This window comes from Vombatus ursinus, unplaced genomic scaffold (assembly GCF_900497805.2).
Source record: "Vombatus ursinus unplaced genomic scaffold, bare-nosed wombat genome assembly UNPS02014777.1, whole genome shotgun sequence".
Classification (NCBI taxonomy): domain Eukaryota; kingdom Metazoa; phylum Chordata; class Mammalia; order Diprotodontia; family Vombatidae; genus Vombatus; species Vombatus ursinus.
In genome coordinates, this window is record NW_020954555.1 from 1,544,679 (window position 1) to 1,615,631 (window position 70,953).

Genomic DNA, 70,953 nt, shown 5'->3' on the forward strand with positions numbered 1-70,953 from the left:
AAGGAACAAGAGAGCTTTAGAAAAGCCTGTCTTGCCTTGACACATCAGGCCCAAATTAGTAGAGTATATGGTAGAACTATCTCCAATCTGTTTTGGGCCCACCATCAATCCATATGACCAAAGGGAGATTTTTCTTCAGGCAAATATAGGATCGAGAGGGCTTAATAATGGCTCATATTTATATGAGTATAAATAAATTATCTCACAACAACTCTGAAAGTTAGTTGTTATAATTGTCCTCACTTTATAGATAAGGAAATTGAGATTAAGGGTCATAGCCAGTGGGTGTCCTTGGCAAGGTTCCTTGATCTGATTCTTTCACTAACCACCCACCTCCTCTTTTTAGGCAAGCATCCTTAACTTCTTGTTAGCTTTTACTTAAAGGTGTCTTGGAATCCTTCAGCAGTGTGAGAAGGCTAGGGCCTGCTTCTCAGAATAATGTTTTTAAATGCATAAATACATAGAATTACAAAGGAAACCAATGACATTGAAATACAGTTATCAAAATGCCGAAAATGGGTTCACAGACCCTTTCCCCAGAGGCTTCCCTTCCTATAACTTTGATGGACTGGTCGTAAGACTATGTAATTTTTTTTAAAATAAAGGCATTCTGCTAACTTCCAGGAACACTGTCAGAATCTGTGGTTGTCTGAAAAGCACATAAATGACATGGATATTTCTTTATTTGAGTCGACTCTCTCCCCTTTCTCTTTTCATGAATTCTGAGAAAATTAAAACTCGAAGGTCATAGTTCTTGGAACGTAAGGGTGACCTGCCTATTGGAAAGATATTGGTCCTGCGGGAAGGAGTTTGGGATTCTAGCCCCTGATCAGACATTAACTTAGTGGGTGATTTTGAGTAAGTCACTTATCCTCTGTGGCCTCGGTTTCATAGAAGCAGGAAGAAAATTTCTAAGGAACTTTCTTGTTCTGGTCAGGTTATGATTCTGCGGCCTCCAAGCTTCTGATTAAAAACAAACCTAATAACCCATCAGCTGCTTTTGAGTCATTTTGTGGTCATCTTACTGAAATTCAGAAACCAGTTCTGGCCCCAACCTAATATGTATGGGAGGAGAGGAACAAACATTTATTAAGCACTTACTGTATACTACAGGCACTATTAAGCACTTTACAAATATCTTATTTGATTCTGGCAACTACCTTAGGAGGAAAGTGCTGTTATTATCTCCATTTTACAGATGAGGAAACTGAGGCAAGCATTTGTTAAGTGATTTGCCTAGGGTCACACAGGTAGTAAGTATCTTGAGGTGGAATTTGAACTCCAGTTTTCCTAGTTCCCTTTATAGAAGGTCACTTCCAACTCAGGAGTCAGGAAGATCTAGCACATAGTAAGCACTTAATAAATGCTAGTTTCCTTCTGCTTCTAAGACTCTCTCATTCGAAGTTCCAAAGTCCCTTCCAGCTCTCTGATATTCTGAGTTCTAAGGGCCCTCCCAGCTCTGACATCCTGTGTTCTAAGGGCCCTCCCAGCTCTGACATCCCCTGTTCTAACGGCCCTCTCACCTCTGACATTCTCACGTAAGGACCTTTCTAGCTTTGACTTTCTAAAAGCTTCCACTTTCCGGCTATGACCCACTGTCTTCTAATTCTTCCTCCAACTCTGCCATTTCTTGTTCTAGGCTCCCCTGCCCAGTTCCCCCTTTCTCCGCTCCCATCCCCAAGGGAAGGGGCTGCCATTACAGTTCTCTGTGCTCAGATCTCTTCTAACTCCTCTTGCAGCCCCCTGGGGAGCTGCTTCTTTAGCCCTAAGGAGCCCTAATTTCGCCCTCCCAATTCCTGCCCTGGGAGTCAGCAGTAGCCCATCCCCGTGGCCCCCCTCCTTGTCTATGTGGTCTCGTCCTCAGACAGCCGCAGGGACGTCACCCCCTGTCCAAGTCCCAATGGTACGCGCCAAGCGCCCAGCAATCACAGAGGCGCGAGGCCCGCTCACTGTGCGCATGCGTGGCTGCAAGCCCGCCGCGGGAGGCTCTGAGATTGCGACACGAAGGCGAACGAGGGAGGAGGTGGCGAGTCAAGGCGGCTGGCGATGACGTATTCTTCAGGCGACGGGCTCTGAGGAAGTACCGGCCTCCCTCTGAGATCCCTGAAGGTTCCTGGCGGAGCAGAGCCGGGTCAACGGCCAGTGGTGAGGAAGGCAGGGCTCCCAAGGCTGCTGGAGTTGGGGTGAGGGAGGACTGGGGGCCCTGGGGAGGGGCGCCCTAGGGGGAAAGGAGAACGGAGCGAGGAAGGCAGGAGGGTCTCTAAGGGGAGGGGAACAGGAAGCGGAGGGACAGAGAAGCAATGGAGGAGGGGGGCTACCTGGAGGAGGAGGGGGAAAGAGAGGCGAGGGCTACCTGGAGGAAGAGGAAGAGAGGCGGGGGCTATCTGGAGGAAGAGGAAGAGAGGAGGGGGTCTGCCTGGAGGAGGAAAGGGGAAGAGAGGCGGGGGCTACCCGGAGGAAGAGGAAGAGAGGAGGGGGGTCTGTCTGGAGGAGGAGAAGGGAACGGGGGCGGCTGTCTGGAGGAGGAGGGGGAAAGAGAGGTGGAGGTCTGCCTGGAGGAGGGGGAAGAGGGGGAGTTGCCTGGAGAAGGAGGGGGCTGCCTGGTGTAGGGGAGAAGAGAGGAAGGGGGCTGCCTGGAAAAGGAGGGGGGCTGCTTGGAAAAAGAGAAGAGAGGAGGGGTCTGCCTGGTGGAGAAGGAGGAGGGAGGGAGGAGGGGGCTCCCTGGAAAAGGAGGAGAGGGGAGGAAAAGGATGGGGTTGCCTGGTGGAGGGAGGAAGAGAGGAGGGGTCTGCCTACAGGAGAAAGGAGAAGAAAAGGAGGGGGCTGCCTGAAGGAGAAGAGAAGAAATGGCTGGTTGGAGGAAGAGAGAGAGGAGGAAAGAGGAGGGAGGCTACCTGAGGGAGTTCCCAAAGGCAGGGGGGAAAGAGTAAGGGGTGACCTAAAGCAGGATGAGAGGAAGAAGAGTAGGGGTGTTCTCTGAAGGAGGAGAGGAGGGAGCCTCTTGAGGGGGAAGGTGCGGAGTCAGGGAAAGAAGAGAAGAGAAAGAGAAGCTCTTAGGGGGTGTAGGGGAAGGAGAAGAGAGGAGAGGAGGAGGCTCCTTTGGGTATGGGAGGGGGAGAAGGAGAGATCACTTAATGGGTGCCCTACCATGAGGGTTATGCCGGGGTTATCTTGGTTTTGAGGGAGTGCTGGGGTGGTAATGGAAAGAGTATCAGAGCTGTTGTCGTTATCTGTTGTTCAGTTGTTTCAGTTGTGTCTGACTCTCTGTGACTCCATTTGGGATTTTCTTGACAAAGATACTCGAGTGGCTTGCCATTTCCTTTACTGGATCATTTTAAGAATAAGGAAACTGACTTGCTCAGGGTCACACAGCTGCCAGTCTTCCGAGTTCAGGCCCAGCACTCTGTGCACTATGGCGCCACCTAGCTGCCCTCAGAGCTATTGTGGTCTCTTTTCCTTGAGTGTCCCATACTTGTATATTCTGTAGGTCTGGAGTGGAAAGTTGTTCAAGGCCTGTACCTATAAGATCATCTCCAGCTGGGGTTTTATTTCTGGCTATTCCCTAGTGTCCAAGTGACAGGAAAAGGTGATATCCCCTCGAGGCCCTGTTTTAGCTAGATCCTGGAATTTCTTATTGACATTTGTTGACTTTTCCCAGGTGCTGCTCGTTCTCAGGAGACCCAAGTCTAGTTTCCTGAAGGGACCAGTGACCATGTCGTGGATCAGGGAAGGAGAACTTACACTCTTAGAGCGGTTCTGTGCCAACATCATTAAGGTAAAAAAAAGAGTTTAGGCCACGTGCCCTTTCTAGCTTAGATAGGATAGTATGTAGAGAATGGATTCTTAACCAGAATGTATTCTCCCCAGCTGCAACAGGGGATATAACTCATTTTTACAGACATTTATTTTAATTAAAGTTTTTCAGTTAACAGTTACTTTCTATCTTTCCTCCAATATGCCTTCCCCATTAAGAAAGAAAAAAGAAAAACAAGATTCTTGTAAGAAATATGCATAGTCAGACAAAAACAAATTCCCCTTTGGCTGTGTCTTTTTCTGCATCTTGAGTCTTCTCTGTCAGAAGGTGGGCAGTGTGCTTCAGTGTTGGTTCCCAGGATTGTGGCAAATCATTTCATTGATCAGAGTTCTGAAGTCTTTCAGACTTGTTCATTTTTACAGTATTGTCATTATTGTATATATTGTTCTCCTGATTCTTTTCACTTTACACAAGTCTTCCCAAGGTTTCTCTGAAACTATCCCTTCCTTTCTTAAAGCATAATTCTTGTGACATCTTGTCAGACGTGCTTGCTACAGATGAGACACTGCCCTCAGCATTGGGGATATAATGATGCAAAGCAAACACACCTGGTCTGGGAACCTCCCTTCTGTCAGAGGTCAGGAGAGGTAGACGTACATAGTAATTTGAGGAGGGAGAAAGCATGAACAACTGGAGGTATCAGGAAAGCCTAGAAATGATCACCGATGTAAGCTAAGGTTCTTCTAAGAGCTCGAGGGGAGAAAGGAGTGTGGGCTAGCTTCTTGTATTCTGTGTCCTAGCTGAAGGCTAGTCCCTCATCTCAGCCTTCTGTTTCACTAGGGGGGATGTGTGGTGAAGGATGGCACAACGGGAGTTTATCATACTACAAGGGGAGAAAACATCAGACTTAAAATCCTCTAGCAGCGTCATCCTCCTATATAATTTTTTTTTTTTTTTGGCCTGGACTGGGGTTTTATTTGTGTAGGAGACTCGCTGCAGATGGACAATTATATTGCAATTTATACTCTGAGGACGTCTGCTGAGCCCAGCTTGGGTCAGAGGTAGGGCTTGAACTCAGGTCCTTTTGACTGGGAAGCTACATTTTTATCTATGTGTCTGTTTACAAAGTGTACCTTAGATACCTCTCATTGGGAAAATCTTTGAAAGAAGCAAAAAATTAAGTTAAAAAGGTGCGGGTAGGGTAGTAGAAGCAAGTTGTTCCATTGTTTCAGTCGTGTCTAACTCTCCGTGATCCCTGGAGTGGTTTGCCATTTCCTTCTCCAGTTCATTTTCCAGATGAAGAAACTGAGGCAGACAGGATAAAGTGACTTGCCCAGGATCCCACAGCTTAGTAAGTGTCTGAGGCCAGATCTGAACTCAGGAAAATGAGTCTATAACATGAGGAGAATTGGACAGTGTCGATGATTAGGTGGCTTCTCCCTCTTAGTCCTATGAATCTGTAGGTTACTCATCCAGGCATGAGTAGAACCAGGATTAGAAGCCCAGGGTCCCAGTTCTCAGGTCAACACTTTTCCCATTGTATCCTAGCTACTCTTGGTTCCTAGAGGCAATCTCAAGAAATAAGGCAAGTTAGTTTCTTCCCATTTCACAGCTTGAAGGATTAAATATCTGTTAATGAATAAGTTATTTTGGAATGTTAAAGAATTTAATTGATGTTGATTGTTCTTTCACATCTTAGTTAGATCTTCATGAATTTCTGTGGTAAAGCTTTTATCACCTGCTACTGTGTCTCTTGTCTACTTAACCAGGATGGTATTCAGAGGACAGACACATACTGCGTCCTCATGCCGGTACTTGAAGCTCTTCCAGCTTGGTGTTAGGGCCTGCTAGACCTCAGGGCCACTGGCACAGACCTTAAGAGGGTTACAGGAGTAGGGCTTGATTGAAGGATAAGTTAGTTAAGTATTTATTGTGTACTTAGTGCTAAGTACTAGTTATACCTTATCCTGCTCCTTGAGGATAGGTTTGCTTTTTAAATTCTAATGTGCAGATTAAATAAGGAAGGGGCAGCTAGGTGGCGCAGTGGATCGAGCACTGGCCCTGGATTCAGGAGGACCTGAGTTCAAATCCGGCCTCAGACACAACACTTACTAGCTGTGTGACCCTGGGCAAGTCACTTAACCCCGTTGCCTACCTACAGGAGAGAAAGATATGGCATACAAGTAAAACACCTCTAACATGACATGCTTAAACAAGCCATTAATGATGAAAATGGGAAAAGGTTGAAGGGATGGATATTGACACATTATGAAACATGTTTGCTGTAAGACTAACAGGATTTCAGATGTGTGGGCTGGGGGAAGGATGGTAGAAAAAGGGCTTCTCCAAGCCTTGGTTGTTCTCTATGTAAACTGACAATAATGATACCTGAACAGCCCACCTTACATGGTATGTTAGTTTTTGTTCCTCCAGTAAGGGTCTTCTGTGACCTATCGCAGCTATGCCAGTATGCAAGCTTTGCCCAGGTTTTGCCAAGCAAGAAAGGCTGCTGAAGGACCAGCCTAGCAAAGTTCAGAGAAGCTCCTTATAGCTTGATCATAAAGGATTTCTAGCCACAGCAGCTCATTCAACAGCCTTCTAAAGCCCTAGAGAGATAGCCATTTTTGTTGGCGAAGCCACCATGCCAGTGAATTTATTAACCCTTAAAGTATCTATCATTAATGAGGAAAATAATATATAATTCATTTTTATTATTGTTGTTATTAGCAAGATCTACCCCAAGGGTATAACATTCTCCAACCAGCTGATAGATAGATCTTTAAGCCAGTTGCTGTTTTCATTCCAATCTCCATAAGGTTTGGGTTATCATGTTGGGAGAACAGCATGGCACAGTGGAAAGAATGCTGGAGGAGTCAGATAATTGGGGTACTAAACCTTGTTCTGCCACTTAACTATCTGTGTGACTTTGGGCAAGGTAACTATAATTTGTATGGATCTCAGTTTCCTTATTTATAAAATGAGGGGGTTGAACTTAAAGGTTCCTTCAAGCTCTACACCTGTGACCAATGCTGTTCATAAACTTCACTGTTACCACTCTTTCTTTTTCCCTTTCCTTCCCTACTGCTCCTGTCCTCCCAGTAGTTATCTTAAGGCTTTGGCGCTTGAGGAAATAGAAAAAAAAACAGCTTTTTGCAAAAAGTTTGGGGACCTCTGTAATAATGTCAGTGACAGCAAACAGATTGGTTTGGCTGGAGAGGCAACACTGAGAAATAATGAGAGGCTGGACTTGAGATAACCTGGGAAGAGCAGCTGGAGGACCCACCAATTGGTAAAAGAGAGAAGTCAAGGTTACAATCCAAGCGTCATTTATTAAACATCTCTGATGTATGTGTACTATGCTAGTGACTTCACATGTATCACCAGTGTCAAATTGCTTGCCTTCTTAGTGGGTGGGGGAGGGGCTGGAGGGAGGGAGAGAGAGAATTTGGAACTCAAAGTGTGAAAAAAGAAAAAAAAGGATTAAAATAAATAAGGTGGGGGTGAGAGGAACAAGACTGCATGCTAGGCAGTTAGGATACAAAAACAAAATGGAAAACAGTTCCTTCAAGAGCTTCGATTCTACTGAATTGGTCTTAGTGGGCACTATGGAGCCGCTCCCTCTAGAAGCTGAGTGGGGGTGGGGTGAGGGAGCTGCCTGGATTCTTAGGCTAAAGAGAACTGCCTTCCTTTCGTGCAGGCCAGTCCCTGGCTCCCAGCTTCTCTCCTGTCACAGGCCTGGACATGATTTCTCTCTTGCCCCCATAGGCAGGCCCGATGCCCAAGCACATTGCATTCATCATGGACGGGAACCGCCGCTACGCCCAGAAGTGCCAGGTGGAACGACAGGAGGGCCATGCGCAGGGCTTCAATAAATTGGCTGAGGTGGGAGGCAGCGCCCTGGGCAATGCTTGTGTATGCTGGGGTTCACGTCAGAATGTTTGGCCTTAGTCTTTGGGGTTACTTGGTCTTTGCTTTGCTGCAGAGGCTTCTCTGCCCGGGGATAGGTGGGAGGGGAAGAGGAACAAGCACTTATTACAGCACCTACTGTGTGCCAGGTGCCAGACCTTGTGCTAAGTACTTTACAGAGATGATCTCATCAGATCCTCACAACACCCTTGTGAGGTGGTTTCTGTTAGGATTCCCTTCCCCCATTTTACAGATAAAGAGACTGAGGTAGGCACAGGTTAGACCAGAATCCCATAGCTAAAAAGTGCATGAGGCTGGATTTGAACTCAGATCCTCCTGACTCCAGGTCTAGCGATTTATCCACTGTGCCACCAGCAGCCTCTAGCTGTTGAATGAATGGTTCTTGCTTATGATTGTGTAAAGAGCTATTGTTATGTGAGCCAGCATGCCAGGCAGCCAGCCTGCCTCTCTCCCTCAGTGAAGGCCATCATAGTAATAACCTGAATAGTCTTGATTTATTCTTGGATAGGAAGCAGAGAGCTTATTTCTAAAACTGCCCATTGGCCACCTAGAGTTTTGATTGATTTCAACTTCTGCCTAACTGTTGTAAGAGGCTCAGTTTTGTCCTTTATTCCAAACCACTTGTGGAGTGCTGCCCAGAGTGACTGCCATGGAGGTAAATTCTTTTGGATCTGAACAAAGGATGTGTCCAGTTTTCATTGGGGTGTTAAAAGTTTGGGCATAGTTTGAAGTGCTTTGGCTTAGGGGAAGCTTTGTCCCCTCGTCTGTTTGACTTGATTGACTCATACTTCCCTTTAGCCTCCAAGCATCGTCAGCCTTTTGTCTTCTGACACCAGCTTTGTTCTCAGATATAGAAGAGAAAGTAATTGAGAGCAGTTCTTAACTGGGTGATCCTTCCCTGTCCACGGGGATCGTAATAGTTAATGATGCTGTAGATCATTATTTCTTGTATTTTATTATCATTCCTCAGTAATATTGTGAGGCTGAAATGACATCCTTGGTTCTACAGAGAAAAAGAAATTTCGTTGTAGAGAGGTTAAATAATTTACTTACAGTTACATAGCTAGTTAATGAGGGGTCCATGGACCAGAATCCAGCAGAATCCTGTTGTTTAGGTGATTTTTTTTTCTGTCTTCATCTCTGTCATCTTCACAGGTTCTGTCTGCCCCCCTTAACTATGAGGTGGGACATGAAGTGTCTCTTTTCTACCCTCTCATCCCAGGGACCCTAGCACTTTCCCTTTCTCCCTTCTTAGACCCTGCGTTGGTGTTTGAACCTGGGCATCCGAGAGGTGACTGTCTATGCCTTCAGCATTGAGAACTTCAAACGCTCAAAGAATGAGGTGGATGGGCTAATGGAGCTGGCCAGGCAGAAATTTAGTCGACTGATGGAAGAACAGTAAGATGCCATGCAGGGGAAGGAGGGAGGATATTCTATGTGTGCATACGCTCTTGTGCACCCATTCTGAGTTCTCCTGGGATGAACATAAGACCCTAAGGCTCCATTCATGGGGAGATTGGTGCCAACAGCAAACTTGGTAATGGTGATTCTTCCTTACAGCTTTATGCAAAGGCTTGGTCCAGGGAGAGAATATGGGAGAAGCCTTGAGGGACACCTTTCTCTTTCACTGTTGAGGAAAGAAACTCAGGGATGAATGATGAATTCCAAGGCTTGGAACTTCAGCTGGCCAGTAGGATCCAGGCTTCTGCATTCCCAGGCAGGAAGAGTGAGTGAGTGCCCAGAAAGTCTGCAGCCTGTGCCTGAGGCAGATCAAAGAAGGAAGCTCCTTAAAACAAGCTTTCAAGGAAACTAGCTCTGCCATCTCTGCGTCTCGTGGCTCACCCAGTGGTCCAGTGACCTCGTGACGCTGGAATAAACATGTAAACAAATAAACGAAAGCTGGTTCAGGGATAGCCAACTTGGAGCTCTTCAGAGTATTATGTCTGGCCCTTGAAAACAAGGAAAAAAAGTTAGTTACAAATTATGTTGATGTTGATTGAAAGTAATATTATATCCTTTGAACAATCTAAAATGTTAAAATGTAGATACAATATAAAGGTCCTTCACCCACGTAGAGAGGTGGAAAAGCATTTTCATAACAGTGACTATTTTAGAGAAGGATTCCCCCCACCCCCCACCAAAAAAAAACCAAAAAACATTTATTTGACTTTTTATACATGATGCCTCAGTCCTGATCCTTGACCTTGCTGTAATTAGCCACCCTTAACAGAGTGATGTTAGTAAATCATTTTATAAAAGGTGCCAAAGTCTCTTCATTTGAAGATGAATACTTCCCAATACTCAGGCAAGAAAGATTGTCTGGTGTCTGTGCTTGTATTTTACATTCCTATAGTGCTTATGGTGAGGGAAATATACACTATTTAGATTACAATAAAAGTACTTGACATAAAGCACTTTATGGTTTGCAAAGTGCTCTGTTTTTTTGGGTTTTTGTTTTTTTTTTGGTTAGGCAATGGGGTTAAGTGACTTGCCCAGGGTCACATGGCTAGTAAGTGTTATGTGTCTGAGGCTAAATTTGAACTCAGGTCCTCCTGACTCCAGGACTGGTGCTCGATCCACTGCGCCACCTAGCTGCCCCCAAAGTGCTCTGTTTTAGTACTTTCATTTGATCCTGTTTTTATTCTAATTGATCCTGTTTTATAAATATCCTGCCCATTTTACAGATAAGGAAACCAAGGCTTAGTTTAATGACTTGCCAAAAGTCACACAACTACTTAGTGGCAGGGATGGATCTCACAGCCCAGTTTTTCATTTATTCCACTACAGTTTGGGAATATATAGATCCTGGTTCCCAGTGAGAAGAAGCACCCCTGACCTTCTGACCCCACTCACTCTCTGTATCCTGTTCAGTTCATACCATTCCTTCCCACTGTGTGCAGGAGCCCTAGGCCCAGGTCCAGGGGAAGGTTTGATAGCGCAGTGTGGTCTCCACTCTGGAGAAGCTTGCAGTCTCAATCTTACAGGCATCTATTAAGCTTCTGCTGTGTGCAGAGGCACTGCAATGTCCCCTGGGAATACAAAGGTGAGATGGAAACGAGGTTTTGCTGCCTAGGAGTAGACATTCTCCTGGGGACTGTAGAGCTTACAGCGAGGACACTGAGGGAAGCCCAAAGAAGGAAAAAGATCATTAAACAGCAGGGGATTGTCTGAGAACAAGAGGAGGAATGTTCAGTCAGAGAATTGGGAGATGAGGTTGAGTGCCTACTGTATGCAAAGCACTGCTGGGGAAGAGGCGTTGTGTGTGCAGTACCAGCATGTATGAATACACAATACTCTAGTAATTATAATTCAAAATATGAAAAGTATCACCTCCACACATAGGCAACTGTGACTTAGTAACAGACTGCGGATTTTTCACTAAGCACCGGGTACTTTTGCAAGGATTTCTGTCCCAAACCTCCGGAGCTTCCTTCAAGAGAGACCTCAAAAGCCACCTGCCAGGTTCCTTCTTCCCCCCACCCCCAGTGGCTGGTGCTTTCGCCTTTTAGGTGATGCTCTATCTACTCCATATGTATCTTGTATGGACTAATGTGTGTCCATGTGGTCTTCTGTATCAGAATGGGCGATCTTTGAGGGCAGGAGCTGTTTTTGCTTTTTCTTTGTGTTTCTAGTGCTTAGCTACCATAATGCTTATACCTATTAATTGTTTCATAAATTTTTGTGGCTTGATTCCTGCACAGGGAGAAGCTGGAGAAGCATGGGGTGTGTATCCGAGTCCTGGGTGATCTTCAGTTGTTGCCCCTCGACCTCCAGGAGCTGATTGCAAAAGCTGTTCAGGCCACCCGAAACTATAGCAAGTGAGGGGGACCAGCTCCCAGTCAGGCTCTCTCTGTCTCCTTCCTCCCCTGCTAGGCTAGCCCTGCTGGATCCCCTCTAAGGTTACTGGAAGACAGGCTTCTTAGAGTTTGGGATGTTCAGAGCTCCTCTCCTTTCTGTTCAGGGAGTGAGAAGAAGAGAGCTAGGGCCGCATTTTATAAATGTCCTGTTCCCGTTGTGAGAAAAGGAAGGAAAAAGGACAGTAGATTCTACTCCAAAGGCTGGTCCTGCTTGGGATTTGTTTTTCACCCTAGTCCTAATTTAAAGTAGAAAAGCTCTAAATAGCTCTGCAGATTTAGAAGGGAACAGTGTTTAGATAATCAAAAAATTATTTGTTTGGCTTTCTTTTGCATAAGATTTGCCTTCCCATTTCAGCTTTGTTTATGCTATAACAATTAAATTAGATTCCTGATTCCCAGAGAGCACACTGACCCAAAGTGAAAGAGAGTTGGTGACTAGGTGTGCTTTGGGGTGGGGGGGGGTGGCAATCTCAGGATTAAAAACTAGACAAGTTGAATGATTGGATGTTAGAAAGGGCCATTTAGAAATCTAGTCCCGCCCCCTCTGATTCCTCCGCATTTTATCGGTAAAGTAACAAAAAGCCTAGAGAAAGAAAGCAGTTTGTTGAAAGTCACATAGCTTAGGGTATGGTAGACTAAGGATTCGATCCAGCTTCTCTGGACTCCCAGTCTAATGGTCTACAGGCTAGAACAGGCTCTCTCTAGATAAAAATGTCTATGTTGGACAAATCCACTCTACCCAGGCATATTCCCCTGTCCCAATCTCATCGTATCCTGGCTCCTTCTGAGCCCTGACTCGTAGGGAGAATGATGACCATTGCAGAAGGCTTAGCAAAGACCCAGTTTGAGCCTCCAAAGAGCAAAGCCAAATAAACTAGAAGAGAAGAGGCTCAGATCATCTTAGGCTTCCTTTCTGGATATCCCTGTCTCTTTCCTCTGCCACTATGACTGGATCTCCTCTCAGATTAGCAGAAGACAAATGAAGTCTGGTTTGGAATTTTAAGACTTCCCTTTCTTTCTGTCTTGGGAGTGGACAAAGTTTAGTGACTGATAGGTGAATATTTTTCATAGCTGACTTAAGTGACCCTTACAGATTAGGGCTGCTATGAGTTAGGCTCTACCCTACCCCTATTTCCCACCTCCCTGACTCCTTAGTGATGTAGTTTTGTTCTTCTTCTTTACAGGTGTTTCCTGAATGTCTGCTTTGCCTACACATCCCGACATGAAATCAGCAATGCTGTGAAAGAAATGGCATGGGGAGTAGAACAAGGTTTACTGGATCCCAGGTAGCCCTCATTACCTAACATGCTGAGTGACTTGACTACTCACACGGGTGATTTGGGGTTGGGAATAAGCCCACGCTTGAAACGTTCCAGTCTTCAGCCCATTCTCCCTGTCACAGTGGCAGGAACAGGGACTACCAGGCCAGCCTCTGAGTTCAAGGCTTGGCAACCAATAGTTTGCAAATAAGGTGGTGCAAGAGAAGGTTTGGGGTGATCTCCAACTTGCTTCCAACTCTGAAGTCACAGGCCCAGCTTCTGGTTTGAGGTTTCTGTACTCACTACCAAGCCAGACTACAAGAAAGTGAAGACACTTTAAAGCCAGCGATGATGCAATGTCATCCTCCGACAATAGGTCAACAGGTGTCCTCTGAACAGGTTTCTCAGTTGCTTGTGTCAGAGGCAAGGTTTGGTGGAGAGGCTGTCTCCTCATGCTTTCTGGTGTACACTTCACAGTCAGTGTTCCTCCTGGAGGGAGGTTTCTGGAAGTAGGAGTGAGGTAAATGCCATTTAGATTGAAAAACATTGCCTACTTCTGTCATCCCTGATTGTCCATCCCTTTCATGTACGTACACAGGAATATAGTATGCAGAGGGAATGGGCTGCTTTTATTTTTTTGTTGCTAGCAGATCTCAAGCAGGATTCAGGTATCTGACTGCAAACAAAACAAACATTATTATATTTCTTATTGGGCTGCCTGCTGTATGGGCCAGAACTTTTTTCTGACTGAAAGGATCTTGATCAGTTGGCGAGATTACTAATTTAAGTCATTAATATTACAATGAATAACTAATACTTTTACTTGCTCTCCACTAAAGCCCTATGCCAATGCTGTGGGCAAAGATGATATTGGAGAAATGGAAACTAGAGCTTCCTTCCACTAAAAGCCTCTTCCAGGGCTACCTGTGGAATGGAGGCGATTTGGGCCTCTCGGGGCTCTGCCGAGCTGGGGGAACTGGCAAATGCTATCGACCTGGACAGCCAAGGGTGAACAGGATCCAGAAGCCAACCTCATTTCTCACAGCAAGAACCTGGCCAACCACCAGCTTCCCAACCAGGATTTTTTAACTGATAAAACCTCTTTTAAACCAATTTCTACAAGAGGAGTTTCCGTTTGTGTATGGAGAAAGTATCCATTCTGATACCAGAGACCCTGGAAGTGCAGTATTTTGTAGGGTACTCTTCCCTGTCCAAAGAGCTCATCCTTATTTAAGATGTTAGAGCTTACAAAGTTGTAAATTAATAATGATAGTAACCCCTATGTGTATGGTGCTTTCATGATCATAAAGTACTTTTCTCAGAACAAAGTTTTGAAGCAGGTATCTTGAGTATGAATCTTTCCATTTTGTAAGTAAGAAAACTGATTTAGCAGGGTCACCCAACCTGAGTGTCAGAGCTTGGGGCCTGCTGGAGTGGTACGTGCCTGTGATCTCTGCTGCTAGGGGAGGCTGAGGCTGAGGGATACCGTGAGCTGGGTGTTGTGAGTGACAGTCAGCCTAAACCTTAACGTGGGTGTCTACGCCAAGTCCTGTACCAAGTGTCACGCTGGGACAGTGAGCCCCAGGAGCAATTGGCCTCCAGGCTGTTTGTGGAGGAGCACACTGATCCAGATCTGAAACAGAAGGTCAGAGCTTCTGGGAGAATGGGGTGAGGCCAGAGTGGCTGCTGGGCTTCCTGCCTGCTTGAGATTAGGGAATCCCATTCTCCAAAAAAACAAAACAGTGCTCTGATTCAGACCCAGGCCTCTCCCAAGCCCAGCAAGCTTTTGCCAGACCATGCTTCCTCCCTGATGTTACAGGTGAAGAAACAACACGTGGGGGAGTAAGTGCCCAAGTCCACTGGCTCTTGGGCCACTGCTCTTCCCACCTAATTCAGAATGTCTGCCCCAAACACTTTCATGTCGTATTTGCTTAACAGTTCTCAGAGATGGGTCTAGTGATTTAGATAAAGAGAGTGACATATTGGAGCCAGGACTTGTCAGTGTCCGGACGTTTCAGTCCTGAACTCAGATGTTCAAGTTAATCTCCAGATGATTAAGTTCTAAGGTAATACAGAGTACACAAGGCTAAATTTGTACTAAGAGACCAATTTATTAATATTCAAGGCCCAAAGAGAATGAAACATTCTCAAATTCTAGAATTTTCATTGCACCCCTTCCAGGATTTCCCCTCTCCAGCATCAAGGTTCCTGGCAAACAGTGTAGTAGTTTAATGATCACTCTGTTCCTGTCTTTTAGATTGTGTCTTTTTCCTCTGGACTGTGCTAGAAAAACAGTGACAGAGTTTAGCTGTCTCCCTCCTTTTCTTGTATTCCACCTTGACTCTCCTTTTTCTTTTTTCTTCCACTAGCAATGCATCAGTGTCCCAACTTTCCCACATTCCAAATCACATTATAGGTATAGGCTGCTACTGGGAACAGTTCCTGTGGAGCATTTCCCTGCTTATGTTTTTCCTTTTCCCTTTTGTAACATTCATCCTAGAACTGCTTTGTTGTTTTTTAAAAATGTAATATTTTATTTTGTTTCCCAATTACGTGTAAAAACAACTTTTAACATTTGTTTTCTAAAATTTTGAGTTCCAAATTCTCTCCGTTCCTCCCTCTCTCCCTCCCTCCCTTCCCTTCTCACTCCTTGAGCAGGCAAGCAATTTGATATAGGCTATACCCGCACGGTCATGCAAAACATATTTCCATATAAGTCATATTATAAAAGAAAACATAAACCAAAAAAAAAAGTTTAAAAAACATGCTTCTATCTGCGTTCAGACTCCATCAATTCTTTCTCTAGAGGTGGATAGCATTTTTCATAAGTCCTTTGGAATTGTCTTGGATCATTGCATTATTGAGAACAACTAAATTATTCACAGTTGATCATTGTACAATGTTGCTGTTACTGTGAAAAATGTCCTCCTGGTTCTGCTCGTTTCACCACTTTGCTTCACTTCATGTAAGTCTTTCCGGGTTTTTCTGAGAGCATCCTGCTCATCATTTTTTATAGCACAATAGTATTCCATCACAATCATATACCACAATTTATTCAGCCATTCTCTAGTTGATGGACATCCCCTCAATTTTCAGTTCTTTGCCACACAAATAGAGCTGTTATAAATATTTCTGCATGTATAGGTCCTTTTCCTTTAAAAAAAAAATCTCTTAGTGGTATAGACCTAGAAGTGGTATTGCTTGGTCAAAGGGGAAATACAGTTTTATAGTCCTTTGCTCCAGAATTGTCTCAAATTGCTCTCCAGAATGGTTGGATCAGTTCTCAATTCCACCAGCGTTGCATCAGTGTCCCAGTTTTCCAACATTCCCTCCAACATTTGTCATTTTTCTTTTCTGTCATATTAACCAATCTGATAGGTGTGGGGTGGTAGCTCAGAGTCGTTTTAATTTGTATTTCTCTAATAGAGCATTTTTTCATATGACTATAAATAGCTTTGATTACTTCATCTGAAAACTGTTGACCATTTTTATCAATTGGGGAATGACTTGTATTCTTAATTTGACTTAACTCTCTGTGTATTTGAGAAATGAGGCCTTTATCAGAGAAACTTTCCCTCTATCATTTCTATTCTCTCTCTCCTTTCACCCTATCCATCCTCAAGAGTGTTTTGTTTCTTCTGACTCTTGCCTCCCCCAATCTACTCTCTCTTCCAACAGTCGCCTCTTCTTCTTCCCTCCTACTTTCCTATAGGGTAAGATAGATTTCTGTACTCAACTGAGTGTGTACATTATTCCCTCTTTGAGCCAATTCCAATGAGAGGAAGGTTCAGGTGCTTCTCCCTTACCTCCCCCATCTTCTCCTCCACTATAAAAGCTCTTTGATGCCTTCTTTACCTGAGATAATTTATACTACTTTACCTCTCCCTTCCTCCTTCTCCCTGTGCATTCCTCTTTCTCCCTTAATTTATTTTTTAGAAATATCCCATCATATTCAACTTACAATTGTGCTTTCTGTCTGTGTATACTCCTCCTAACTGCCCTAATAATGAGAAAGTTTTTAGGAGTTACAGGTATCGTTCTCCCATGTAAGAATGTAAACAGTTTAACCTTATTGAATCCCTTATGATTTCTCTTTCCTGTTTACCTTTTTATGCTTCTCCAGTCTTGTATGTGAAAGTTAGATTTTCTATTCATCTCTGGTCTTTTCATCAGGAATGCTTAAGAGTCTTCTGTTTCATTGAACATCCATTATTTCCCCTAAAGAACTGTACTCAGCTTTGCTGGGTAGATGATTCTGGGTTGTAATCTCCTAACTCCTTTACCCTCCAGAATATCGTATTCCAAGCCCTCCGATCCTTTAATGTAGAAGCTACTAAATCTTGTGTTGTCCTAACCATGGCTCCACAACATTTGAATTGTTTCTTTCTGGCTGCTTGCAGTATTTTCTCCTTGACCAAGGAGCTCAGGAATTTAGCTTTTGTATTCTTGGGAGTTTTCATCTTGGGATCTCTTCAAGAGGTGATCGGTGAGTTCTTTCCATTTCTGTTTTACCCTCTGGTTCTAGCATAACAGGGCAGTTTTCCTTGATAATTTCTTGAAAAATGATGTCTAGATTCTTTTTTAGAAATCATGGCTTTCAGGTAGTCCAAAAATTCTTGTATTATCTCTCCTTGATTTATTTTCTAGTTCACTTGTTTTTCCAACAAGATATTTCATATTTATTCTATTTTTTATTTTGTTTCATTGTTTCTTGTTGTCTCATGGAGTTATTAGCTTCCACTTGCCCAATTCTAATTTTTAAGGAATTATTTTTCAGTGAACTCTTGTACCTCCTTTTCCATTTGCCCAGTTCTCCTTTATAAGTTCTTTTCTTCGGTGAATTTTTATACATGTAACCAATTCTGCTTTTTAAGGAGTTCTTCTCTTCAGTGGATTTTTGTACCTCTTTTGCCATTTGGCCTATTGTGTTTTTTAAGGTGTTAGTTTCTTCAGTATTTTTTCTGTGCCTCCTTTACCAAATTCTTTTCCCAGTTTTTCTTCTACCTCTCTTATTTGATCTTTAAAATCCTTTTTGACCTCTTCTAGGAATTCTTTTTGACCCTCAGACCAATTCACATTTTTTTCTTTGAGGCTTTGGATGTAACCATTTTGATGTTGTCTTCTTCTGAGTTTGTGTTTTGATCTTCCCTTTTACTATAGCAACTTTCTATGGTCAGGTTCTTTTTTTGTTTGCTCATTTTTTTCAGCCTATTTCTTGACTTGTAACTTTATTTTAAAGTTGGGCTCTGCCACTGCGGTTGAGGGGACACTGTTCCAAGCTTTAGATTTTTTGTGCAGCTGTTTCCAGAGCTAGTTCTGGAGGTATGTCTAAGTTTTCAGTTCTTTCGAGGTGGTATGATCTGCAGAGAGGTGTGTTTGCTACTCTTCTTGCTTGTGCTCTGGTCTGTGAGTGACCCACTCCTTTCCACCTGGAATTGTGAACAGGGTCCCTGCTTCCCTACAGTCACAAACTTTGGTGTGCTAGTGCTCCTCCTTACCCTGGCACTAGGAACCAATACTGGGACCTGGATCCACATATGGGCAATGCCAATGCCAGTAAAGGGTCCTCTGTAATCTCCCTCTTACCATCTGTGGGCTGAGAGCTCCCAGAGCCATTACTGCTGATTTAGTTGCCCCCAAGGCCTGCTGCTGGCTTGCTAGGGTGTTGCTTGCACTGGACTACACTCCATTCTCACCCCAGGGGAACAGACCTTTCCTGCTGACCTTCTAAGTTGTCTTGGGCTGGAAAATTGTTTCATCCTGTCCTTTTGTGGATTCTGCCACTTCAGAATTTGTTTTGAGACGTTATTTAAAGTTGTTTGGACGGGAATTTGGGAGCATCCAGATGAGTCCCTGCCTGTTGTCCACTATCTTGGCTCCACTAAAACTACTTTGACCTTGGGTTTTAACTGCCTATTATCTGCAATCAGCAAGTCTTCCCATTTGCCGATGAAACCTAGCCAGGGAAGTGCCGTACCTGAGGTCACCCATCACAGTAATGACCGTGACTAGAGCCTCGGTCTCCTGACTCCCGGCCCACATCTCTTTGTACCAGATCATGTTGCCAGGACAGATTGAATAGTAGATAAAGGGAATCCCAGCTGGAGCCCCACTGCAGTGAAATTCTTAAGTTGCAGCCTTCATCTTTTTTATGTTTTAGGTGCTAATAATGCTAGCTCTTTTTATAGAGTAATTTACAGCATACAAAGCACTTCCACCCCCAGTGCTGTGAGGTATATTGTATGTGAACGATTAACCCCATCTGACAAATGAAGAATCAGAAAGAGATGGGGAAACCCACAGCATCTAAGTAGTAAATGTCGGAGTAAGGACCCACCTCTGAGTCTTCTGACTCCTGGGCGGCTCTACCTCGAAGATCCACCCCAAGAACTATTGACTGGGAACCAAAGCTCTACAGAGAGTAGCTGGTAGCACAGTGAGAGAGCACCGGGTTTGGAGACCTGAGTTCAAATCCAGCCTCAGACACTTACTAGCTATGTGACGCTGGGCAAGCCACTTAACCTCTGTTTGCCTGAGTTTCCTCAGCTGTCAAATGGGGATAATAATAGCACCTACCTCCTAGGCTATTGTGAGGAACAAATGAGATCATAATTATAAAGTGCTTGGCACAGTGCCTGGCTCATAGTGAGGTTTTTTTTGGTTGTTTTTTTTTGTTTGTTTGTTTTTGGTGAGGCAGTTGGGGTTAAGTGCCCAGAGTCACACAGCTCGTGAGTGTTACATGTCTGAGGCTGGATTTGAATTGGGTCCTCCAGACTCCAGGGCCAGTGCTCTATCTACTGTGCCACCTAGCTGCCCCCTCATAATGAGTTTTTAAGTAATGCATGTTCTCTTCCCTCAAAATGGTGACGTTGATTTCCCCATTCTACAGGTGAGGGAGATTGAGACAGTTTACTCTTCAGATAGTCACCATCAACCCAGACAAAATTCTTTGACTTTTGTCTCTCAATCTTCTAAGTTATAACAGCACCAGCAGTGCTGTTATACTTCTGTTTTATTTCTAGAGATAGAGAAGCCAAAATAATTCTGGGAACTAGAGTGGCTAAGTGTTGAAACTTAATTGAAGCCTTTCAGATAACTGCTGTCCTTGGTTGAGGAAAGTTTCTTGCCAGAGAGGCAGTAAAGATGCAGATTTCTTTCTTCCTGGGTGCCTACTAGGATGAGTGGCAGGGGGGAGGAGTCTGGGAGACTGCTTATTTCACCACTGAATGTGCATCTGTCTGTTTTCCTTCACTTAGTGACGTGTCAGAGTCTCTCCTCGATAAATGTCTCTACACCAACAACTCCCCCAATCCAGACATCCTGATACGGACTTCAGGGGAAGTGAGGCTGAGTGACTTCTTGCTCTGGCAGGTAGGTCTCCTTCATTGGGGAAGGTCCCGGTATCAAGGATTAGATGAGTCAGTCATTTCAAGGGTCCTGGGCCACTGGGACCTGAGAGGACAAGGAGGAAACTAATGGGTCCAGAAAATGTTGTTCCTCTCTGGACCTCATCTGCTCCCTCTACCTCCCTGGGGGAACCATCGAGAGAACTGGGATGGTTACAGAATTGGAGCTAGAAGAGCCTTCCAAGATGACCCAGATCCAGTCCAGACCCAAAGCATGAACCTTCCCCTGCAGCATACCCAACAGCAGGCCACACAAGCCCTGCTTGGAGACCTCCAACGAGGGGCGACTTACAGCCTCTTGAAGCCACTCATTGTACTTTGGAATAACTTTAATCATCGTAAGTTTTTCCTTAAAGTCATCCTCCATCTGCTTCTTCCCATTATTACTAGTCCTGCCCATGGAGGGCCAGGAAGAACAAATCGAAACCCTTGTCCACAGTACAGGCCTTTGTACACTTACAGAGAGTACAGTACAAAGGCCTGCACGCAGTAGGCGCTTAATATGCAGTGATTGGCAACAAGTGTGTGTGTGTGTGTGTGTGTGTGTGTGTGTGTGTGCATGAGAGAGACAGAGAAAGGTCCATTCCCGAGCCTCATCTTCTCTAGGCTAGACATCTTCCGTTCACTAGCTGGCATACTTTTGAATTCCCTCATCCTGGTTCCCTTTCTCTGACTAGACTTCAACTTGTTATTGACCTTCTAAAAATAAGTGCTGTTTATTGCTTTTTGGAATACTTTTTTAAAAAGATCTAGTCCTTAAATACCAAGGAAAAAGTGTGTGCTAAATTTTATGAATAAGGGGTTAAATGCCAAGGTTAGGTAGGAACAATTTCAGGAATATCTGTACCTCGTCCTGTAAAACCTAATCACTGGATCAAAGTCTGAAAGTCTTTCTAGAGTCAGACATTTTTCTGTGTCCTCCGATACTTGTTTCTTGCAAATATTGAGCCAGACATCTCCTTTTACAGTTGGGGGAATTGACTCAAACAATTTATTAAGCTTGTGAGTAATGTCCCTTAAGACTGGAAAGATAAGTTGAGGTCAGATTGTGTCAGGATTTTAAAAGCTATGTAGAGGAGTTTATATTTTATCCTAGAAGCTATAGGAAGCTGCTGAAGTTGGTTGAGTATGAGAGTCACATAGTCAAATCTCTGCTTAAGGAAAACCACTTTGGCATCAGTGTGTAAAATGGACAGGAAATGAGGAGAAGCTTCAGGCAGGGAGACCTCCTAATTAGGAGACTGTTGCAGTAATCTAGTTGAGGTGATGAGGATCTCTAAAGTCAGGTGGTAGCTATGAATGGAGAGAAGGGGTTGGATCCAAGGGATGTTGTGAAAGTACAAATAGCAAGATTTGGCAAATGATTGGATTTGTGGGGTAAAGAAAGAGTCCCGGGATAATGCTAAGATTATAAACCTGGGATACTGAAAGGATGGTGATGCCTTGGACAGAAATGGGGAGTTAGGAAGAAGGGAGGGTTTGGGGGAAAGAGAATGAGTTTTATTTCACCTCTGTTGCATCTAAAGCATATCTGGGGCATCCCATTTGAAATGCCCACTAGGGAATTCATTATGGTAGGACAGGCCTGCACAACATGCGGCCTGCTAAAGTGGCCCACAGGCAGTATGTTGTGCAGGGCTGTTTTACATCCTCTACATTTTTCACAGGCCACCCGAAATCTGCCTGCGGGCCTGATGTAGGACAGGACATAGGTGATAAAGATTAGGAGAGAGATTGGAGCTGGAGATAGAGATCTGGAAATCATTTACATAGAGTTGGTAGTTAGATCAATGGAAGCTGATGAGTAGAGGGAAAAGAAAAAGCCTCAGACAGAATCTTGTGAAGTCCCCACGGTTAGAGAACATTATGTGGGAGCATTGTAAGCTAGCAAAGGAGGATGAGAAGGCACAGTCAGACAAGTAGGAGGAGAAGCAGGAGAGACTAACATCATAAAATTCCAGAGAAGGCAGAGTCTCCAGGAGGAGAAAGCATAGTCAGTGATGGCAAATGCAACAGGACAAAGCCTGGAAAAAGACCTTCAGATTTGGTCATTATAGGAAGTTAATGGCAACTGATTTGTTTTGAGAGAGTCGTTTCAGTTGAGAGATGAGTTTGGAAGCCATATTGCAAAGGCCTGGAAAGTAAGTCAGGAGACGAGTAGAGGCAGTGAGGAGTTTGCTTGAGAAGGGGAGACTTGAGGGCAGCTAGGTGGCACAGTGAATAGAGCTCCAGCATTGGAGTCAGGAGGATCTGAGTTCAGATCTGGCCTCAGACACATGATACTCACTAGCTGTGTGACCCTGGGCAAGTCACTTAATCCTGATTGCCTCAAAAAAAAAGAGAGAGAGAGAAGGGGAGACTTGGGCATATTTGAGGGCAGTAGAAAGGAACCAGTGGACAGGGATAGGTTGAACATTTGAGGGGGCCACGATTGAGGATGCAGTCTGCTGGAGAAAATGGGAGTACATGGGATCAAGTGCCCACATTAGAGGGAGGGGTTGAGCGTGGCAAGGAGAAATAACCTAGTTAAGGTGTTTTATGCCCATTTGCTTGTTCTTATCCTAGGTGTCTCTTTAGTCTGTAAACTTCCTGGAGGCAGATCTCTGTGTACAATGATTGAGCCTTGATGCAGTGAGATAGAGAAGATAGTCCTCAAATACCGGACAGACTTCATCTCATTCCCCTCTCTTTGTTAGTACTCCTAATCTGGAGAGTGTTTATAAGAGCCAGATGTGTACAGATGTGTCCATGGGTTGCAGAAATATAAATTGGATTGTCTTTTTTTTTTTCCAGCCTAGATTTCCTTTTGAGGAAATTCCCGTTACCAGTGCAGCCTGGCAGCTGATCTGCAATTTGTAGTCTCAGTTGCCCAGGACACCAGGAGATTAAGTGACATGCTTCTGTCAGTATGTCAGAGGTGGGACCCACTTCTTCCTAACCCCAGACTGACTCTCCACTGTGCCTCAGAGCGTGTGACATTAGGAACCAGATTGATGTTAAGTTTAGCTTTAGGGAGGTGCTGGTCTCATCATATTCTTCCCTGGTCAGACCCCATATACAGTATTGTGTTCAGCTCTGGGTGCAAGATTTTAAAAGAGAGACCATATTGATGTATCGGAGCATGTTGAACACAGTTGAAGTCTTATGAAGACTCAGTTGTAGGAACTGAAAATATCGATCCCAAAGTAAAAATAGCTTGCAAGAAAGGGCCCATAGTCTTTTGATAGCTGAAGGCCCAGTGTGTGGAAGGAGAAAAATCTTGGTCCTGGAGGTCAGGACAAAGACTTCACTGAAAGAGATCCTAGTGATCATGTAGACCAAGACATGAGCCCCTTCATGAGCATCTGTCCTCTGCTTTAGAGGCCTTTAATGATGCAGCATTTCACTGCCTCTAGTGGAAGCCCATTGAAGCTTTTAGGAAACTCTTTTTGGGATATTTCCTCCTTTTAAATATTGAGTCTAAATATGCCTCTAACATCCACCCTTTGGTTCTGGTTCTGGGGTCAAGGAAAGCAAACCTCAGCCCTCCTTATTCAACAGAATTAATTCTGTTTGAAGCAGGGCTAGGTAATCACGTGTTCCTCTCCCCAGCACCACCACCCTATCCAGACCCCCACTTTTTAGACTAAATATTCCTGGGTTTTCAACAAATTTTCTGGTGTTGATTTTTTAATCTCCTTATCACCCTCTTGATAAGTTAGAGCATATATTAGCCAGGGAAGCAGGATATGGGTGGATAAGAAGAAGACTTTCTTATAACCAGCACTGTCTCAACAGTGCCACACAATGTAACTGGGGGCCTTGAGAGACGGTCTTGAATCCTTTAGGAAGGTAACAATTCCATCATACTGTGTCGTGGTCAGACCACATCTAGTGCATTATGTTCACTTTGCAGTTTTATACATTTAAAAAGGTACATGGATCTGCCCCTCAGGGATACCAGACTTGAGCGGGAAAGGACCCCAGAGACCACTCACTTCTTTCATGGATGAGGCCCCTTAGTCTCCAGGGTGGGGTGACAGGCTGTAAGCCTCAGAGGTAGGATTTAAGCCCACGTGCACCACATTTATGCCACGTCACACTGGGACCCCCAGGCAGCATCTGATGGTACCGACAGGCTAGCAGTACAGATGAAGACATCATCCATAAAAGGAGGGCTTTGAGCTTGAGGATCTGTCTCTTTCATCCCTTTTAGCTTTCAATTTGTCTTCTGCAGGTGCCCATAAGTATCTGGGACACTTCACTTTTCTCTCCCTTAGTTGAGAGATCATGGGTTTTACAACCGGAACAGACCTTGGAAATTACATAGGAGGCCAAATCCCTCATTTCATACATGAGGAAATGAAGTCTGCAGAGCCTAAGGTGTAGCATGTGGCAGGGCCACGGCTAGAAACAGCTCTCTTCCCTCCACATCCAATTGTCGACAGACGTGTTCCAGCCAAGACAGAATGACCATCTGTCATACAGGGATCCTGGAGGGGAGGGGGAATTCCAGTGCTGGATGAGAGGCTGGATTCAAATGCTTCTAAGAATCCTTCCAGCTCCAAGTCTGGAATTCATTTATTTAAAACATTCTCAGCTTTTTTTTTTTAATAGACTCATTATTGTCTTAGCTACCTATAATCCAACACCCCTCTTCTGCGTGCCCCTGCCACTACCACCCCCGGTGATCCTGTTCTCATCCCCAAACTCCTATGATCATTTGTTCCATTTAAACAACATGCAAAAATCATTTGTACATCCAGTGGCAACTGGTTTACATATTAAGCTGTATGATTCTGGATGTTGGAATCAAAGAAGTGAGGTTTTTAATTAAATTCCTTCCTGGTGGTCGAATCCTGGTCAGACTTGTGCTTTAGAAAAATTTTGACAGACGAATGGAAGAGGAATAGGAATAGGGAGAGAGTTGAGGCAGGGAGATCATTAGAAGGCTATTGCTGTAGTCCAGGCAAAAGTTGATGAGGGCCTGCATAGGTAGAGGTGGTGGCTGTGTAAATAGAGAGACTTCTATATGGAGGATGTTGTAAAGGTAGAAATGGGATGTGGCCACAGGTTGGATGTGTGGAGTGAGGGAGATTCAGGAGTGAAAGATGGCAGCTTGGGTGAGTGGGAGGACAGTGGTATCCTCAACAGTAATAAGGAAGGGGGGAGGCTTTGGAGGAAAAGATAATGAGTTCTGTTTAGGACTGCTGGAATTTGAGATGTCTACAAGATATTCAATTCAAGTTGTACAAAAGGCAGATAGTATTGCAGGAACTCTGGAGTGAGATTAGGTCAGGAAATAAAGCTCAGGAGTCAGCTACCTAGAGGTGATAATTGAACCCCCTGGTAGCTGGTGAGAGCAAGCAAAATGGTACAGAGGGAGAAGAGAAGAGGGCCCAGGACAGAGCCTTAGGTTAGTGGGGGTGACTTAGGTGAAGATTCAGCAAAGGAAGCTGAAGAGCAGTAGACAGGTAGGTAGAGAACCAAGAGGGAGCAGTGGCATGAATGCCTGGAGAAAAAAGAGTGTCTAGGAGATGGTGCTCAACAAGGTCAATCAGGTTGTAGAGAGGTCAAGAAGCATGAGAATTAGAGTAGGCCATTCGATTTGGCAGTTAAGAGATCACTGGTAATTGGAGACAACAATTTCAGAAAAATAGTTTCAGTCAAAGGTCAGTTTGTAAAGGTTTTAGAATCAAGTTAGAGGAGACTTGGTCTAGTGTAGACAGCAAGGGGAAAGCCAAGGAGAGATAAAAGCCTAGACTCTTCTTTAGCCAAGACTAATGTGAATGGTTGGGTCAAGTGAAGGTTTTTTAGGAATGAAGAGACACAGACCTATTGAGGAACAGAGGGCCTCTCAGAGAAATCATTCCTAATTCCTCCTGGCCACTAGGAGGAATATTCTCTTAGGCTGCATTGATAGAAATGCATGGGCTACTCAAAGACAATGATTGTCACACTTAACTCCGCCCAGACCACATCTTCTCAGTTTGGGCATCCTCTTTAAGAGCGACTTTAACAACTAGAAGCTAAGGGCAAAGAATCTGAGGAATTAGTGAAGGAATTTGCTCCTGGAGAATTTGAGGGAGACATGATAGATGTCTTCAGATATTTGAAGAGCTCTCCTATAAGAAGAGTGAACAGACTGTGCGATGTTGTCTGTACTACAAGAATCCGTGGAAGAGTGTGAAGAGTGACAAGCTTAGGGAGTGCAGTCTCTCCTTTGACTGGGTTTCACTCAGCATGTTTGACAGTCTGATAAAGGGGGCCTTAGGCTGTGTAGCTGATGACATCTTTCTGTCTCTTCATCCACTCGGTGAGGGCTCTATTCCTCCCCTCCCGTGTACCTGTGACTCTCTCAGTGTTGTGTTGCGGTGGTGTTAGGATCACGGATGTAGAGCCTGGAGGGACTCTGGAAGCCAGCTCCCCCTTTTTAGAGATGAGGAAACAGGCCCAGGGAGTTTGTAATGTGCATTCCTAGAATAATCATAGGATGAGGGCATTCCAACCCTGCTTCTCTGACTCTCAGACATGGTGTTTTCACCATATGACACTGGAAATATTACTAGAGGGGCGCAGCCTGTGACACAAACCTTGTCTGTGCAAACTCGACTTTATCCCTAGCCGCTCTTGTCAGTGGAAATCTGTTTGACTTTAGAACTATTGCCCACACATCCACGTTGATGCTGGGGCCCAGCGGGACATTGAAGGGAGTGGTCCTTGTCATCGGCAGATTATCTGCAAAACAAAGTACAAGCTATGGGGGAAGCCTGCTTTTCAGCAGGCCAAGTGAAAAAGGGTGGGGAGATTTAAATGACCACAAGCTTTGATGAAAAGACCATGTAGTAAGCTAATGCAGTCTTGAGCTGTCTTAATAGAAGTAGATAATTCAGTCATGGGAAGTGATAGGCCCACTGTCCTCAGTACTGGTCAGACCACATCTGGGCTATTGTATTCAGGCTGAGTAGCTATGTTTTAAGTGGGGTTAACAAGTGGGAGAGTCCCGAAGAGGGAAAACAGGCAGCGTGAGGGGCTGGAGCCTGGAAACCATATGAGGAATAGTCGAAGGAAGTGGGAGCCTTGAACCCAAAGATAGACTAAAGAGATACATGACTCCTGTCTTCTAGAGACACCAGGAGCCCTTGTGTAGAGGAAGGCAGAGATGTGCCCAGCAAGTGGGCGTCATGGTCAGTTGGTGGCTCAGTCTGAGAAAGAACAGAACTGTCCACTAATGAAACAGGCCCCACCATTGGGGAGAAGAACTTCTCATCACTGCCTGTCTTGGGGCCAGGCTGGGGGACCAGGAATCCTGTTCAAGAAATTAGAGGGGATTGTGGAGTAGATAACTGAATCACATCCTTCTGGCTTTGGAGCAGCCGTGAAAAATGAGGGTGTTTACCCAGCACTTACAGGCCCTCAGAGGGCTTTCAGTACATGCTGGCTGCTGAACTTGGCAGCCCCTCGGTCAATCGGGCACTGTTAGGAAGAGCACAGCAGCCACAGCACTCGAAGGTTTGCAAAGCACTTTACACGTTCTCTCCTTTGATCGTGGCCACAACCCTGAAAGGGAGGCAGTTGTTAATGCTTGTTTTACAGATCAGGAAACTGAGGCAGACACAAGCCACTTGTCCAGAGTCACACAGCTAGTATGTCTCTCAGGTGTGATTTGAACTCAGGGCCTCCTGGCTCTCTTAGCTCACTGTGTTATCTAGCTGCCTCAGCTTTCTCCTAAGTAGTAGTGTCCCCATCTTACAGATCAAACATGAAGGTAGAGAGGTGAAGGGATTGAAATCACCCAAAGTCACAAAGCAAACAAATATCAGGTGGGATTTGTATCAAAGTCTTTTTGTCCAATTCACAGTCCAGCGCTCTGGCCACCACACTGGTTTGCTTTTCTTTTTCCCAGGGTTTCTCAGCATCTGCCCTTAGCCATGTCCCACTTCCTGGGGCCGGGCTGTCAGGGAGGGATAATGACGTCTCCCAGGCAGAATGCTTGAGCTGCGCTCATCTTCTTCCCTTCTCTACCCACCCCTGCTAGACATCTCACTCTTGCCTGGTGTTCCAGCCCATTCTCTGGCCAGAATACTCCTTCTGGAACCTCTGCGAAGCCATCCTGCAGTTCCAGATGAATCACAGCGTGTTGCAGGTAAGAGCCCCAGCGTCTGCCTGGGTAGAAGGTGAGGGAGGGGAGGAGCTGGAGCCCTCTTCTGTCCCCACAGAGGAGGCTTGTCGTCGCTGTGGCCCTCTGTTGCCTGAGCGAGTCACGCAGAGCATCAGCAGCTAGTGGCTCTTGAACAAAACCATAGACTTTCTCGGCCTGGGAGTTGTATTTGCTGTACCTCTTGTAATATCTAGGGAGGGGGTGGATGCAGTGGCTTCTGTGTAATTCAGACTCTTTGGTCCAAAAAGACAGTCACTGAAGGGATACGCTCAGGACAGACATCATGCTGCTTGGCCTAAGATGACTTGGTCTTGTGCAGTGAGCCCCACAATACTAGAACTTGGGGCCTTTCTTCAGTGTGCTTCACAGCTATCTCCTTCAGACTTGAAGGAAGTACAGTAACGCCTCATTTATTGAACATCACAGGGGAAGGAACTGTTCCACGTAAGGGAATTTTCCACCTAAGAGCTGAACCTTTCCATTTAAAATTTAACTTTTTTAAATGGAAATTGCTCTAAAATACATTACATGCTTCCCTGCCTTCTTAAACAGAGTATACTGTATACAATTTAACCCTTCTTGATGATATAAAGTCATCCTTCTGCTGTCACTCTGCCTGCCTCCAGCACCAATCTACATCTTTTCTGATTTGCCACTTCACATCCGCTGTAGTCTGGAAAGACTAGATAATCTAGCACATTAGAATTGTATCTAAAATAAAAGGCAGGCTAGGCTTTGAGTAAGGGAGGCCTGTGGAGCTTGCTTTTGAGTGAATAAGGAACATGGACTTTTTGGCAACAATTATGGCTATTGAATCTCCTCCTCCGTCCACCCCTGCCCCAGATCGGGACCCTATAGGTCCTTGGCACGCATTGTAATCCATTAAGCAGTCCAGCTCTGTGGCCAGTTCTCTGGTACCACCTGGCAGGGTTTCCAGGAGCAAACAAAATCCAGAAATAAATCAGTCCTCCTTAAAACCAGTAGGGCAATAGTCTAGACTGGCATCTGCTGGTAGCTTTGGCCAGGTTACATTGACCTAATAGGACAACAGCAAACTGTGGTTTTTGTGTGTGCCACAAGAGTTTTGAAGTGTCCTGACTGGATTCGGGGAGGAGGGATTGGCTGTCCACTTTCCAGGCCATGATTTTTTCTTGCCCCTGTAAAGGTGTGTTGGTTGACTCTCAGAAAAAATTACCTGTGAGCTTAATTAGTTAAGATGTTTATTGAGTGCATCTACGGTCACACTGTGGATATGGCAGTCGAGTGCAGGAATCTTGGCCTAGGAAGCAGAGGGCTTACCCTCAGCAGACCTGGGCCTTCAGAAAGTTGCCACTTTGCCTCTCTAAAGCAGTTTTCCTGCCCTCTAACATGGTGATAGTATTACCTGTCCAGTACCCTTCTCAGGGTGATTGGAAGCATCTAATGAGATAGGTCATGAGCATTTCCTGGTTGGGGGCCATGCCCCAACTGTTCCTGGCCCTCACACACAGCACAGTAATGTGAATCACGCTGTGATGCCTTTGGGAAACAGCACTGGCTGAAACCAATGTAAAACTTTACATCATTATGACCATAACTGAAGGGAGAGGGATAGAACAGTCATAACAGTAAGAACAACAACAATAATAACTCACATTTGTAAAGCATTTTAGTGTTTCAGATATATTCTTATTGCACCAACCCTGTGATTGATATGAAGGGTTTTTTAGGAATTTTTTGGTCCCAACCTATGATTTTATCCTTGTAGGAAATGTGTGGTATGGAAACTCCCTCTAACAAGGCAGATTGACAGCTCTGGTTGTGAGACATTAGAGAGTCTGGCCATGATAATATTACTAACATGTAGGAGAGGCAAGACTTGAATGCAGGTCTTCCTGATTTCAAGGCCAGCCCTCTGTCCATTACCCTGCACTGCCTATCACATACTCTTCCCATTTTATAGAGTAGAAAATTGAGGCCCAAAGATTAGCTGACTTGTCAGGAGGTACCCATTTACTGTCAGAGCTAAGAACAAGCCAGTTCTCGTGACTGTGAGTATTAATACTCTCTCCATGACTCTACCTCCAATACAAGGAAAAAACAATAAGTTTTCCCTACCTATAAGTTGTGAAATGGTTGTGAATCTGGTGAAATGTGAAATGACTTGTGCTCATAAAGAGATACTGAAAAACATGAGGGACTCTGTGATATCTGAATCCAAAAGAATAAGGTGCTATTTTTGCTCGTGCACCACTTAAATAGTGTAGCTTATATGTGTAAAAGAGAGTCAGGACACCTAGGTTCTGTTCTCAAGTCTCCCACTGTCTGGCTGTGTAACCTTGGAAAAATAATGTTTCCAATCTGGGCCTCAGTTTCTTCATCTGTAAAATGAAAAGAAGTGATAAAGGATTTTGAAGGAAGGTCACTTCTTGCTTGATTAATCAAGGAGAGCTTCATGGAGAAAGCAGAGCTTGAGTTGGGCTTTGAGATTAGCCAGGCCTCAGAGAAGTTGGAAGGAAGCAAGAAAGGCCATCTGGGCAGGTGTCCCATGAGCTCGATGCACAGGAGGAGGCAGGGAGCTGAACAGAAGCCACTGGGGCCCTCCAGGGGAGCAGTGAAGAAGATACAAGGTGCGCAGCCATGGGCACGAGGAGGGAGGGGAACGGGAGGAGCCATCAGAGACAGGATCTGTGTCAGCTTCTTGCCACATTCATTTCTGTGCACAAACTCTTCATCAAGGATTATAAATCTGTGGATGAGCCAGCTGGAGCAGGCTGGGAGCCTGAGCTCCTGCACGGTCTCTTCAGTGCCCTCTTTATGCTGCCCCTCCTCCTTAAACTGTGATCTGACTATGGGCCAGGTCCCTAAAGCAAGACCTTCTGCACCTTAGACATGGCGTGGCTCACCTAGACATCATCTCCCTCCCATGCCCAGCACAAGGCAGGTCGTACAGTTCATTCAGTAAATGCCAACATGACCACAGAAGATATTTACTACACACCTGTTGTGTGCAGGGCACTAGACAAGATCTGATCTCTGCCTTCAAGGAGCTTGCCTTCAAAGATGCTTGGTCGTTGGCTCATCCCTTTGTGTGGGATGAGTTTGATGCAGGAGAATAGCCACAGTGATTCAGAGTGAAATGACCTGGAAGGCCTGTTGGCCCAAAAGTTCTGTTAAGAGCTTCTTGGTAAAACCTTGATGTCAAAGATGTGCCTGTTTGAAGCAGGCAGAGCCATTTGGCTATTTTCTTAACGGCAAAAAAGTGTGAGTGACAATAGATTACTAGTCAGGGTCCTTTGTGTCCTCTTGAGTCCAGCACTATTCACCAGCTTCTAACCCAAAGGCCTCATCCAGTCCATGATCTAATCTTTCTGGGCTTCCATTTCTTTCTCTTAAAAAATGAGGCAGTGAAACTAGTGGACCTCTAAGGACCATTCCAATTCTTTAAAAAATTCTGTAATTCTATGTAAATGGCATGGATGGGTCAGTAAATAAATAGAGCCAATCAGTCAATCAACAAGCACGTTTAAGTGCCTAGGTATACTAGACACTGAGGATATAAATACAGAAGGGAGACTTCCTTCAATTCACTTATATTCTACTGGAATGACATTATAGATGGGGCAGAAAAGCCTCGAGGATTTGGACTAGTAGGTCAAAGGGTGCATCTGATTGAGCTCTTGGCTGCATGGTTAGTTGAAAGAGCAATGAATTTTGGAGTAGGAGGACCTAGATTTAAATTTTGGCTTTGCTACTTAGTACTTGCTACTTACTCCCTGACCTTGGACACATCAGCACAAAGGTGTTGAACTAGTTGACCTTCAAGGTGTCGTTGAATTATAAATCTGTGATTCTGTGACAGAACACTAGCTGTTTCAAAATAATGGTGGTGATGATGATAGCTCACATTTATATAGCTCTTTAAGGTTTGCAAAGCTCTTTGCATATATTAACTCATTTGATCCTCAGAACAGCCCTCTGAGGGAGGTACTCTTTGTCCCCATATCACAGATGAGGAAACAGAGAGGTCACATAGCTAGTCTGAGGGAGGACTTGAATTCAAATCTTGATCCGATTTGGCACCTAGCTGTCTCAGAAGAACTAATCTTGGCCGGCTTCAACTCTGAGCTATGTGATCTCAACCAAGTTACCTAATGGAGAGTGTCCTAAAGATCAAGTGAAATGGTGGGTGTAAAAGTGGAAAGCACTCTTAAGTGGGGAAATGTGATTAGGAAAAGAGGGAAGGAAGGCAGTTGACCTAACAGAACTAGTTTTCTATATGAGTCCGGTTTGGCAGAGTGAGGCGTTGTAACTGTCAGATTAGCAAGTGAATGCCCGATGGGGGATGGCAATAGGGTCTTGGTTCTGACCCAGCAGGCCTTTCTATTCACTTGTGCCAGGCCTTGACCTGAGTCCCCAGTCTTTGCTCCTGGAAAAGACATCCTGGCCACACCTTGGAGAATACCTAGTCCAATCCATGTAACACAAAGTATGTTTTAAATCTACATCATTTGGGGCCATTTGGGAGATAGAAGTATAGTATAGTCCCTACCTCTGAAGTTTATTATGTGTAGATCCCAATGCTTGGCTTTGGGCAATACCAAGAATATTATTTAAGATGGTCCTTGCCCTCAAGGAGTGTATAATCTAGTGTTCAGTCTAGTTATAATTTTAAAAAAATATGTGAATGCTGAGGTGGGTGGTATGGACAAATAGGGCATCAGGATCTCATTTAAAAACTCTGTGTTGTGTTCATACTCTGGTTAGGCACTCACCAGGCACTGAAGGGAGTACAAAGGTGAATAAATCACAGTCTGTGATTTTAACAAGCTTACAGTCCAGTAGGGAGCCATGATGAGTGATATAGACAGTAAATACCAGAGGAGTTCATTGATTAACAAATCTTAGCTGGCCTCCTTCAAGGCAGAGGCCCTGCCTAATGGAAACAACATCAGACCTGGAATCCAGGAGAGCCAGGCTTCAGGGTTCTCTCACCAAAAGAGGGAGCTAGACTAAGGTCTCTTCTCTGACATTCCATGAGTGTGCTCAGCACTAGACAGCAGCAGTGGCAGACTTGAATAGAAACCGAAATCTGGATACGAGAATCCCTGCTGGTCGCCTATTGACTTAGAAATTATTAATATGGCACCACATTAAAGTGAACTAAGGAGTGCTGTGGGCTGCAGGTTTGATGCCTCTCCTATGGAGGATTCAATGATGGGCAGCAGCTGATGGCGCCATTGCGCACAGAGCACAGGGCCTGGAGTCAGGAAGATCTTAACTACCTAGCTGGGTGACCCCGGGCAAGTCAATTAGCTCTGTTTGCCTCAGTTTCCTCACTGTAAAATGAGGACAATTATAGCACCTACCTCCCAGAGTGGTTGAGAGGATCAAATGAGATAATTGTAAAGCACTTAGCACAGTGCCTGTTTCACAGTAGGTGCTTACTAAATGTTTATTCCGCCCCCCCAGTGGACTTTGTAATTTAGTAGGGGAGATAATGCAGTAAGTAGACTAAGAGAGGTATAAACATAATTCTAGAGGAATTCAGAAAAAGGAAAGAACTAGGAGTTGGAGCTTTAGAGAAGAGCAGTATCATGTCAGAAGAACACTGGACTTGAAATCAGAGGCCTAAAAACCAGGGCGCTGACACTGACCCTGAACAAATCTCCTAACCTACCTGAACCATATTTCCTTCATCTGTAAAATAAGGCAATAATGCCGTACCTTCTCCCAGCTAGTTGTAAGGCAGGTGGTTTGTCTATTAGAAGGGCTATTTCACTGCTGCCTGGTGGCACCTGAAGGATAAGTTTAAATGGAACAGGCAGAGATGGGATTGGAAGGAGGGAAGCGAGGCAGTGCCTCAGCAGCCCGAGCTGTGTGGTGCTTCCCTTTCTTCTTTGTTGGGTCTCCCTGCTGATGGCACGCGGAGGTTCTTGCCAGCGTCACTGAGCTGTCCCTAGCACTTGTCCTTATCTCCCCTGATCCTCCCTCTGCTGCACCACCCCCCAGGTCACCCTGAGTCCAAGACCGGCTCTCACTTCTTGCCTTTGTTGACCAAGGCAGCCGCCCTATTCATCCCTGTGCCCTGCTTGAATCTTATCCATGCTCCCTTTCTCCTGCTTATCTCCGGCAGAAGGCCAGAGAGATGTATGTGGAGGAACGGAAGAGGCAGCAGCTGGAGAGTGACCAGGCTGCAGTGACAGAGCGACTGCTCCGGGAGGGCTGTGAGCCCAACAGGGACAGCCAGCTTCGGCGCGTTCTCTTGCACAAACGCTCATCAGGACGGGAGGAACGCATACAAGGCTTCCTGCAGGCTCTGGAGCGAAAACGTGAAGAGTGGCTGGCACGCCTGGGCACAGCATCAGCATGAGAGGGCAGACAGCCCTCTCGTGTTCCTGCTCGCTGGCCAAGGGCCTGATCCAGCATTCCTGAGGAGAGTCAACTTGAGTTTTGATAATGAGATTTGCTGTAATCCTGGGAACAGGTGCAGTGGGGATTGGGCCTTTTTGCCCAGCTAGATTCTTTGTCAATTGATGCTCTTTGTCCAGCCCCCACAGAGGGGTTGGGTAGAGATGACAGACAGTGAATGTCCACCTGTCTCTCCAGACCTGTCACCTGAGCTGCTGGTGACCAGTCTTCCTTATCTCCCAACAAACATCATCTCTCCCCTTGGTATGGGGCTTTTTCATATGTGGTTGTTTGGCTGTAGAGCACTACTCACTGCCATGGTGCCCAGCCCAGCCTGCCACCCCACTACCTCCATGCCTCTGTTTTCCTAACAACAGGTTTTAGTTCACTTTGCATTTGACAGCAGAAAGCTGGAAATTGTTTGGGGGTTGGGGGTAAGGAGAGAATGGAAAGCTAGCCATCTGCTTCCCCTCATGAACATTTCCACCTGAGCTCTGCTATTGGATCTTCCCCCACTCCTGGCTTGTCAGGCAGCCCCGATTGCTCTGCTGAAAACCTGGGCTCCTCCAATGGTGGAACTAGGCCTATGATGACAATCCATTTACCTGTTGTTGACTCAGCCCACACACACTTTCCTCAGGCAGGGTCTTGAAGCCAGCCTCTCATCCCTGCTAGAGCTGGTCCTCTTAACTTGGCTAACTGGGAAGAACCAGTATGTCCATTTGACTGGGACTCCCCTTCCATCTGACATATCAAGGCCAGCAAGCAAGGACACCTCTTCCCTGTTGGCTCCGATATCCACCTCCCTTGGCCTCATTGATAAACACAGCTCGTGTCTGACCCATCTTGGAAAAGCTCCACTTGGTAGTAGTTCCTGTCTTTCAGCCTTAATGGGGTGGACCCCACAGTATGAACCAGAGGGAAGGGTCAGGGGCTATGTCCTGCCTTTCGCTCTTCTTGCCCTACCAGGACCCGCAAAGCTGCTTAGAGGATTACCAGCTTGGCCCCTTGGCAGCTTTGAAAGGGGCTGTCTTGCCTGAGCTCCTGTACTTCAGGTGCTTGGAATAGCAGCAGACATTATAAAGCTGTAATCCTATCCTGATGCCAGACACTCTCGTTTCTTCCTGGAGATTTCCAGACTATTTCCTACAGGCCTGTCAATGGGTGTCTTTTTTCCCAAATGCTTAGCCTATAAGTATCTTTACTGTCATGGACACTTTTGGAATCAGGCATTTCCTCCAGAAATATTAAGGCTACTAACCACTACCTTCCCCCCTCCCCCAGACTTAGTGTTGGCACAGGGTTCCCAGCAAGCAGGTGCTATGTATTTCCCAGCCTTAAAATGGGGCTGTTGACAGCTTTAATTAGGGAGCCATGAATTATAATGCTGTAATTTGGAGCCCTACAATTAAGCGAGAACAAGGGGCTGGAGGCAATGAACAGAATTGGCCTCTAGATGAGCTTGACTGACATGAAGAATAGTGCAGTCCTGTTTCTCGACCTGCCTAGATTGGTCAAGATTGACTTGGGTTACAAGGGAGGATGGCCCAGGTGATTAATGGAGCTGGTATCCTTAATTGGCCATCAGTCTTTGGGTTCTGGGAAAGGTGTGTGGGGTGGAGCAGGGAGGAGTTACACCCCAGGGCACCTTGGGATGCAGCAATGAGCTTGGAGAAAGAGACCACAGTTGCAGTCTGGAGCAGGAGCTGCAAAACATAGGTGGTTTGAATTTGTACTGTTGTGGCTACACCTTTGTTGCAAGGAAATGGTGATCTCCACCCTCACCTCTTTATCAAACTCCAGACTTAGAAATCAGATGGTATCTAATTTAAATGGCCCTCCCTCCCTGTATTCTAGCCTCACTCTTCTCTACCCCCATTTATTAATCTGTGGCCTCCTGGGCTTCAAATACATTAAAAAGGAGTATCTGCCTCACCTCCAGAAGTTGTTTGCTACCTAGTGCAATGGGAGGCTTTGCTTATAGGGTGACAGTAGCTACTTCTCCAGATTTCAAGTCTCCCTTTTGTGGAGTGTCATTGGGAGCACAGAAAACGCCCCTTTCCCTTTACAACCCGTTTCCCTGTTTGCTCTCTAGTCCCTTGGGTCCCCTGCAACTCTTCTTTGTGCAGGTGTTTTGGATAGGTTTAAAAAAAAAAACCGGGGCTGGGGAGTATAAGAAGTTACCAATCATTTTTGCTGTGCCTACATAGATTGGTCCTGCTGGGACAACTTGAGGTAGTTTTTCACAGAGTGTGGCAGGTTTTTTGCCTTCAATCCTGTACTTTGCAGGACGAGAGTGACTAGAGGGGCCACGGTGGGGGGTGGGGGGATGTTTGTGGGGCGGCAACTGGCCATGAAGGAGGGTGCTGAAAGGACAGCTCCCATCTGGCCTACTTGCCGGGTTCCACATCACCCGAATAGTACGGTTCCGCCCAGCCTGGAACCCCTCTCTGCTAGGGGAAAAGACCAGCCTCCAGGTAAGTTGTCTGGGAGATGTGCGCGGAGCGGCGGCTCCGAGAGCTGCACGTCCGGCTGCACCAAGCCGTATCCTCCACTTCGTTCTTTCCCTGCTTCAGCGCTGTGTGCATGCGAAGCAGTGGGAGCAGCGCAGGCTGGTGGCTTGGGCGCTGCCAAGCTGCGCGCAACAAGCCGCTGCCTTCGGAGGAAACTCGCAACCCCCACCCCTGGGGCCCCCTGGCAGGGGGGAGGGAATCCAGAATGTGTCCTGGGCATTGCTTGAAAACGAAGTAGTTCGGTTGCATAAGGTGGAAGGAACTTAAGAGTTTGCAAAACCAAGCTTAGGCGGGATTCCAAGCCCACCCCTCTTGCGCCTCGTATTTAGCGCGCGCCTCCCTAGTCTGCCTAGTGCCCCCCGCCCCCACCGCGCGCAGTCGCCTCGCGCTCCCCCCTCCAATCTCGCCCCATCCCCTCCGAGGAGGTGAGTTTAAACCCCGCCCACGTGACCCCAGCTGGGCCAATGAACGGCGGCGGGAGGTGAAATCCGGTTCTAACCGGTCCGGGGCTCCCAGCGCTATAAAAACTTTATAAACCCCCCCCCCGGAGCCCAAGCAGTGTGAGGAAGAGGAGACGGGAGCGACCCCCGGACCGGCCGCTGCCGCCGCTGCAACTCGCGCCCAGACTCCGCTGCTGCCGTTGCTCCCGCCCCTCCACCGTCACCACCATGCCCAAGAGAAAGGTACGTGGCGCGGGGGCCCGGCTCGGGCACAGAGCCGTGGCCGCCACCGCCGCCTCCCCTTGGGCTGCTGGAGGCGAGCGGGCGGGCCCGGGGCGGGAGGCCGCGGGGCCGGGCAGAGCGCGGCCTCTCCTCGCTCCCGGGCTCCGGCGCCTGCGGGCGGCAGGGGCCATATTGGAGGGGCCGCCGCGGCGGCGGCGGGAGGAGCCATGTTGGCGGCTGTTGATCCTGCTCCCCCTCAGGGACTGTCATCATCCTCCCGCCGGTCTCGAGGGCCCGCGCGACCCCGCGCGCCGAGCCCCTTCCCCTCCGGGCAGGCAATTCAAACCCGAAGGGCGGGAAAGCCGAGTCGCGCGCGGGGCGAAATGGAATGGGGAGGGGAACGGGAGTGGGGCGGGGGAAGGGGAAGGACGCGCTGCCGCCAAAAAACCGCCGCGCGGCGGGGAAGGGAGGGGCGGGGCCAACCGTCCCCCTGCGGAGGCGGGGCTTGCACCACGTGCCCGCGCCCCGCCCCTAGGCGCGGGGCGGTGGAGCCGGAGTGGGACGCACTGAGCGGCGGCCGCCCACGCCCCCCTGGCCCGCGCGCGCCGGGGGTTTATTATTCTCTCTTTCCACCCCTTCCCCTCTCCCGGCGCCAGCCGCTCTGCGCGCGCGCTCCAGCGCTCGACGGGTGCCATGGAAACGGGCACCCGGGGCCCCTCCCCTCGGCGGGGGCGGGGGAGGCGGAAGAAGGGGGTTATTTGCACCATCTGCAGCTGTTGCTTGTGCCTTTCGCGGAGACACCCAACCCTGGCGGCTCTCCCGGTGGAGGCGGCGGTCCCTGGGTCCTCCCTGCGGCGGGGCCCCGGGGAGCCCCCTCCCCCACTAACAGCCTCTCCCCGCCCTCTTTCAACAGGCTGAAGGAGATGCTAAGGGAGACAAGACCAAGGTTAAGGACGAAGTAAGTTGGTGTCGCCCCCTCGGGAGCCGGGGCGGGGGGAGGGCCGGGCCGGGCCGGCGGCGCGCTTGGTGACCCAGGCCTGCTGGAGGGGCTCCTCGGGCTCCTCCTCCTCCGCTCCCGAAGGTCGCCGATGGCAGCTCTAGCGGCGCCTGCTTCTTGGGCCGGTCGGCCGTGGCGCGCTCCGATGCGGCTCTTCTCATTCTTACCGCTTACTTAACTCTGTTCGCTTCTTTTCACTAGCCACAGAGGAGATCTGCACGGTTATCTGCTGTAAGTACCTTTTCTCTTTATGTTCTTGCAAGGCTGGAATAGTTAAGAAATTAATTTTATGTTGAATGAAGCTTACTTAACTATGACTTACTAGTAACTGGTTGAGGTGGTGCTCTCTTGAGCTTCTGCCCAAACTGGACATTACACACTTGTCCAAAACACTAGACCTTCCCTTGGGCCTTTAAGGGAGAATAACCTGAAATAAAATTGGTTGGGGGATTTCAGGGGAGACCAGGGGTTTCAAATGAAAGATAGAACGTGGTAGTTCTGAGTTGTTGTACATAGTCTATAGTTCAAGTTTAATTTCAGACCCTTTTTTTCTCCCATTTTGAAATTAGAAACCTGCTCCTCCAAAGCCAGAACCCAAACCCAAAAAGGCACCTGCAAAGGTAAGTTGGTGGATCTGTTGGGGAAGAGAGGGAGAAAAGAAAATCAAGGAATATTAGAAATGGAAGGAACTTTCAAGGTCTAGTCCAGCTTTGTGATTTTTCTCTTGAAATTTGAGGCTTAGAGAGGCCCGGTTCATAGATGTTTACTGTATTCTTGACATTTTTTGTAAAACTAATCAAGTTTTCCCTAAGCAGAATTTTCACCAAGACCTTGACCAGGGTTATCTGATTAGATTTGATTCATTTATGTATCCATATTTAAGCTGATTAGGATCATTGTGATAATATATTGCAATCTGAATGTTTATATATTCAACTCAACACTTAGGGCTTATGGTCATTGTGCTAGGGGAGGTAACAAAGATAAATATGGTCAGAGCTGCTTTGATGGAGTTTATAGAGCCAAGGAGGCAAGTGACAAATGCACTATGATGGCTGATAGTTATTTCATGCCAGTTATTATCCTCTTTAATCAACTTGTCTAGGGTCATAGCTGGGAGAGAATAGAGCTTTTGGACCAGGTTCTCTCACAATGTATCTGTATATGCTTTATTATGCTGTAGTGGAATGAAACTGTATTACAAAAGATTAACTAGGAGATTCCATCTGCATGCATTATGTAGAAGTCCTAGTCCGCACTTATCATTGGTGAGTTTTTTCTAACATTCTGTGAATTGTGAATTAGCGGTACCCAAATCTTTGTTTTTTTTACTAGAAGGGAGAGAAGTTACCCAAAGGGAAAAAGGGAAAGGCTGACTCCGGTAAGGATGGGAACAACCCTGCAGAGAATGGAGATGCCAAAACAGACCAGGTAAAGTCTTACTCATTTAGCTAGTTACTGACCTCGGAGACTATCGATTACATTTAATGGCAACAGCATGATCTCATTGGGATCTGAACATTTTGTATCCTCCAGTTAATGCAGTTTTTCCTTCTGCCCGTTTTAAAGCAGGAATTCACTGAACTGACGTTTTAAGTTGCAATAAGAAATTTGCTCCTTCACTGCCATGTGTTGCCAGCTGTCCCAAAGACTGCTGAGAATATTGCATGCACCTCGTAGATTTTTGCCCTCCACTCCAGAAGCATCACTCATAAAATGGTAAAAATGTTAAGAGCCAGAAAGGACATCAAATAACATCTACTCTAACAACATTTTACAGGTGAGGAAACTGAGGCCCAGAGAGGGGAATTACAACCTGTGGAGCTTCGAGCAAGGCACACTGTCCATTTCTTGGCCTCAGTTTTCCTCATCTCTAAAATGGGGGGAGTAGACTAGATCTTGAAGGTTCCTGATAGCTCTGAATCTGACTAGGTCACATAGTAACCCTTAATTGAATTTTAAATAACAACAGTCAATCTCTTTAAATCACCTAACAATGCTTCTTAACTAAAAATTGGAAACCTGGTCATGGGAGGGAAGAAGAAACATGCTGAAAGGAATAAAATAGGTTTCAGGCAGGATTAATGATTAGTCAGTTGTTCACATATAGATAGTTAAATGTGTAGGGCTTTTTATCATTTGCAAAGTGCTTTTTTCACAGTAGCCCTGTGAAGGAGATAATGAACAATTTCCATCATAAGAGTTGGACCAGCTCATGAGACAAGGGCAGGGATCTGCCCAGGGGCATGCAGTGAGTTAGTGCCTAGATAGAACTCTTACTCAGATCTTCAGTGAACCTGGTTGCCCACCACGCCCATCCATGCTATTAATAACCATTTTCTTTTTCTTTCAGGCACAGAAAGCTGAAGGTGCTGGAGATGCCAAGTGAATTGTGTGAATTTTTGATAACTGTGTACTTCTGGTGACTGTACAGTTTGAAATACTATTTTTTATCAAGTTTTATAAAAATGCAGAATTTTGTTTTACTTTTTTTTTAAGCTATGTTGTTAGCACACAGAACGCTTTGTTGTTGTTTTGGGGAAATGGGGCAGATGTTACAGATAGGATGTCTCAGAAGCTGGGTTGAAATGGGTGGGGATTTCTTCTCCTCCTAGTTTTTCAGAGGACTTCTCTTGCATACCAAGAGAAGGCATGCGCGCGCGCACACACACACACACACACACACACACACCACACACCCCCAGATACATACATACAAACACTGATACCCTCAGCCTGTCCGGTAGGGTAGGAGTGGGTAACTTCAAAAATTTGTACTTCTTCTGTCTGCCATAAGCATCAACTTGACTCCTCCAAACCAAGGGGCCTATCAGGACCTGCCCCTGTTTACCTCCTTCCCCCCACCCCCAAATCAGTTGTGTTGGATACCAGTCTTTCAGGTGATCTGAACTTGAATTATGGCCCTGAGGAGGCCTCCCCGAAAGAGCCCAAGTTCTTTTCATATTGGGGATCTTTTCCAATTAAGAATTCTGCAGTTTTCATTTCATTTCCTCAAAGTCAGGGTAGGCTCGTGAAAAGTTGTTAAACAACATAAGCTCAATGTGAAAGTGTCCACCCTCACTCTAAACTTTCCCTGTTTAAAGTATAAAATAAAGACTCTTCATTGGGTTTTATAGTGACTTTATGTTTTTGGTAGTCCATGGAGGAGGGGAGTTTGAAAGTTGTTGTTGCCGATCGTAGCCCATGTCCTGCCTGAATTACCATGATTGTTTATGAAAGTATCTTTAATAAAGCTGGATACAGTTTGGCTTGGACTGTTCTTAAATAATTTTCTGTTTCTTGTGGAGCTCAGGTTTGATAATCCAATGTCTTAGCAATAGTTTTCAGCTTCCTGAGGTGTGCACTGTCATCTCTTCATCATCCGTGGTGTTGGTTCTCCAGGGTATAATCCCCAAGTTAATGCTTTGTTTAGAATATTAGTGCCAGTAGTTCATGTTGAGTATAAAGTGGCACTTTAGTGGACAGAGCATTAGATGTAAATCCAGAGGATCTGGTTCAAATCCCACATCTGACTGCCCCACTTCAACTTATAGTAGGACCAAAGACAGCTTGTTATACTGGAAAGTACACCAGATGGGAGAATTTGGACACCTGGCTTCCAGTACCAATTCACTTTTCTACTCTGTCAGGTTCCCCACCGAAAATGAGCAGGTTGGTTTAAGGTGTTGCCACTGCCTTTCCAGATTGTTAGAATGGTGGAGAAAGGATTTGGTGATTAGGAGGTGATGTCCGAGTTCTAAGGTCTTTTAGTTTTGTTTTCACAACTTTTTGGAGATTAGAACTCATGCATTAATAGGAGAACCTCACAGGTAAGATAAAAGGGAGATTAAACATCTTCAGGTCAGGCTTCTTGGCCTCTTGTTGGTTTCTCTTTTCCATGCTTTTAATGTTTCTCCAGTTTGTCAGGTCATTTCTTGTACCCTCTCTGATAGTTCACATTTCTTAAGGCTTTATCACTTCTCTGTAGGTAGTATCTGAGTTTGGATTGGTGTCTTTCCTCTCAGTTTCTGTCCTGTCTTGTATGTGCAGCCACCTGCTACACCTATGCCCCTGGTTGTATGACAGTCACACCAGATAACATGCAAAATCACCTTCACTTAGCCCTGTTTCCCCACTCCACCCAGCCTTTTAAAAAAAAAGGGGGGGGAGAATCGTCCCCTTTAACTTAACATGTATTCTACTGCTGATGTCTCTCTGGTTCTTTCATCTTGCGAAGCGATCTGTTTCAAAGTCCTTGAGATACCATCCAGTATATCCACTCTAGTCTGCCCCTAACAAATAATTTCCCTAAAACACCAGTGTGATTGGACCGTGGGTATTTATCATTGCCAACTGAATTGCTCCAACCTACATGTTCTCACATCACTTACTTTGCTGCTTTGCAGCCAGTCACGGCTAACCCATTCTGATCTTGACATTTTTCGTCTTTGTCTTTGCTCCTGGCCCCCACCCCCTGCTTCCCAAGGACCAACTTAAGTGTTGCCTCTGAAGATTTTGCCAGTACCCCCAGGTACCCAAAAGTGATCTCTGATATATGTAATCTGAAGATTTTACATGCCTGGCTGTCCCCCCACACCAGCCTCAGATCTGCCCCCAATGAAAGTGCAAACTTGGCAACAATGGAAATCTTTGGGGTTCTAGCTCTCCAGGCTGGCAAGAAGTTAGTTGAATGATGAGGGAATGAATGAATGGCATTCTCTGGTCTCAAGACTTACCCTTCCAAATCAAGCATTCTTTGATTCCAGATGATAACCTCTGCAGGTAAATAGTTACAGACTTGAGGCAGGGAGAGGTGTATGAAGCACCTGCGTGTTGACTGCTCACTGTTTACCATCTAAAGCGCAGGTTGGACTTTTTCTGTTTGTGCTGAAGATGGGGTGACTCCCCATTGCTGGGTTAGGGAGGGAAAACCGTCCTAAGCCTGGCTTCTGATTCTCTTCACGTTCAGACTCCAGATCTCTTCAGGAACTTGATTCCAGCTTCCAGCCTCCTTGCCACTAGTGCCTGAGGTCAGCTTTGTCTTTCCTGCCTTTGTCCAGCCTGTCCCATGTGCCTGGGATGTACCTCTTTACCTCTGCCTTAGCTTATTTCAAGGTTCAACTCAGGTGAACCACCTCCTTGTTAGTGCTGTGTCTCTGAAATTGTCTCGCATTTGTTTTTGTAAATGTGTTCCTTGTAGACAATAAGTTTGAGGGAGAGTGTTCTGTCTCCATGCCTTCGGACAAATGTTCCCCCACCCCATGCCAGCATGGGAATCCCTGACTTCCTTCAAGGTTCAGTTGATGTTCAGCCACCTCCTGCAGGAAGCCCTTCCTGATCCCCAAACCACTAGTCATCTCTCCTCAGATTGTCCTATATGATTTACTTGTTTGCATCCTCTGGTAGAATGTGAGCTATGTAAGGTCAGGAGTGCCATTTTGGTCTTTGTGTTTCTAGTTTCAAGCCCAGTGCCTTGCACATAGTAGGTGTTTAATATTTTTAAAACTTGACCAACACACACACACAATTGTTCAGTCATGTCCAATTTTTCATTTTCCAACCCCATTTGAGGTTTTCATGGCAAAGATCCTGGAGTGTTTTGCCATTTTCTTCTCCAGCTTATTTTACAGAGGAGGAAACTGAGGCAAACAGTGAAGTGACATGCCCAGAGTCCCAAAGCTAATATGTGTCCAAGGCCGGATTTGAACACAGAAAGATGAGTCTTCTGACTTTGGACCTGGCACTCTATCCAGTGCACACCTAGCTGCCCATGAACATAATAGTTAAGATTTCAATGGCACCTACTGTGCGCCAGACACTGCTAATAAGCTCTTTACAAATCTTATTTGATCCTCACACAACCCTGGGAGGTAGGTGCTATTATTATCACCATTTTACAGATGAGGAAACTGAGGCAGGCAGAGATTAAGTGACTTGCCCAGCTCACACAGTCAAGTTTGAACATTCTCAAATACAAAGAACAGAAAAGGGGGTTTATATAAGAAAATCATGGATTTCTATTATATCTTGTTTTTTTCATACAATAAATTTAACTTGCTAGTTTTTAAGCTGCCTGCTTGTCTGTTTCCCTCTGACCTGTTTTCTTCTGTGCATTTATTTGAAATGCTTCAATGACCTTTTCTTTATTTTTTGGGGGGGGTGGGGTGGTGAGGCATCACTATCACTAATTTTCCACCCATCAAACCCTCCCAACTTCAGAACCCTCCCTCATAACAAATAAACATAATCCAGCAACACCTTCTGCATCTTGAGTCCATTACCTCTCTGTCGGAGGTGGAGAGCATAATTCATCATTGGTCGTCTGCCCTTATGGTTGGTCATTTCATTGATCAGAGTTCCTAAGTCTTTCAAAGCATCTTTGTTTGTGACAAACTATTCTCTTGGTTCTGTTCGCTTGACCACATCAATTCATACAAGTCTTCCCTGGTTTTTCTGCATCCATCCCTTTCATCATTTCTTGCAGCACAGTAATAATCCATTGTATTCATATACCGTATTTTGTTCAGCCATTCCCCAGTTGATGGTCATTTCCTTAGTTTCCAGTTCTTTGCTTCAACAGAAAGTGCTGGTGTAAATATTTATGTACGTATGGATCTTTTATTCTTTGATCTCTCTAGGGCATATACCTCGTAGTGGTATTGCTGGACCAGAGAGTAGGCTTCGGTTGGTGATTTGGAGGATGGAGTTCCAAATTGCTTCCCAGGATGGCTGGACCAATTTACAGCTCCACCAGCAGTGCTTTGGGGTATTTGTCTTCCCAGAGCCCCCTTCAACAAGTCATTTTCCTTTTTTGTTGTCTTTGCCAATCCAGTGGATGTAAGTTGGATGGAATCAGTTTTAATTTTTATTTCTCAGTGCATTGGAGGATCTTTCCCTGTGTAGTTACTAGTGGCATGTTTTATTTTTGAGAATTGAATGTTCATATCTTTTGACCATTTGTCTATTGAAAAATGATTCTCGTTCTTACATATTTGAATAAGGTCTCAATTTTACCAGAGAAACTTACTGCAGATTTTTTTCTCCCAGGTTAACTGTTTGCCCTGTCATTTTAACTGCATTGATTTTGTTTATGCAGAAGGTTTTCAATTTTATATATTAAGATTGTTCTTTATTTTCTGTGATCCTCTCTATTCCTTGTTTGGTCAAGAAGTTTTACCTTATCCATAGCTGTGAAAGGGATCTCCTTTTATGCTCCTGTAATTTGTTTATCATTGACCTTTTCTATCTAGGTCATGTATTCATTTGGAACTTTTTGTGGTATATGGTGCAAATTGTTGGTATCAAACTAATTTCAGGCCATTCTCCAAGTTTCCCAGCAATTTTTGTCTAATAGTCCTTTACCCCAATTATTGGAGTTTAAGGGTTTATCAAACGCTATATGGTTTGTTGTATGTTCATAGACGTCAAGTACCTAATCTGTTTCACTGATCTCTATTTTTTAACCAGTACCAGATAGTTTTGATCATTGTTGCTTTATAATAAAGTTTGAGACATGATGCTGCTAGGCCCCCTTGCTTCCCGCTTTTTTTATTATTCTCCTTGAGATTCTTGATCTTCTGTTTCTTCAGTTCAATTTTTTTTTCCTAGCTCTACAAATTAATTTTTGGATAATTTGATTTATATGGCATTGAATAAGTAAATTTATGGAGTGTTGTTATTATATTGGCATGTCCTAATCACAAACAGTTAATTTCTCTTCAATTTAATTAGGTGGCTTTATTTCTGTAAAGAGTATTTTGTAGTTGTAGTCATATAGTCCATATGTGTCTTGGTAGGTGGGCTCCCAAATATTTTATATATTTGGTAGTTATTTTGAATGGAATTTTTCTCTCTTCTCCCTGGGTTTTGTTAGTAATACACCGCAGTAATAATTTATGTGGGTTTATTTTTTATCCTGTTACTTTGAGGAAACTACTATTTCAATTAATTTTTAATTGAATCTCTGTTTAGACCATTGTATTATTTGCAATAAATTATGATTTTGTTTCTTCTTTACCTCTGCTTATTCCATCAGTTTCTTTTTTGATGTTACTACTAGCATTTCTATCACTATATAAAATAATAGTAGTGATCATGGATATCTGTGCTTTATCCCTGCTATTATTGGAAAGGCCTATATGACCATATATAATGGTCTCCATTGTATTTAATGCTGGCTATTTGGTTTTGGATAGAGTTTATTTACCATATTTAGACAAGGTTTATTCATTCCTATGATTTTTTAGAGTTTGGGGGAAATTTGTTTTGTTTTTCCAGAAATGGTGTTGTATTTTTCAAAAGCCTTTTTTATATCTCTAGCAATAAAAGTGATTTTTATTTTTGTATTAATATGGTCTATATGTTTATAGTTTTCCTAATGTTGAACTAATCCTGCATTTCTGGTAGAAATGAAACTTGAGTCATAATATATAGTCTTTTTAATATGTTGCTGTAATCTTTTCCCTAGTATTTTATTCAGTATTACTGCAGTATGGCATAAGCATCTATAGTTTTATTTCGCTGCTTTTTTTTTTGCCTTATTTGTATCATAGAAAGAATATCACAGTGTCCCTACTTCACTATTTTTACAAGCAGTATGTAATATTAATTGGTTTTTTAAAAAATATTTGATAGAGTTCACTTAAAAATTCATCTTGTCCTGTTTTGTTGTTGTTATTGTTGGGAATTCATTTATGTCTTTTTAAATTTCATTTAAGTTATCAATTTTGTTGGCCTATATGATAAGGCAAAATAGTTTCTAATAATCTCCCTCATTTCCTCTTGATTTGTTCTTAATTCTCTTTCAAAAAATTTTTATATTAGTAATTTGGTTTTTCTCTTTTAAAATCATATTAGTGATTTATTAGTTTAAAAAATAGTTTATTGATACATTTAATGAGACTTTTTGTTTTCAATTCCATTATTTTTTTCTTTGATTTTTAGAATTTCTAATTTGATGTTCATTTGGGGGTGCAAGTGTTGATTTGTTGCTTTCTAGTCTCTTTTATTGATGAAAGGATTTGGCATTTAAAGCTCTTTACAACCTAGTCCCTTCCTACATTTCAGTTTTTCTTACACTTTTCCCCTCTACGTACTCTATATTCTAGTTATACTGACCTAATTGATATTCTTCAGACACAACATTCCATCTTCCAACTCTTTAAATTTGCTTTTTAAATTTAGAACTTAAATACAAAAAAAATTTCCATGTGCACAGCAGAACACATAGTAAAACCATGAATCTCCATTTTACATTGCCTATCTTAAAAAAAAGTATATATTAATTTCTATACTTTACTTTCAAAACTCATTGGCTTTTCTGAAATTCTGAAATCCTTTCTGTTCCCATGTCATTCCCTTACTCAGTAAATTCCAGTGGCTTCCTATCACCTCCAGGATCAAGTACAAAATCTTTTGTTTGACATTCAAAGCCCTTCATAACCTAGGCTCCCCTACCCCAAACTTTCCCATCTACTTACACATTCCCTATATGCATTTATTGATCAGTGATCACAAGATCAGTGGTCGTGTTCACAAACAAGACACTCCATCTCTTGGCTACAGGTGTTTTCTCTGGCTGTCACCTATGCCTGGAATGTTCTGCTCTCTCTCCTCTGGTCTGACTACTGATCTCCCTGGCTTCTTTTAATTTCCAACTAAAATCCTACCTTCTGCAAGAAGCCTTCCCAACCCCTCTTAATTCTAGTGCCTTACTAGCTGTGTTAACCTGGGCAAGTTACTTATCCTGTGTTTGCTTCAATTTCCTCAACCATAAAATGGGGATTATAACAGCACCCACCTCTCAAGGTTGTTGTGAAGAACAAATGAGATAATATTTGTAAAGTGCTTAGCATAATGCCTGGCACATAGTAGGTACTACATAATAATACTTATTCCCTTTCACTTCCACCTAGATCTTTTTTTTTTCCTCCCTCCTTAAGGATCGGGAATTTTATTCTAGTTGTGGCTGTTATCTTCTTGATATTGTCCTCCCTTTTGTAACTCTCTCAAGCTCGATTGCTTATTTATCTAAATTGAGTTTAATGTGTTTCTGTACCATACTGTGTGTGTGTGTGTGTGTGTGTGTGTGTGTATCTAGCCCTCATTTGTTTGTTTCAGATGAAAGTTCATAAAATACTCATTCCCTCCACTCATTCCTCTATTTGTATATTCTTCTTACACATCTCAATTATGAGATGTAGCAAATTCCATCCTCTTTCTCTTTTCCTCACTAGTGTTTTCCTCCTTTTATCATCATTTCTCTTTCCCTTCTTCAAATGTACAAAACAAAACCAATTTATCCCCATGAGCTCTCTTTTTCTTATTGAACTCCCTAAATATCCTTTGAAGACATTAAAGTTCTGAAGGAATGCTTGTTTCTTCTCCCCTTATTAGAATGTTAGCATTGCATCATTATACATCTCCCAGCTACTCAAATAAGTTTGCCTTTTCAAGTTTCCCTGGACTCTTGTGTTTGTATTTCAAAGCTCTTACTTGGCTCTGGCCTTTTCATCAGTAATACCAGAAAGTCCGCTATTCCATTAAAGCTTCATTTCTCCCCTGTAGGATTATACTCGGCTTCTCAGAGTAAGTTATTCTAGGTTGTAAACCTGTCTTTTTTACCTTTTGGAATATTGTATTCCAAGATCTCCTCTAAGGTTTGGTAGAAGCCACTAGATCTTATGGGAACTTGACTGTGGTTCCTTGGTACTTGAACTGCTTCTTTCTGGATGCTTGTAGTATTTGGCCTTTCATGAACCTCTGGACTTTGGTTCTGACAGTCCTGGAATATTTTCTTTTGGGTTTCCTTTCAGGGGGTGGTAAGTGAATTTTATGTTCACTTTGCCCTCTGTTTCTAATAGATCTGGGCAGTTTTCACTTATGATTTCTTGAAATAAAGTGTCCAGTCTTTTTGAAAAATCATGGTTTTCAGTGAGTCCAGTGATTGTTGCATTACCTCTCCTTGAGCTATTTTCTAGGTCAGTTGTTTTTTATATCAAATATCTTAAATTTTCTTCTATTTTTTCAGTCTTTTGATTTTGTTCTAATATTCCATGTCTCATTAATTCGTGTATCATCCATCCTAGTTTCAGAAATTCAATTTCTTGAGTAAGTTTTATTTTTTCGTCTACATATTCTCCTTCCAATTCTTTTTTTTTTTTTTTTTTTTTTTGCTTTTTGGTGAGGCAATTGGGGGTTAAGTGACTTGCGCAGAGTCACACAGCTAGTAAATGTCAAGTGTCTGAGGTCAGATTTGAACTCAGGTCCTCCTGACTCCAAGGCTGGAGCTGTATCTACTGCACCACCTTGCTACCCCTCTCCTTCCAGTTCTTAGGAACTTTTGTTTCATTTTTTAATCTCATGTGTCCTTATGGAAAATCAATTTTTTCCTTTGAGTTTCTGCTTACAATTTTTGTAGTATTAGATTGACAATAATTTTTGCTATTGGATAGCATTTCTTTTTATTAACTCATCTCTCCAGCTTTAGTGGATGAACTGGGATTCTGCACCAGTGACAGGCTCTGCCCCAGTTGCATTTCTGATTGGGGCATTTGACCCTGCTTGGTCTCTCTTTCCTGATCCTCCTCCCACCTATCTGATGGCTCCTTCTCAGTGTCCTTTGCTACCTTCAGGTCATCATTCAGGTCCTGGACCCTCTTCTCTTCTCTCTCTATACCATTTCACTTGGTGATCTTCTCAGGTCCCATGGCTTCAGTAATCATCTCTATGAGAATGACTCAGATCTCCTTGTCTGGCCCTCACCTCTCTAGGATCTCTAGTCTTGAGAGCTGCCTTTCAGACTTCTCAAGCTGGATGTTCAGTAGACATGTCCAAAACTGGGCTCATTATCTTTCAGGATGAAAATTGAGGAAAGTCCTTTGGATTTGGCGATGAAGAGATCATTAGTATCTTTGGAGAGAGCAGTTTGGTTGAATGATGACATAAGAAGCCAGACTATAGATAGTTAAGTAGGGAGTGAGAGGAAAGTAAGTGGACGCAACTATTATAAATGCCCTTTTTGAGGGGAGGAGAGATATGTGACAGTAGCAGGGAGGGAGGAATCAAGTGAGATTTTTTTTTTTTAGTTATTGGGGAGACATAAGACATGTTCGTAGGCAGTAGGAAAGCAACCAGTAGACACAGAAAGATTGAAAATAAGTGACAGAGTAGGGATGAAAAGGGGCAATCCGTGGAGAAGATGGGATGCCGTGGGATCTCTTATGCATGAGAGGTTTGCCCTGGCAAGGAGAAAGGTCACTTCATTATACAAGATGGATAAAGAAGGGGATGGATAAAGGGCAGAAGAGGGAGCTTGGAGTAAATGACCTTGATTTTTTTTCAGCAAAATAATAAGACAAGGTTCTCAGCTGAGAGGGTGGGGGTGGGGAGGTCATGGCAGGTATGAAAAAATGTGGAAGAGCCACTGAGGTGAGTTGGATGGTGAGTTCATTAGAGAGGTATAAAAGGATTGTTTTGTTGCAGTGAGGGCCTGGTTGAAGTTATGTAACATACATGTGAACCCAGTGAGCTTGATTTCATGATTTTTTCTAGCTTCATTCAGCAGCATATGAGTAGGAAGGAAGGCAGTGGATTATGGGAATGACGCAAAGCTGAGGTTTTGTGGGTCAAGCTTGACAATACAATAAGAGAATAGAGATCACTGCATGAATAAAGGACAGGATTTGGGGTTGCAAGGCAAAGAGAGAGGTGGAATCCCAATAGATTTTAATCAACTAAAGGAATTTTTGAATTTATGAACATGGAAGTGTTGCATTTGTGGGTGATGGCAAGAAGAAGGATATGACCATCTTTGTGTGTGACTGAAGCAAGATGGAGGAAGTAGGTCATACAAAATGAGTAAATTGAAGAACTGTGAGATTAGGATGTTTGGAGGAGAGTCAATATTGAATCTGTCCCCTAGCATGAGGGCGATAGTGGAAGAGGAGAGAGAACTCATTGAGGCAAGAAGGTGAGTGCCCTGGAGGGTGGCAAATGACAGCTGGCCAAATTCTGGTTGGGTGTTATATCTTCAGTGAGTGAACTCAAAGGGAAAGAGGCTACTGGGGGAGGACATTAGGTAGAGAACACAGCAGAGTGTTTCCCTGCAGAGAATGAGCGAAAGTGCATCCGGTGCAGGGAAAGGGGGCCTGGTAGGCTGTGTCATCAGGCAGCAGCCAGGTGAAACCCAGAAGGGGCAGAGACAAAGAAAAAGATTTAAGATCAAAGCAAGTTTGTTGCTTATGGAACTGGCATTCCAGGGATCACAGCAGAAGGCAGGAGTAGGAATAGTAGGACATTGGTAGGGTTAGGTACAGGGTAATGGGAATAAAAGATGGGGAGGGGAGTGTGGAAGTTTAAATGATGATTGCAGAGGGTTCAGAATCTCTGGGATGAGGAGGACATGAGAGACGGAAAGGAATAAACATTCATATAGCCCCTACAGTGTACCAGACAATGTACTAAGCACTTTACAAATATTATCTTGTTTGAGACCTACAAGGTATCCTCATTTTACAGGTGAGGAAACTGAGGCAAACAGAAGTTAAGTGATGTGCCCAGGATCACACAGCCAGTGGTGTATCCACTGGGCCATAGACCTCCATCTCCCAAGATTAGGCCTCTCTGGGTCTTTGAATTGAAGAGCTCTGGATCTTTGGAGGCCTCTCTGGTATCTCAGGACAGAGTGTTAAGCCCCTGGACCTGGGATGTGAGACGTCATGCTGGTGGCTGCCCTTATCTACTCTCTAGGGCTTCCAAGGGCCCCACCCAGGGGCTTTCTGACTACCCCGGGAGTTTCTCAGGGCATCATTTCTCACTTGCCGGTGGACACTGAGTATTGCAGGCTATTTGTGTCTCAAGCCGTCTCTGGTCATGGAACTAGGCTGCCTTGCAAATAAATGACACTGGCTTTAGTGGTGGGTCGGAAGGGGTGCTAGAACAGCTGACTTTTTATGTAGGTCTCTGTGGTGCTCAAATAATTTGCCTTTCCCGCTTTTCTTTGTTTTAGTGGAACAGGTGTGTGGGAGCTGGGCATTCTGCTTCCATTTCCAGTGGCCATCTTCCCATTTTGGCAGTCAGCTTGTCACCGGCTGTTCTTTTCTGAAATGCTGTCCCTTCTTATCTCTATCTCCTAACTTCCATGGTCTCCTTCAGTACTCAGCTAAAACCTCACCTTCTGCGAAAGGTCTTCCTAGTCTGTCTCTTATACCCCTCCCCAGGGCCTTGTCTTTGATGTCACTTCTCATTTACACAGTAGATATCTTACATAGGCATAATTGTTGGCATAATGCCTCCTCTATTACAACAGGAGTTTCTTGAGATTTTTTTTTACCTTTCTTCCCCCAGTACCTGACACAGTTTAATAAATGCTTGTTGACTAATTGATCTGCTGTTTAGAGATAGACACTTCCCCCAGGATTGTTTTTGCTACATGCCAAAAGTTTTGGCAAATTGTCTCATTGTTGTAATTTTCTTTGATAAAATAACCTATTATTTCTATGATTTGTTTGTCTTTGAATCACCAGTTCTTCAGGATTAAATTATTTAGTCTCCATTTAAGTTTGAATTCATTTTCAAAGGCCCTTTATTGATTATAATTTATGTTGCATTGTGATCAGTAAAGGTGATTGATATTTCTGCTTTTCAGCATTTATTTATGAGTTTTTTATGCCCTATCAGCTTTGGTAAAGGTGCCATATATCTAAGAAATTTGTATACTCCTTTCTATTCCCATTCAGTAATCACCAGAGAGCTAGCATATTTTTTTTTAAATTCAGCTTTATTTTATTTTCAGTTCTGAATTATCTCCCTTCCCTTCCTTTCCTCCACCCCTTGAGAAGGCAAGAAAACCCATTACAAATATATGTAGTCATACAAAACAAATTCCTATATTAGCCACATCCAATGAATGAATGAATGAATAAGGGAAGAAGAACAAAGAAGTAGACGGATCAGTCTGTACTCTTGAGTCTGTCAGCTCTCTATCTGAAGGTGGAGGGCATGTTTCTTCATGAGTCCTTTGGCATTGTGGTTAGTCATGGTATTGATCAGGTATTAAATACTCAAAATTGATTTTCCTTACAATATTGTTGTTATTTTATAAATTGGTCTCCTGGCTCACTTCACTTTGCATCACTTGGTACAAGTTGTTCCAGGTTTTTTTCTTTCATAATTTCTTACAACACAGTAGTATTTCATCACATTCATATACTGCAACTTATTCAGCCATTCCCCAATTGAGGGGCATCCCTCAGTTTCCAGCTCTTTGCCACAACAAAAAGCTGCTATAAATACTTTTGCACGTATGGGTTCTTTCCCTCTTTAATTTTTTTTTTTTTTTGAGAATACACTTAGTATCGGTATTGCTGAGTTAAAGAGCATCCACAATTTCATTTCTTTTGGGGCATAGTTCCAAATTACTTTCCAGAGTGGTTGGACTAGTTTACAGTTTTACCAACAGTGCGTTTATGTCCCTATTTTTCCACATCCCCACCAGTATTTTTCATTTTCCTTTTTTTGTCAACTTTGCCAATCTCCGATGTACGTAAGGTGGTACCTCAGAGTTATTTTAATTTGCATTTCTTTTTAGTGATTTAGAATATTGTCATATGGCTACTTTGGATATCTTCCTCTAAAAACTGCCTATTTGTATTCTTTGATCATTTGACAATTAGGGAATGAATTAGTTCCTTTAGAAATGAGACCTTTTTCAGAGAAACTTGCCACAAAGACTTTTTTCCAATCTCCTTTCTAATTTTAGCTGTTTGGTTTGTTTATGCAAAGACTTTTTAATTTTATGTAATCAAAATTATCCATAGTGATAGATGTTGATCTAGATGTAGTTTCTGCCAGATTGCTCTCCAGTTTTCCTAAGTGTTTTTTTGTTAATGGTGAGTTCTTGGCCCAGTAGCTGGGATCTTTGGGTTTATCAAGCACTAGGGTATGGTGCTCATTTGTTCCTGTATATTGTGTGTCTACTCTCTTCCCTTGATTAACCTGTTCTTTTCTTACCCAGTATCAAATTGCTTTGATGATTACAGCTTTGTAGTACAGTTTGAGATGTGGTACTGCTAGGCCCTATTCCTTCTCATTGATTCCCTTGATATTCTTGACATTTTGTTCCTCCAGATGAATTTTAAGATTTTTTTTCTAGCTCTATAAAGTAATTCTTTAGTAGTTCAATTGGTATGGCACTGCACAAGTAAATTAATTTAGGTAGTATTGTCATTTTTTTATTGACTCAGCCTACCAATGAGCAATTAATATTTCTCCAGTTTTTAGATCAGTCTTTGTGTATAAAGTGTTTTGCAATTGAGTTCATATATTTCCTGTGTGTGTCTTGGTAGGTAGACTCCAGAGTATTTTTATACTGTCTATAGTTATTTTAAATGATTTCCCTTTCTATCTCTTCTAACTGGGTCTTGTTGGTAATGTACAGAAACGCAGATGGTTTGTGTGGGTTTATTTTACATCTTGAAACTTTGCTGAAGTTGCTCATTGTTTCAATTAGTTTTTTAGTTGATTCTCTAGGTTTCTCTAAGTAAACCATCGTGTCATCTGCAAGAAGTAATAGTGTTTTTTCCTCATTGCCTATGCTTATTCCTTCCATTTCTTTTTCTTGTCTTATTGCTATAATAAGCAATTATTATAGCTAGCATTTCTAGTACAATATTGAATAGTAATGGTGATAATGGATATCTTTGCTTCACCCTGATCTTATTGGAAAGGATTCTAATTTATCCCCAAGACAGTTATTGGTTTTAGATAGAAACTATTCATCATTTTAGGGGAAACTCCATTTATTCCATAGAAACTGCTTCTCAATTTAGGGGAAGTTCAGTTTATTCCTGTGTTTTCTACTGTGTTTAACTAACAGGAATGGGTATTGTCGAAAGTTTTTTCTACTTCTATTGAAATTATTTTTGTTGGTTTTGTTATTAATATGGTCAATTATGTTTATAGTTTTCTGCATATTGAGCCAGACCTGCATTCCTGGGATAAGCCCAGCCTGGGCACAGTGTATGATCTCTATGATATATTGCTGTAATCTCCTTGCTAATGTTTTATTTAAAATTTTTGCATCAATATTCATTAGATAAATTGGTCTATCATTTTCTTTCTCTGTTTTGACTTTCCCTGGTTTAGGTATCACTACCATATTTGTATCATAGAAGAATTTTAGTAGGATCCCTTCTTTACCTATTTTTTTCAAAGAGTTTATGTTGTATTGAAATTACTCATTCTTTAAATGTTTCATAGAATTCCCTAGTAAATCCATCCTGTTGGAATTTTTTCCTCTGGGAGGTCATTTATGTCTTGTTCAATTTCTTTTTATAAATTAGGGTTATTTAAGTACTCTTATTTCCTGTTCTATTAATCTATTTTTTTTCTTTAATTTTTTTGAGATACAGAGCTCATAATGGTATTGTTGGTTCAAAGGGCATGCACAGTTTCATAGCCCTTTATGCATAGTTCCAAATTGTTCTCCAGAATAGTTGAATCAGTTCCCCAACTCCACCAAAAGAGCCTTAGTGTCCCAATTTTTTCACATCCCCTCTAGCATTTGTCATTTTCCTTTTCTATCATGGTAGCCAATCTGATAGTTGTGAAGTTGTCCCTCAAAGTTGTTTTAATTTACATTTCTCTAATCAGTAGTGATTCAAAGCATTTTTATATGACCATAAATCACTTTGATTACTTCTGAAACTACCTATTCATATCCTTTGACCATTTATCAGTTGAGGAATGGCTCCTCTTATTATAGATTTGCACTGGGCAATTTGTATTTTTTTAAAAATATTCATCTGTTTTGTTTAGATTGTCAGTTTTATTGGCATATAATTGGGCAAAATAGCTCCTAATAAATGCTTCTATTTCTTTTTTTTTTTAGTATTTTATTTCTATTTTTCCCCAGTTACATGTAAAAACAATTTTTAACATTCATTTTTAAAACTTTGAGTTCCAAATTCTCTCTCATCTTCGCTCCTTATCTGCACCCCTCATTGAGAAGGCAAGCAGTTTGATATAGGTTATACATGTGTAGTCATGCAAAACATAACCATAATAGTCATGTTGTGAAAGAAAACGTAGACAAAAAAAAAACTCAAGAAAAATAAAGTTAAAAAAAGCATACTTCGATCTGCATTCAGACACCATCAGTCCTTTCTCTGGGGATGGATAGCATTTTTCATCATAAGTCCTTCAGAGTTGTCTTCGATCATTATATTGCTGAGAATAATTAAGTCATTCAAAGCTGATCATCACACAGTATTGCTGTTATTTTGTACACAATACATTTCATTTTGCATCAGCTCATGCAAGTCTTTCCAGGTTTTTCCAAGAGCATCCTGCTCATCATTTCTTATAGTACAATCGTATTCCATCATAATCATATGCCACAACTTGTTGAGCCATTTCCCAATTAATGGGCATCCCCTCACTTTTTAATTCTTTGGCCCCAGAAATGATCTGCTATAAATATTTTTGTACATGTAGGTCCTTTTCCTTTTTGTTTTTTTATCTCTTTTGGGATATAGACCTAATAGTGATACTGCTAGGTCAAAGAATATGTATAGTTTTATAGCCCTTTGAGCATAGTTCCAAATTGCTCTATAGAATGGTTGAAACTATTCACTGCTCCACTAACAATGCATTAATGTCTCATTTTTCCCACATCTCCTTGAACTAAATGCTTCTATTTCTGCTTCATTCGTTGTAAATTTACCTTTTTCATTTTTGATACTGGTAATTTGTTTTTCTTATTTCTTTTTAAAAATTAAAATAACTAGTGGCTTATCTTTTTTTAAAAAACTCCTACTTTTATTTATTAATTAAATTGTTTAATTTTCAATATTGTTCATAGCTCCTTTGACTTTCAGGATTTCCAATTTGGTATTTATTTGAGGGGGGTAACTTTGGTTTTCTAGTTATTGGAGTTACTTTTTTGTTGTTGTTGTTGCATGCCCAATTCTTTAATCTGCTCTTTCTCTCTTTTGTTGATGTGAGCATTTAGAGACAGAAATTTTCCCCTAAATAATGCTTTGACTGCATCCCACAAATTTGGTATGTTATCTCATTTGTTGGCATTATGTTTAATGAAATTGATTGTTTCTATCATTTGTTCTTTGACCCACCCATTTTTTAGAATTAAGTTGTTTAGTTTCCAATTAAAATTTTTTAGGAGACTTACAGGAAGTTTATTAACAGAATAGCTATATCATTGACATATGGGGGACGGCTACTTATCTAATATGAACCTTTACATCAAATTTTATATTTTCTTGTGATCATTTGAGTATTAAAGTATCAGATTTACAGGGGATAGTTGGGTAATACTGGACTACTAAGGTTTTTTTTTACATTCTTTTAAAATTTTGAGTTCCAAATTCTCTCCTTTATTCCACCCATTGAGAAGGCAAGCAATATGATATCTATTATAAGTATGAAGTCATGCAAAACGTTTCTATATTAGCCATATTGGCAAAAAAAAAAAGTCAAGAAAATTAAAGAGGGAAAATATACTTCAATCTTCACTCAGAGTTCATCAGTTCTCTCTCTGGAGATGAATAGCATTTTTCTTTGAATTATATCTTGGATCATTGTATATTGATCAGAGTAGCTAGGTCTTTCACAGTTGATCATCATTACAATTTTGTTGTTACTGTGAATAATGTTCTCTTGGTTCTGTTCACATCACTTTGAATCAGTTCATACAAGTTGTCCCAGGTTTTTCTGAAACCATCTCCTTCATCATTTCTTACAACACAGTAGTATTCCATCACAGTAGTATACCACAACTTGTTCAGCCATTCTTCAATTTCCAATTCTTTGCCACCACAAAAAAAAAGAGCTGCTTATAAATATTTTTGTATAAATAGGTCCTTTCCCTTTTTCTTTCCAAATTGTTCTCCAGAATGGTTGGAACAGTTCCCAACTTTGCCAACAGTGCATTAGTGTCTAATTTTTCCACATCCCCTTTAGTATTTGTCATTTTACTTTTCTTTCATGGTAGTCAATCTGATAGGTGTGAAGTTGTACTTCAGAGTTGTTTAAATTTGTATTTCTCTAATCAATAGTGATTTAGAGCATTTTTTCATATGACTATAGATAGCTTTGATTTCTTCTGAAAACTGCCTGTTCATATTCTTTCACCATTTATCATTTGGGGAATGGCTCCTAAATTTGACTCAATTCCCTATATATTTGAAAAAGGAGGTCTTTATCAGAGAACTGGCTGTAAAAATTTACCTCAGTTTCCTGCTTTCCTTCTAATCTTGGGTGCATTGGTTTTGTTTGTGAGAAAACTTGAATTTCGGGGCAGCTATGTGGTGCAGTGGATGGAGTATCAGCCCTGGATTCAGGACACATAACACTAGCTGTGTGACCCTGGGCAAGTCACTTAACCCCATTGCCTAGCCAAAAAAAAAAAACAACTTGAATTTCATGTAATCATAATTATCCATTTTATCTCCCATGATATTCTGTATCCCTGGTTTCGTCATAAATTCTTCCCTTATTCATAGATCTGAGAGGTAAAGTTTTCCATGCTCCTCTAATTTGTTTATGATATTACCCCTCATGTCTAAATCATGCACCTATTTTGACTATATTTTAGTATATAGTGTTAGATGTTGGTCTATACCTAGTTTCTGCCAAACTACTTTCCCTGCAATATTTGCCAAATAGTGAGTTCTTGCCCCAAAAGTTTGGATCTTTGGGTATATCAAACACAAGATTTTTAGATTACTGTGGTAACTAACTTCTATATGTTGTGTACCTAATCTATTCCACTGATCAACTTCTCTATTTCTTATCCAGTATTAGATTGTTTTGATGATTCCCACTTTATAACATAATTTGAAATCTAGTACCACTAAGCCACCTTTCTTCACTTTTTTTTTTCATTTAATCCCTTGATATTCTTGTCCTTTTGTTATTCCAGATGAATTTTGTTACTATTTTTTCTAAGTCTATAAAATAAAGCTTTGGTAGTTTGATTGGTATGCCACTAAATAAGTAGATTAATTTAGATAGTGTTGTCATTTTTATTATATTGGCTGGGCCTACCCAGAAGAGAAATTAGTATTTTCTAATTTTTTAGTTTTGTCTTTATTTGGGTGAAAAGTGTTTTGCAATTGTGTTCACATATTTCCCATGTGTGTTGTTGGCAGGTAGACTCCCGAATATTTTTATCTTTCTGTAGTTATTTTAAATGGAATTTCTCTTTCTATCTCTTCCTGCTGGATTTTGTTGATAATATATAGAAATGCATATAATCTGTGTGGGTTTATTTTATATCCTGCAACTTTGCTAAAGTTCATTGTTTCAGCTAATTTTTTAGTTGATTCTGGAGGCTTCTGTAAGTAAACCATCATATCATCTGCAAGAAGTAATAATGTTTTTTCCTCATTGCCTGTGCTTCCTTCAGTTTTTCTTGTCTTATTACTTTAGCTAGCATTTCCAGTACAAATTGAATAATAATGGTGATAATGGACATCCTTGCTTCACTCCTGATCTTATTATGAAGGTTTCTAGCTTATCTCCATTACAGAAAATGCTTGCTGATCATTTTAAGATATATACTACTTATCATTTTAAGAAAAGGTTCATTTATTCCTATGCTTTCTGGTGTTTTTAATTGGAATACGTATTATATTTTGTCAAAAGCTTTTTTGCCTCTAATGATATAATCATATGTTTTTGTTGTATTTTTAAAAATTGATATGTTCAATTATGGTTATAGTTTTCCTAATATTGAACCAGCCCTGCATTCCTACTATAAGTCCAGCCTGGTCATAGTATATGATCTTCATGATATATTGCTGTAATCTCCATGTTAGTATTTTATCTTAAATTTTTGGCATCAGCATTCAGTAGGGAAGTTTGTATGTAGTTTTCTTTTTCTGTTTATGCTCTCACTAGTATAAGTATCAAGATCATGTTTATGTCATAGAAGAATTTTGGTAGAAGTCTTGTACCTAATTTTTTTCGGGGTTTTTTGGGTTTTTTTTGTTTTGTTTTTTTTTTAGGCAATTGGGGTTAAGTGACTTGCCCAGGGTCACACAGCTAGTAAGTGTCAAGTGTTTGGTCTGAGGGCGGATTTGAACTCAGGTCCTTCTGACTTCAGGGCTGGTGCTCTATCCACTGTGCCACCTAGCTGCCCTTTTTTTTGTTTTCTGGGGGTTTTTTTGTGGGTTTTTTTTTTTACCTGATTTTTTTCAAATACTTTATTGGAGTTACTGTATTGGAGTTAATTGTTTGGTAGAATTCACTTGTAAATCCATCTGATGTTACTGGAGATTTTTTCTTAGGGAGCTCATTTATGACATTCCATTTCTTTTTCTAAGAGTTATTTGAGTGTTCTATTTCTTCTTCTGTTAATCTGGGTAATTTATAATTTTAATATTCATCCATTTCACTTAATTTTGTTGTGATATAATTGGGCAAAATAGCTTCTAATAATTGCTTTAATTTCATCTTCATTGGTGGTGCATTTACTCTTCACATTTTTTATACTGGTAACTTGGTTTTCTTCTTTCTTTTCTTGAAAATCAAATTAACTAATAATTTATCTATTTTGTTTTTCCCCCATAAAACAAGCTCCTACTTTTATTTATTAGTCCAATATTGTTGTTGTTTTTAACTTTCAATTTACTTACCTTTCCTTCAATTTTTAAGGTTTCTATTTTGGTGTATAATTGAGGATTTTAAATTTATTCTTCTAATTTTTTTTTTGTTGTTGCATGCCCAATACATTGATCTGTTCTTTCTCTCCTTTATTGATGTAAGCATTTAGAGAAATAAAAATTTCCCTAAGCACTGCCTGCATCCCACAAATTTTGTTATGATATCTGATTGTTGTCATTATCTTTAATGAAACTGTTGATTGTTTCTATGATTTGTTCTTTGACTTACTCGTTCTTTAGGATTAGCTTATTTAGTTTCCAATTAATTTTTAATCTATGCTTTCAAGGCCCTTATGAATATAATTTTTATTGCATTATGGTCTGAAAAAGGTATATTTAATATTTCTACTCTTTTGTATTTATTTGTGAAATTTTTATGCCCTAGTACATGGTCAGTTTTTGTGAAGATGCCACATACAACTGAGAAAAAAAAAGTATACTCTTTTCTATTCCCATTCAACTTTCTATCACTTCTAAATTTTCTAAAATTCTATTTTTCTTCTTAGCTTCTTTCTTATTTATTTTGTGGTTGGGTTTATCTAGGTCTGAAAAAAGTAAATTGAGGTCCCCCGATAGTACAGTTTTACTCTTTCCTTTTGTATCTCATTTAACTTTTCCTTTAAGAATTTGGATGCTGGGGCAGGTAGGTGGCACAATAGATAGAGCACCGGCCATGGATGCAGGAGGACCTGACTTCAAATCTGGCCTAGACACATCACACTTACTAGCTGTGTGACCCTAGGCAAGTCACTTAACCCCTATTGCCCAACCAAAAAAAAACTCTAAAAAAATGCGTTAAAAAAAAAAGAATTTGGATGCTATGACATTTGATGCATACATATGTGGTATTGCTATTAATTCTTTGTCTGTGGTACCTTTTTAACAAAAATATGGTTTCTTTGTTTATCTTTTTTTAAATTAGGTCAATTTTTGCTTTTAGGGCAGCAAGGTGGTACAGTGGATAGAGTGCTGGACCTGGGGTCAGGAAGATCTTAGTTCAAATCTGGCCTCAGACACTTCCTAGCTGTGTGACTTTGGGCAAGTCACTTAACCCTGTTTGCTTCAGTCTTCTCATCTGTAAAAATGAGCTGGAGAAGGAAATGGTAAACCAACTGCAGTATCTTTGCCAGGAAAACCCCAAACGGGGTCACAGAGAGTCATGACTGAAATAAATGAACAACAACAACAACAATTTTTGCTTTTGCTTTGTCTGAGGTTGTGATTACTAATTTGTCTTTTTCATTTCAAGTGAAGTATAACAGATTCTGCTCCAGCCTCTTAATTTAATTCTGTGTGCATCTTTCTGTTTCAAGCATGTTTCTTGTAAACATTATATGGTCGGATTCTGTTTTCCAATCTGTTTTGTTATACTCTTCTGTTTTATGGGTGAGTTCATCCCATTCACATTTACAGTTGTGATTATTAACTGTGTGTTTTCTTCCATACTATTTTACCTTCCTTCTCTTTTTTTCTTATCCCTTCTTTAAGATTATATTTTACTTCCATCCTTACTTATCTTACCTAACTTCTGACCTTCTTACCTTCCTCTTATTCCTCCTCATTTTCCCTTAACCCCTTTCCTTCCTACTTCCCCATTGGATAAGATGAATTTCTGTAAACAACTGGGTGCATATGTGTATTCTTCCCTCCTTTAACCAGTTCAGATAAGAGTGAGGTTCATATCTCTTACTCTCTCCTCTATTTCTCCCCTCCGTTTTATAAACTCTTCCTTGTGCTCTTCATTTATGTGAGATATTTTCCCTCATTCTTCCTCTTTTTACCCCCCTACTCCCAGTGCATTCCTCTTTCTACCTTCTGCTTTTTTAAGATCATCCAAATATGGAAGAATCATACTCAGGCCCACTATATCTGTGATCCCTATCTATAAGTCTGATAGGTAATATGTTCCATGTTCTTCAAATTTTCTTGTGATATCTCCCTTTATACCTAGGTCATGTGTCCATTTTGACCTTATCTTGGTAAATGGTCTAAGACAGGGATGGGGAGCCTGCAGCCTCGAGGCCACACGTGGCCTTTTATTAAGGGACTTTGTTCTGTGAAGTTTGGATTCAGTCAAAGGACTGCACTTGAGGACCTAGAGAGCCACATGTTCCCCACCCCTGGTATAAGATATTGGTCTATATCCAATTTCTGCCAGACTGCTTTCCAGCTTTCCCAACTATTTTTACCAAATAATGAATTCTCATCCCACAAACTTAAGTCTTTACACTTGTCAAACACTGGGTAACTATATTAGTTTGCTACTGTAGATCGTATTTCTACTCTGTTCTACTGCTATTTCTTAGCCAATAGCAGATAGTTTTGATAATTACCGCCTTATGATATAGTTTAAGATCTGGTACCACTAAACCTCCTTCCTTTACATTTTTTTTCCATTAGTTCCTTTGATATTCTTGACCTTTTGTTCTTCCAAATAAATTTTGTTTTTATTTTTTCTAGCTCCAAAAGATAGGTTGGGTTTGGGTTTTTTTTTTTTGTTTGTTTGTTTTGGTTTTTTGGTAATTTAATTGGATGGCATTGAATATATAGATTAATTTTGGTAAAATTGTCATTTTTATTATATTGGCCCTGCCTACCCATGAACAGTTAATATTTCTCCATTTATTTAAATCTGATTTTATTTATGTGCAGTTTTTTTATGGTTTTATTCATATAGATCCTGGGTTTGTTTTGGTAGATGTATTCCCAGGTATTTTATACTGCCTAGAGTTATTTTAAATGAGGTATTTCTAGCTATCTCTTCCTGTAGGATCCTGTTGGTAATACATAGGAATGTTGATGATTTGTGTGGGTTTACTTTTTATCCTGCTAGTTTGCTGAAATTATTTATTATTTCAATTAACTTTTTACTTGAGTCTTTAGGATTTTCCAAGTATATCATCATATCATCTGCAAAAAGAAAGTCTTATTACTTCATTCCCTATTCTGATTCCTTCTATTTCTTTTTTTTCTCTTACTGCTATTGCTAGAATTTCCAATACAATATTGAATTGGTGACAGTGGGCATCCATGTTTCACACTCAATCTTACTGGGAAGGCTTCTAGCTTATCCCTATTATAAATAATGCTTTTGGTTTTAGGCAAATGCTTCTTAGCAATTTAAGGAAAAGTCCATTTATGTCTATACTTTCAAGTGTTTTTAATAGAAATGAGTGTTGTACTTTGTCAGATGCTTTTTCTGCATTTATTTGATACTATCGTATGATTTTTGTTACTTATATTATTGATGTAATCAATTTTGTTAATAGTTTTCCTTATGTTAAACCATCCCTGCCTTCCTGGTATGAATTCTACTTGGTCATAATGAATAAGTTTTGTAATATATTGTTGTAATTTTTCAGCTAGTATTTTACTTAGGATTTTTGCATCCATATTCATTAATGAAATTGGTCTATAATTTTCTTTCTCTGTTTTTATGTTTCCTAATTTAGATATCAGTATCATATTTATTTTATTTCATTTCATTTCATAAAAGGAGTTTGGTAGGACTCCCTCTTTGCCTGTTATTCCAAATAATTTATTTAATATTGGAATTAGTTGGTCTTTAAATGTTTGATAAAATTAACTTGTAAATCCATCTGATCCTGGTGGTTTTTTCTTAGGAAGCTCATTTATGGCCTGTTAAATTTCTTTTTTTAAAAATAGTGTCTATTGAGATATTCTGTTTCCTCTGTTGCTAATCTGAGCAGTTTGTATTTTTGTAAATATTCTTCTATTTCACTTAAGTTGTTAAATTTATTGGCATATAATTGGGCAAAATAACTCCTTATAATTGTTTTGATTTAATCTCTTTGGTGGTATACTCACCCTTTTCATTTTTGATACTAGTAATTTGGTTGTCTTCTCTCCCTTTTTTTTAATCATATTAACCAACAGTTTATGTATTTTATTGATTTTTTTCAATACGAACTCCTAGTTTTATTTATTAATTCAATGGTTTTCTTACACTCAATTTTATTAATTTCACCTTTAATTTTTAGGATTTTCAATTTAGTGTTTAACTGGGGATTTTTAATTTGTCCTTTTCTAGTATTTTTTTAGTTACATACCCAGTTCATTGATCTTCTCTTTCTCTTTTTTATTGATATAAGCACTTAGAGATAGAAATTTTCCTCTGATTACTGCTTTTACTATATTCCATTGATTTTGATTTGTTATTTCATTATTGTCATTTTCTTTAATGAAATTACTGACTTTTTCTATTATTTGTTCTTTAACTCATACATTCTTTAAGATTAGGTTGTTTAGTCTCCAATTAGTTTTTTTCTGTGTTTCCATGGTCCCTTATTAAATATAATTTTTATTGCATTGTGGTCTGTAAAGGAAGCATTTAATATTTCTGCTTTTCTACTTTTAGCTATAAAATTTTTGTTCCCCAATATATGGTCAATCTTTGTAAAGGTACCTTGTACTGCTGAGAAAATGCTGTATTCCTTTCTATTTTCATTTAGTTGTCTCCAGATATCTATAACATCTAGCTTATCTAAAATTCTTTTCACCTCCTTAACTTCTTATTTATTTTTTTATGAGATTTGTCTAGTTCTGAGAGGGGAAGATTAAAGTCTCCCACTATTATAGTACTACTATCTATTTCCACCTGTAATTCATTTAACTTTTCTTTTAAAAATTTAGATGTTATGTTTTTTGGTACATGTAAGTTTAGTATTGATATTGCTTTATTATCTATGGTACCTTTTATCATAATGTAGTTTTCCTGTTTATCCCTTTTAATTAAATCTAGTTAGCTTTGATTTTGTCTGATATCATGATTGCTACCCCTGCTTTTTGCTTTTTTTTGGTTTTTGGTTGGTTTTGTTTTTGTGGGGGTTTTTTGCATTGGCTGATGCATAATACAATCTACTCCAGCCCTTTATTTTAATTCTATATCTCTCATTTTTAAAAGTTGTAAGTAGTGTATTGTTGGATTATGATTTTTAATCTATTCTGCTATCTTATTTCCATTTTATGTGTGAATTCATCCCATTCACAAAGTTATAATTACTATTTGTGTATTTCCCTCCATTCTGTTTTTTCTGACCAGTCAATTCTTTCAATTTCTACTTTGCCCTCTGGTTCTAAGATGTGTATGCAATCGGATTTGTTTGTTTATTAAAAGATTTCTTAAAATATGATATCTAGGCCCCTTTTTGTTTTTGTTTATGGCTTTCAGGTAATCCAGTGATTCTAAAATTATTTCTCATTAATTGTTTTTCAAGGTAAGTTACTTTTCTTATGAGATATTTCATTTTATTCTATTTTTTCAAGCATGGAGTCATTAGCTTCCCTTTTGCCAATACTAATTTTCATTAAGGTTATGTACCTCTTTTACTAAACTGCTAGTTCTTCATATCTTTCTTTCAAAACTCTCATTGGTTTTAAACATCTTTTAAAACTCTCTCTTTAATTCTTCTAGGAATTCATGTTGTTCTTGTGATCAATCTGCATTTTTCTTTGAGGCTTTGCTTATAGGTCTTTTCAAGTCATTCGTGTCTTCTGTGTTTGTGTCTTGAGCTTCCCTGTCACCATGGAAGTTTTTATGGTCAGGTTCTCTTTATGTTTGCTCTTCTTGTTCAGCCTTCTTCTTGACTTTAGACTTTATGTTAATGCTGGGCTCTGGGCTACATTTGGAGGGGTTGACTGGCCTGAACATCTATCCTCTTACAGCCTTCTGTTGCTTTCACAGTTTTCCGTTTTCCCAAATTAATGTGATTCAGGAAGAAATCTGTTCATTGCCCTCTTGATCTGAGTTTTGCAAGTTCCTAACCGAGGTTTGGATCTGTTGGATTATGTTATGGTTGATTTGCAGTAAACTGCTGCCAGGCTTAGTCACTTTAGCCTGCTGGAAGGTTCTGCAGGTTCAGAGCAACTGAACTGCCAGCTCTCCTTTGGCTTGGGACTCTTGCCCTGGTTATTCCCCTGTAGGCTTAGATGCTAGGATGAAGGCTAGAGCTGAGTCCCTGCTGCTCTGTTCTTGGGCTCAGAGCCACACTGCTATGTTTCTGGATCTTGTTCCTTAAAAGGACACAACTAGGACAGGCCCATACTTCCTGGCCACTGCTCCTCTCTGCCCTGGATCCATGAGCCAGAACTGGTCAGTGGACAATAGAGTTGCCAAGTGGCATCCATTCCTGCACCCAACACTAGTTCAAAGATCCCCAAGGATCCCTTGGTCTGTTCTGGTACTTCCTGACCTGTTGATCTGCTTTGGTCCTTTCTTTTCATAGGTCTAAAATGTTTCCTTCCACTGCCATCACCTGTACTCTTGGACATTTCCTTATCCCCATTGTCCAATAGGCCTGTCTTTCTACTTAAGCTGCCCTGGGCTAAAAAAAATTACTTATGTGACTTTTTTTTTGGTTTTCCCAATCAGAATTTGGTCTGGTTTATTTTCTAGATTGTTGTGGAGGAGGTGTGCTGGGTAAGCTAGGCAAAAATGTTTCTCACGCTGCCCTCTTGACTCTGCCTCTCTCAAAATCTATCATATCTAACTATTCTAAAATTCCATGCAGACTTCTGTTCTTTCTTGTTGATATTTTTGTTAGATTTCTTAAGGTCTGAAAGCAGACACTGAGATTCTCATTTATTATTGGGTTTTTTAAAATCTATGTCTCTCTTTAATTATTTTTCTTTTAAGTATTTAGAAGCTATACCATTTGTTGCATAAAGATTAAGAAATTGTTATTTCATTTTCTATAGTTCCTTTAAGCATAATGGAATTTCCTTGTTTATCTCTTTTAACTCTTATTTTTACTATTATCTTGTCCAAGATCATGCTTGTTGCCCCTGCTTTTTTTAATTTGCCTGAATAAATTGTGCTCCAGCTTCCATTTTAACTCTGTGTGAATCTTTTTTGTTTCAAGTGTGTTTCTTGTAAACAACATTGGTGAAGTCTGCTTTCTAATCCATTCTTTTATTCTCCTGCATTTTATGGATGAGTTTATCCTTCTCAAGGTCACACTTATGATTGATAATTGTGTGTTTCCCTCCATCATATCCTATTATACATTTTCTTCTCTCCCCTCTCCAGCCTTCTTATAAAGAAGAAAAAGGTGATGAAAAAGGGTTGTGATAAAACTAGTGATCTATAATTGAAGCAATCTGCTTTTAGTCCACTGCCCTTCTTCTCTTGCCTTCACCCAGAACCTGATAACTGGTTCTTGCTCTTTTTTTCTTTTTTTAATTTACCCTTCACAATTTAGCCTCCAAAATAAAATATTAGAATATATAGTAAATAGTTTTGCTTTTGGTTGTTCCTTCTCCAACTCTACCCTCTCTCTCTCTTTTTTAGCCAAAGACAAGGTTTATTAGAACATCAGCCATATTGGCCGGATTCTTGAGGAGTCTGAACATTAGTGAGCTATTGGCTAGATTTTAAGAATCTGAGCCTCTGCCCTCTCAACCCCACTTTCTCTCCTCTCCTTGTCCCCTCCCATTTCCCTGTTGAGTTTAATGTATTCCTACACCAAACTCTGTGTCAGTGTTTCTAATCCCCTCTTGTCCAGTTCAAAAGGGACATATGTTTCCTTTCCCTAATTAAAATATAAACACTTAATCATTGTGTAGCTCTTTCCAGCTGCTCAAAGTGATTTATCTTTCTAGGTTTCTCTTTACACTTGTATTTGCATTTTGGAGTTTCTACTCAGCTTTGATCTTTTAAGCAAAAATGCTTGAAAGTCCTCTATTCCATTTAAGATCCATTTTTTCCCTTTAGGAATATGCTCAGTTTTTTGGGGGTAATTTACTTGGTTGTAGGCTTTTATCTTTTGCTTTCTGAAGTATTATATCCCAGGATTTCCTCTCTGATAATACTAGCTGCCCAGTCCTATATGGTCATAAATGTGACTCCTTGATACTTGAACTGTTACTTTCTGGCTGCTCGTAATATTTTTTTCCTTTTGCCTTTGACCTGGAATCTCTGGATTTAGGTTAAGACATTTCTGGGAATTTTTGTTTTGGGGTTTCTTTCAGGAAGTAAATTTATTCTTTCTATCTTCACTTTGCCCTCTGGTTCTAAAAGAATTGAGCAATTTTTGTTTTATTATTTTTTGAAATATGATATCCAGGCTTTTTTTTTTTTTTTTGGTCCAGGTTTTTAAGGAGTTCAGTGATTCTTAAATGACCTTCTCTTGGCCCATTTTCCAGGTCAGTTATTTTTGATAATTGATTCCTTAAATTTTCTTTTATCTCTTTAGATTTCTTGATGATTATCTAGTCTTGTGCCCTTTTTAGTTTTTTGCTGGAGTACAACATATGAGAGCCGGACTCTTCTGGTACCATTCCCATAGCCATGTTAACCTGAATTACACCATTTTATTTCTTCACTGTGTATCCAGCCATCAGCTTCTTGTTCTAGTCTGAACTCATCCACTTCCTCAGATTTACTGCTCCTCTCTGTAGTCTCTTTAGCCAAGTGTTCACACAAACTACAAAATTATTGGGCTCTTTTCCTTTGTACTGAAAAGAAGTCTTAATGTACCAATCCAGTGTTTGCCAGAGTTCCACCAGTGTTAAATCTCTCTGGTTTTTGCAGACAGATTTGCAAACCAGCTTTCAGCTTGAATATCCTTCAGGTCTGGTGCAAGTCCAAAACCCAACCCTCTGAGGCATTCCCATTAACCTACTCATCTTTTAAAACCCAGATGCCCGCAATTTCTATAGCAGCCATCACCTTGCTGATCCAAACTTCCTCTATGTGTTCCACACGAGCACAAGGTGCTTTCCCACAGCAGATTTCTAACTCAGGCGTACAATATCCTCCTGCAGCGACATATCTAGCCGGAGCCTTGCCCTCAGTCATTACTTCTCTGTTGATTCTGGGGGTCTGCTCTTCCCACAGTAGAGTCTCCCATTTCTGAAAAAGGGGATGTGGTTTCTGCCCGCCTTGCTGGTGGTGCTTCTCTGTCCAGTTCACAGAATCTAGCTCTTGCCTGACTTACAGGTTAGCTCAATTTCATTCCCTTACAAGGCTTCTATTTCCAGCTTAAGTCTGCTGAGGCACCTGTTTGACTCAATAAGACTACAGATTTCTTAACTATCTCCTCCTTCAGGGAAGTTTGCAAGGCAGTTACCAAGTCTTGGTTCCCTCTGTGATTTTACTAGGAATTTTTGAGTGACCAAGTGTCCCTAGCAATTCACAGAACATATCTCTAGTGGTCTGTCTCTCTGGTAAAAAACTGTTCTTATACTTAATTCCCCAGCCACTTAACAATGTCTTTCAACATGCATCACACCACTATATTTAACCTCAAGGTCCACACCTAATATCGGGAAGCCCCTATGAGGCTTGATCCCCATAGCACAGTAGTACATGTCACGTGTAATGGCATCCATATTTTATTTAAG

At 41.9% G+C, this 70,953-nt stretch overlaps 2 protein-coding genes across 4 annotated transcripts; both read left to right on the forward strand.

Annotated features, from left to right (window-relative positions):
• The first annotated feature begins 2,047 nt into the window (after nt 1–2,047).
• Nucleotides 2,048–36,674, forward strand: DHDDS (dehydrodolichyl diphosphate synthase subunit). 2 transcript variants are annotated; one of them, XM_027864954.1, is made up of 9 exons: nt 2,048–2,145; nt 3,659–3,775; nt 7,520–7,636; nt 8,937–9,079; nt 11,383–11,499; nt 12,723–12,824; nt 20,054–20,168; nt 28,221–28,328; nt 34,459–36,674. In XM_027864954.1, exons 2-9 carry the CDS (start codon nt 3,713–3,715, stop codon nt 34,693–34,695), a joined length of 1,002 nt encoding a protein of 333 aa, XP_027720755.1. In that variant the 5' UTR covers nt 2,048–2,145; nt 3,659–3,712; the 3' UTR covers nt 34,696–36,674. The 2 variants fall into 2 exon arrangements, with proteins under 2 accessions (XP_027720755.1, XP_027720756.1); XM_027864955.1 differs by having other exon boundaries at nt 2,079–2,183.
• A 1,022-nt stretch (nt 36,675–37,696) lies between these two features.
• HMGN2 (high mobility group nucleosomal binding domain 2) lies at nt 37,697–42,191 on the forward strand. 2 transcript variants are annotated; one of them, XR_003569341.1, is made up of 7 exons: nt 37,697–37,929; nt 38,822–38,866; nt 39,107–39,136; nt 39,475–39,525; nt 40,241–40,336; nt 40,478–40,624; nt 41,259–42,191. XR_003569341.1 is itself a non-coding variant. In XM_027864956.1 (6 exons), exons 1-6 carry the CDS (start codon nt 37,915–37,917, stop codon nt 41,292–41,294), a joined length of 273 nt encoding a protein of 90 aa, XP_027720757.1. In that variant the 5' UTR covers nt 37,709–37,914; the 3' UTR covers nt 41,295–42,191. The 2 variants fall into 2 exon arrangements, 1 of the variants encoding a protein (XP_027720757.1); XM_027864956.1 differs by lacking the exon at nt 40,478–40,624 and having other exon boundaries at nt 37,709–37,929.
• The last annotated feature ends 28,762 nt before the right edge of the window (nt 42,192–70,953 follow it).

Excerpts from the sequence above, each read along its gene's own strand:
- DHDDS (XM_027864954.1), top strand. The coding sequence starts at position 3,713 with ATGTCGTGGATCAGGGAAGGAGAACTTACACTCTTAGAGCGGTTCTGT. Across the intron at positions 7,637-8,936 it reads GCTTCAATAAATTGGCTGAG|ACCCTGCGTTGGTGTTTGAA; the intron begins GTGGGAGGCAGC and ends CTCCCTTCTTAG. Across the intron at positions 28,329-34,458 it reads TGAATCACAGCGTGTTGCAG|AAGGCCAGAGAGATGTATGT; the intron begins GTAAGAGCCCCA and ends TATCTCCGGCAG.
- HMGN2 (XM_027864956.1), top strand. Across the intron at positions 38,867-39,106 it reads AGACCAAGGTTAAGGACGAA|CCACAGAGGAGATCTGCACG; the intron begins GTAAGTTGGTGT and ends TCTTTTCACTAG. Across the intron at positions 39,137-39,474 it reads GATCTGCACGGTTATCTGCT|AAACCTGCTCCTCCAAAGCC; the intron begins GTAAGTACCTTT and ends TTTTGAAATTAG.